Source organism: Scyliorhinus canicula, chromosome 3 (assembly GCF_902713615.1).
Source record: "Scyliorhinus canicula chromosome 3, sScyCan1.1, whole genome shotgun sequence".
In the NCBI taxonomy this organism is placed as follows: Eukaryota; Metazoa; Chordata; class Chondrichthyes; order Carcharhiniformes; family Scyliorhinidae; genus Scyliorhinus; species Scyliorhinus canicula.
Window position 1 is genome coordinate 100,921,870 of NC_052148.1, and position 72,089 is coordinate 100,993,958.

General features: G+C 48.0%; 1 protein-coding gene across 3 annotated transcripts; it reads right to left on the reverse strand.

The window, feature by feature from the left end:
• Nucleotides 1–32,113: 32,113 nt before the first annotated feature.
• Nucleotides 32,114–48,272, reverse strand: smim15 (small integral membrane protein 15). 3 transcript variants are annotated; one of them, XM_038790989.1, is made up of 2 exons: nt 48,184–48,272; nt 32,114–33,317 (listed from the first exon to the last, which is right to left on the reverse strand). In XM_038790989.1, exon 2 carries the CDS (start codon nt 33,297–33,299, stop codon nt 33,075–33,077), a length of 225 nt encoding a protein of 74 aa, XP_038646917.1. In that variant the 5' UTR covers nt 33,300–33,317; nt 48,184–48,272; the 3' UTR covers nt 32,114–33,074. The 3 variants fall into 3 exon arrangements, with proteins under 3 accessions (XP_038646917.1, XP_038646919.1, XP_038646918.1); XM_038790991.1 differs by lacking the exon at nt 48,184–48,272 and adding an exon at nt 47,992–48,165; XM_038790990.1 differs by lacking the exon at nt 48,184–48,272 and adding an exon at nt 37,979–38,082.
• Between the last annotated feature and the right edge of the window lie 23,817 nt (nt 48,273–72,089).

Consider the following 72,089-nt stretch of genomic DNA (forward strand, 5'->3'; position numbering starts at 1 on the left):
TCCACCATCCGACCAAGCGTTTGGGTTGGGCATAGTCTTTAACATATTAAATAGGCACTGTACAAGTATTTGCTGAGTTTACTTTGCAATTTTACAAATATTGTCACAGACATTGTCAGGTATTTACATTAACCCAGCTGACTACCGCAGTTCAAAACTTTTAACCGAAAAGTCCTTCAGATGCGTGGCCACTTCTAGTCTGAATTGCAATGATCTGATTGCATTTAGAGTTGGAAAAACAACTAAAATGAGATTTCCACATACAATGAAAGCAGTTTGTGAATTTAACTCTGGGTTCCTTTGGGTTCTCTTTCATTCTGATGGTTACTTACTGAAAGTGAATAAATCAGTTGTGAGAAGAGGAAATGTTCTACAACTTTTGCAGTGTTAAGATAAATAACTACTATCTTAAATATAGTACTCACTGAAAAAAAATGAAGCTCTTTACTTTATCTTAGTAATGTGCTTTACTGCAATCCTTCACGGTGTTGTGTTAAGAGTTTGTGAATGCCAAAAGCTGGATTGAAACTGGCCAAAAAAATTTCACTTCGGGCTCATACAGCCAGAAGAAACTTTCATCCAGTCCATGTAGATTTGTGCAATCCCAGCTCCCAGAATTTAAAAGGCTGCATTCTAATTTTTTGACTGCATTTATTCTCAATTACAAGGCAGCTATATTTATTTATTAAAATGTACATTTTGTGAGACCTTTTGCATTTTCAAAAAATGTGGCTGTTTTTTTCCTGTACATGCCCAGCATGTGCAAGGTCCTGTTGGCAGTCTGACCTCCAAAACATGTATCTCATAATGTATTATAGAGTAATAAAGTACAATGTCTTGTTCAGTGTACATAAAGCAGAGGTAATACTTCATAAAGTGTGACCTTTATTTAGACAATCACAGACGGCCCAGGACACTGTTCTGAGAACTGGTATCACCTTTTACTCTTCTGGTTGCCTATTATAGTGACGTTAATGCCGTAACTTTGTAGCTTTGTGAAATTCCAGAGATAGGTTTGTTATTGCTTGTCTCTCTCTCTCTCAAGCCTATGTGAAGCTGTTGATTTTCTGGCTAGCTGTTGACTATAGCCAAAATATTGGGAACCCAATTTAGGACACTTTGGACATAGCAGCTGCATTGGAAAACTTGATACTGTCATGTTCCCAGATTCAGCTTAAACACAATATTGGATTCCACATCCTCTGTAAATGTTGCTCAGTGGGAACTGATCCACTTTAGGTAAATAGCAATCACTTAAAGGGCTGGCACACTAAAATCTGACTTGGTAGCAGAAGCTGAAGATTTGTCCACAAAAAGCAGCTTGGAAGTTTTCCAGGAGTGCACAGAATCTTCAGATTTTCAAGGGAAAGTGTTCCTGGACCAAATGAGGGAGAGGAGGGAGGCCCAGTTTGAGATATAGCAGCTGAGTCTCAAAGCAATATGGCCAGGACTAGGGCAGGTCGTAAACAACTAAGTATGGAAAAATGTTTAGAAGCATTGGATGCATGCATGGTATTAAAAGTCTCGCATGCTATGTGATTGGTTGATTCACAGAAATTTCATGAACCCTAAATATACTATACCTGCTGACACTTGGGCTTGACTTCCTCCCCTGACAACCAAGGGAATCTTGTTTTGCATTCTTTTTGAAGAAGACAACCACCGATGACAACTGGTGATGAATGCTTTAGCCGAGGGCCTTTCATTCCATACAGAGAGGAAGATTTAGAGCCCATGTGGAGATTGGTGACAGACAGAATCAGAATGGGAGCTAGCAGGGAATCTGCCATCTGCACGTTTATTATGAGCTTCTATTTCCCTCATCCCATTTACTTCACATCATCTCATCAGCAAATGATTCTGTCATTCCTTTATTGAACATCAAATATGACCACTGTCCCTCAGTATACTCATCACTTTTTCTCCTCCAGAAGTGGAGGAGGAAGAAGAACAGCCAGGCCCATCTGCTGCTAGTAGTTAAGTGACCATGCAATCAGTCACTTCCTTCCTCATACAAGCTCCCACTCAGAGGAGCATTAGACAGGGATTCAGCAAATATTTCACAAGGTGACGCAGGAGAAGGCAGCTGCAGGTGGACTGTAAGGAGGAAGTCAATGCTGGCTGGTCTTAGATAGCCTTAGGTTACAGGAGGATATAGAAGTGCTGGTCAGATGGGCTGATCAGTGGCTAATGAATTCAATCTGGATAAGTGTGAGGTGATGCACTTGGGCAGGTCAAACAAGACAAAGGAATTAATGATGAATGGCAGGACCCTGGGAAGCGCCGAGGATCAAAGGGGCCTTGGTCTGCATGTATACTGGTCTCGTAAGGTAGCAGAGCAGATTGATAAAGACGTTAAGAAGGTATATGGTATACTTGCTTTTATTAGCCAAGGCATCGAGTTTAAGAGCAGAGAGGTTATACTGGATCACAGAATAATACAATGAAGAAGAAGATCTTCGGCCCATCGAGTCTGCACCAATGCATGAAAGTCATCTCACCTGCCCACCTAATCCCATTTGCCAGCACTTGGCTCATATCCTTGAATATTATGGCATGCCAAGTGCTCATCCAGGTACATTTTAAAGGATGTGAAGCAACCTGCCTCTACCTGCCACCCGGGCAGTGCATTCCAGACCGTCATCATCCTCTGGGTACAAACGTTTTGCTCAAATCCCTTGTAAACCTCCTGCTCCTCACCTTGAATTGTGTCCCCTCATAACTGACCATTTCACTAAGTGGAACAGCTGGTCCCTATCCACTCTGCCCATGCCCCTCAATCAAGTTGGCCTTCAGTCTTCTCTGCTCCAGTGAAAACAACCCAAGTCTATCCAACCTCTCTTCATAATTTAAATGTTCCAACCCGGGCAACATCCTGGTGAATGACCTCTGCATCCCCTCCAGTGCAATCACATCCTTCCTATAATGTGGTGACCAGAATTGCACACAGTACTCCAGCTGTGGCTTCACCAAAGTTCCATACAACTCCAACATGACCTCTCTGCTTTGTAATCTATGCCTTGATTGATAAAGGCAAGTGTCCCACATGCCTTTTTTAACCACCCTATTAACTTGCCCTTCTGCCCTCAGAGATCTATGGACAAACACACCAAGGTCCCTTTGTTCCTCGAAACTTCCCAGTGTCCGGCCATTCATTGAATACTTCCTTGTCACATTACTCCTTCCATAGTGTATCACTTCACACTTTTCAGGGTTAAATTCCATTTGCCATTTTTCTGCCCTATTTGACCATCCCGTCTATATCTTCCTGTAACCCAAGACATTCAATCGCACTGTTAACCACACGGCCAATCTTCGTGTCATCCACAAACTTACTGACCTTGCCCCTTACATAGTCAATTACGTTGTTTATATAAATGACAAACAATAGGATACCCAGCATAGATCCCTGTAGTACACCATTGGACACTGGCTTCCAGTCACTAAATCAGCCGTCTGTCATCACTCCCTGACGCCTACAGCTAAGCCAATTTTGAATCCACCTTATCAAGTTATGCTGCATCCCATGTGCATTTGCCTTTTTTATGAGTCTCCTTGTGGGACCTTGTCAAAGGTTTTGCTGAAATCCATGTAAACTACATTTTTTGGGGGGCATGGTGCCACAGTGGTTATTACTGCTGCCTCACAGCGCCAGGGACTCAGGTTCAATTCCAGCTTTGGGTGTCTTGTCTGTGGGGAGTTTGCACTTTCTCCCTCTGTCTGCATGGGTTTTCTACCACAGTCCAAAGATGGACAGGTTAGGTGGCTTGGACATGCTAAAATGCCCCTTAGGTGAGGTTACAGGGTCTAGATAGGGTGGTCTTTCAAAGGGTCGGTGCAGGCCCGATGGGCCGAATGGCCTCTTTCTGTACTGTAGGGATTCTATGGTTCTACATCAACCACACTACCCTCATCTACACACCTGGTCACATACTCAAAAATTCAATCAAATTTGTTAGGCATGACCTCCCTCTGACAAAGCCATGCTGACTATTCCTGACTATCTGCCTCTCCAAGTGGAGAGAGATTCTCGCCTTCATAATTTTCTCCAATAGTTTCCCTACCACTGATATAAGACTCACTGTCTGTAGTTCATTGGCTTATCTCTACAACCTTTGTTAAATATTGGGACCACATTAGCTGTTCTCCAGTCCTCTGGCACCTCCCCCATGGCCAGAGAGGAATTAAAATTTTGGATCAGCCCCGTACAATTTCTTCCCACGTCTCACACAGCAACCTGTGACACAATTCATCTGGATCTGATGTTTTATCCACTTTGAAGCCTGCCGACACACCAACACCTTGCCACTCCCTATGGCAATTTGCTCAAGAAGCTCAGTCTCTCTGGAAATTTAGAAAACATTGGTTAGGCCACAGCTAGAGTACTGTGTGTAGTTCTGAAATCCACATTCTAGGAGTGACGCGATGGCATTTGAAAGGGTGCAGAGGAAATTTACCAGGATGTTGCCTGGGACGGAGAATTTTAGCTATGAAAAGAGACTAATTAGACTGGGTTTGTATTCCTTGGAGCAGAGGACACTGAGGGGGGACATGATTGAGATGTATAAAATTATGAGGGGCTTAGATAGAGTCAACAGGAAGATACTTTTCCCCTTGGTGGAGGGAGCAGTGACCAGGGGGCATGCTTTTCCCCTTGTTGGAGGGAACAGTGACCAGGGGACATAGATTTAAGGTAAGGAGCAGGAGGTTTAGAGAAGATGAGGGGAAACCTTTTCACCCAGAGGTTTGTGGGAGTCTGGAACTCACTGCCTGAAATGGTGGTGGAGGCAGAGACCTTCACAACATTTACAAAGTATTTAGATGTGCACTTGTAATGCCAAGGCATACAAGGCTATGGGCCAAGTGCTGGAAAATGGGAATAGAATACTTATGAGTATTCCATTACACTCCTGACTTGTGCTTTCTGAATGGTGGGCAGGCTTTGGGGAGTCAGGAGGTGAGTTCCGCGCTGCAGGATTCCTAGTCTTTGGACTGCCCTGGTCATCACAATATTTATATGGCTAGTTTGGTTCAGTTTCTGGTCAATGGTAACCCCTAGGCTGTTGATAGTGGGGAATACAGTGATGGGTATACCATTGAACGTCAAGGGGCAATGGCTAGATCCTCTCTTGTAGGAGATGGCCATTGCCTGGCACTTGCGTGGGGCAGATATTACTTGCCACTTGTCATCCCAGACCTGGATATTGTCCAGGTCCTGCTGCATTTGGATTTGGACAGCTTCATTATCTGAGGAGTCACAAATGGTATTCATTGTTGTCCAGTCATCCACAAACATCTCCACTTCTGACCTTATGTTGGAAAGCAGACCATTGTTGAAGCAGCTGAAGATGGTTGGGTCTAGGACACTATCCTGAGGAACTTGTCAATGCATAATAAGAACAGTTTGATTTGATGTATCGTGACATTCGGCATACTGTTACTCAGACTCTACAGCATTCCTCTTGCTGTTTCCGCTCTTTATTATCCTTAATTTCTCTCACTTCTCAGCCAATTTACAGATAATTTAGCACTTTTAAAAATATAAGGTGGGATTTTCCCATCCTGATTGTGGCAGGTTTCATGGCAGATGGGACTGAAACATCTATTGGGGGCCAAAAAAATCAGAATCCCACCAGCGTGTAAAGAGTTTACAATTCTCCCATTGGCAGGTTAATGGCAGGTGGGCCATTCTGCTGATTAGGGTTGTGAATACCGTTTGCATTCATTAACACCTCATAACCACTCATTAAATTAGCTGCCCGCCAGAATTCCATGCCACCTTCCAATCTTGCATCATAGCAGCAAGAAATCACACTGGTCTGAACCTCATTTGAAATAGAGTGCTGTTGTGCAGCAGTCGGATCTTACTAGGGTCGTGACTTTTTTTTAAAATGTTTTTTATTGAGTTTTTGAACAAAGTATATTTACAGTTATGTACACAGAAGAAAATATATATACATAGAGGAGAAAAAAAATAAGAAAAAACAATACAACAAACAAGAAACAAACTGGTATCATTGTGCACAAGCTCAACAGCAGCATCTTTGTACAGTTAGCAATATTATTTTTAACACATAAGTCGGCACCTGTTTGTGGGGGAGAGGGGGGTACTGGGGAGGCATACTTGCTTCTCCCGGACGATTTTTACTGCCGTTGTCGCCGCGCGTTCATCTCCGGTTCAGCCGTTCGCCCCATCTTTCGCCCGCATTTTCCTTGCTCTCTGTTACTGTATTTCCTTGGCTCGTGACTTTGAGGCGAGCGCAACATTCATAGCCTACCCGTCACAGCGCTGAGCTGGTCTTCTTACAACGCCAGTGGAATTCCACAATGCTGGGGCTGTGGGGTTGGTCTGCTCCAGTTGGATGCCTCTGAAGTCCAGAAGGATGCAGCTGGACTGAATCTTCAGAGATCAGAATTTCGACTGGGGTAGGATGAGAGTCCTGGGGGCAGGGAGGGGGACAACAAAACACACAGGGGTCAAAGGGGCTAGAAGACATTGCAGGGGAGGGCTGATAAACAGGGGGTGAATGAGATCCCACGTGTATGAATGGGATGGGATGCATGCAGACTCCAGAATCGTAGATGCGGAGCTGATGTGTGTTAGTGTGGCAGAAGAGAGATGGGTTGCAACAAGAGCCAAAGGGGTGGAGGGAGGTGACGTGGAAAGGGAGACAGTGGGCGTGACTTAACAGAAATGTTTCTAACTGGGAGAGCGAGCGGGACTGCCATGAGCTTCCCGGCGCCCAACCCGGTGAGGCCGTCACCAGTATCAAATGTGAATTGGTCCACTTGACGGGGCCCCAGGGGTTCACACTGCAAATGTTGGTCCTGCCAGCTGATTCGCCAGGACCGTGCCTGTCAGCTCCCCGCTAACAAGGGGGAGCAGCACTAAAACTGATCGTGCAGAGTAAACAGCAGCAGCCATGCCAACGAGGAGACCAGCTCCACAATTCAGGGATGCCGAAATGGCCAGAATGTTGGACGCGGTTGAGTCCAGACGGGATGCCCTGTTCCTCGGAGGGTCAGCCACAGGGCAGCCTGTGCCACCTTGGAGCATCACCAGGAGGTCTGGCACTCAGTGTCGTAAGAAGCCCTGGCAGCCCACCCATGTCCAGCTGTGCTGCCCGTGACTGCCCCCCCCCCCCCCCCCACCTCACGATGCCCTCTGTTTGTCACTGCAGGAAATGTTGGCCTATAACAAGCAGCAGAGGGCCCAGGCGGGCAGTGGGGTGTCGGGCATCAGAGTCCTCACCCCCTATGAGGAACAGGCTATGCAGGTCGTGGGGTTGCCGAAGACAGATCAGTCACGGTGTAGAGGTGAGGATCCACCGGCACCTACTCAGATCACCTATCACACGTGAGTTGTTAATGCCAGGCAGAATGATCCGTCCCCCTCAGTGACCACATGACCATTCTCCCACAGGATCTCCATCCGGTGGTGCTGGCCTATCCGGTGGTCCTTTTTGAGGCACCACGGAGCTTGTCCAGGTCTGAGCTGGGCACTGCCAAGGCACTCCAGAGCATGTCCCAGTCACTGGGGGACGTGTCCCGGTCACAGGTGGGCATTGCCAGGGTGCTCCAGGGCATGTCCCAGTCACTGAGGAGCATCACCGAGGGGAACAGCGCTATGCTGCAGACATTGGGGAACGGCCAGGGCTGGCAGAGCCAGATGACGCAGCTGATGCTAAATCCTGCTACCCCTCCATCCCTAGGTGACCCCTAGGGCCCTATGGGCACTGACCAGGAGGAGGGTGTGCTGGGTGCCAACTCTATGGAGTGGCTGCGGCAGCGGTCACCAGCTCCCCCGAGATCCCCTCCACAGCAGCGCGTCTCAGAGTCAGCCTCTGGAACAGGGTGGCAGGGCGAGGCATGTGCCACTGGCAAGTGGGCCAGGGGCCCCAGGTGCCCCCAGAGGACGCCCGCCGAGTTTTGCACCCAAGAAATATGACACCTCACACATTATTCCGCAATGCGGACCGACCTCCAAACCCCTGCCCCAGCCTGCGGGCGTGGTGGTCCTGGGTTCCCCCGCCCCAGGCACACCCTGTGCAGGTGATGGGTGTGAGCGAGCACTCAGCAGATAAGCAGGAGTCAGGCTATGGCATAGATTGAGGAGCACCAGTGCTCAGCTCTCTGTGGGTTATCATTAGCCTCCTGCCTTTGACAGTGGTCCGATGAGTGTGCCGATACAGTTCTATCACCCTGGAGTGATGGGACATAGACCCTGGGAGGATGAAACAGTGTGGGGAGGGGGCTGGAAATGGGTGGGGCTGAGGATTGGGTTGGGTGGGGAAGGGGGAGAGATAATGGACAAAGCCATGCCCTATGAGGAGCAGTAAAGGATAGGGGGCCTCCTTGGCATTCAGGGCATGACGGACCCTTGCCGCCACCAGGGACCTTGTCCTCCACCCTCCAGTTGGCCCTACGGGTCCTCCCCGGGCTTGTCCTCCAGCCCCTCCTGGTCTGGCGCCTCCTCATTCCCCTCCTTGGAGGTGGCCACATGTTCCTCCCCATCCACCTCCAGCATGTCACCCGCTGCAGTGCCAGGTTGTGGAGGGCACTGCAGACCACACAAAGCAGGCAAAGCTCTGGGTGGTGTACTGGAGTGCACCACCAGAGCAGTTCAAGCATCGGAACCACATTTTGAGCAGTCTTATGCACCTCTCAATGACAGCCCAGGTGGTCGCATGGGCCTCGTTGTATCGGGTCTCCACATAAGTCACCGGCCTTCGTGCTGTTGTTATTAGCCAGGTCCTCAGTGGGTACCCCTTATCCCCCAAGAGCCAGCCGCCCATCCTGGGGTGATCCTCAAACAGGCCGGGGATGTCCGACTGCCCCAGGATGTAGCTGTCTCCCTGAGACAACGTGCACTTTCATGATCTTCATGGTGGTAGTCGCACACGAGCTGGGTGTTCAGGGATCCCCTTCCTGTTGATGTGGGGCATTCCCTGACATCCCGGAGCATGCAAGGCGACATGATACTGCCTTCTCTGGTCACCTGGGCTGTCAACACATTGCGATGGCGGCTTCCGTGGGGTCCGAGATATCATTAATTCCTTTCAGGTATTACATGAGATGAAAGAGAATGAGAGACTGACAACTAGTGTGTCTTCCACCCTGAGACCCTCCAGTCCCTCATGGCTCCTCCCCACTCTCACATTCGCTGCCATCACTCAGCGTGCCATCTAACCCGCTCTGCCCATGCACCCCCGGTCACAGCAGGGCTCGTGGTCACCGGACCCTAGACCTCGTACCCTAGACACCCACTTGTAATGCTACCTGGACTGGTCGTTGACCCCTCTCCTGTGCACACACCCACCCTCTGGTCGCAGTAATGTCCCAGTATTGGGCCCCAGCCCTTGGGTGTCAGATGTTGGCTGCTGCGTGTGCGGTGTTGCCTCCTGCAGTGTTCAGGTATACTGTCCAGGCATCTCGGTCTGATTGGGATGCTAGGCAATGACTCCCACATGCTATATGGCCTGGCGACCCACGGGAATCCACCTGGGAGGTGTGAAGTGTTCACTTTACTACGATTACCAATTCCCTATTAGCAATAGCCTTTAGCCATGCGGCCACAGGCTGCCACGGTCAATGTGAGCCAGTGGCAGACAGTAGGTTGGATCACGGGAGGCCATTAGATAGGGGACCGTTTTCGATAATTGATTGGGTTTAATTGGCCGGATTCAGTTCTCGCCAACGGGTCTGGCCGGATAGATAGCAAACCGAACGGCGCCCGGTGATTCCTGATTTTGTCCTCTCCCGTGATCTAATGGCTGCATCGCACTCTTGCTCAAGGGCGAAGCGGCCCTTAAATCAAGCCCAGTATCGTATTCAGTCCTGAGGGCAATGGGGAATTCATTGAAAGCAAAAGCCTTTCATCTTGGGCTAGCATGTCAGGGTTAGAGAGTGCAGGCACCTCTTGGGTCCCAGTCAGGAGTCAGAGTACAGACTGTCCTGTGACTCTGCAGGTCTCACAGTCAAGAGTGATAGAATTGAGGCACACATGGGGAGCAGCGGGCCATACTTCAGGGCTACGCCTCGCACACACGTTTTACCCTCGCTTCAGGGAGGGGTCAAAGGCTGTGCCCTCCTGTGGACCAATACAGAGCTTGGTGTACAGTCACTGCCCATGTCTGGGCTGTAGACGGGATGGTAATTGATATGGGAGGCACCTGTATTCGGGGAGAACATAATAAAGTGAGGGTTTTGTGTATGAGGGAGGGTCTCCTCTGTAGGTGACCGTGCACATTGCCTTAGTTGGAGAGAATAGGGGTCCACATCAGTAGTGAGCATATCAACAGTGATGGGCTCCAGGGGAAGATAGGATGTTGACAACAAAACAATGGGCTCCAGTACTGGAGGAGGCTGGGGAATAGCAGGAGTTAACTCCACCTTCACAACTTCTGGAACGTGGACCGTGTGAGAGAGAGAGAGCGTCGAAGCTGGTCTCGAATATCAGGGAACCACCATCTTGCGCTCTCAAACTAATGGCAAAGTTTTAAATTGAAAGTAGAAGCGAATCTGCATGGGAGGCGTCTCAGCATTCTGGGATGGTGCACTGCTGGATTAAGGGTCCCTTTCTGGTGGTGTCCTCTAACTTGGTGGTGCAAAGGAGCAGCACGGTGGTGCTGTGGTTAGCACTGCTGCCTCAGGGCCCTGAGGTCCCAGGTTCGATCCCGGCTCTGGGTCTCTGTCCGTGTGGAGTTTGCACGTTCTTCGCGTGTCTGCGTGGGTCTCACCCCCACAACCCAAAAGGTGTGCAGGGTAGGTGAATTAGCCACGCTAAATTGCCCCTTAATTGGAAAAAATAATTAGATACACTAAATTTATTTTTAAAAACTTGGTGGTGCAACAATATTAAAATGGAGTCAGAGCTGAGAGAAAGGAGGAAGGCCTCATTGAGAAGCTAGGCATTGTAACCCATGCCTTTGTGTCACTATAACAGGGAGTCGCTGCCTTCACATCACAGTCGCTGCATTTCCAAATTAACACACAGCGAGGGGACATTCGAGAATGCAGGCAACTGTTAAGGAAGCACAGATGTTGCATATTTGGCATCCCATCTATGGAAGACTTTCATATGCTTTCCCGAATTGGCATTCACAATGGGTCAAAGGGCAGTAATCATGAGCAAATTGTTATTGAGATTGCAGGATCTGAGATTGGTACACTGAGCTAGGTCATTCAAACCTTCTACAACCAGTGTGGAATTAGGTGTTAGGTCTCAGGGATGTCATCTTGGTTACCTAATGTGTTTTGTTAGTGCCTCAGATACAAAGCTGCATCAGCGATAAGGCTAGAAGGGCAGAAGCCAATATAGACCATAACATTAACAATTGGTTCAAGATTGTGAGCTTCACTGTGTTCAGCCGCTATTTGTTAATCTATTCAATCTGTCATTTCAGACAGAAGGAGAAAACAACGATGGACCCAGGATTCAATGCTGCCTTTTTCCAATTAAGGGGCAATTTAGCATGGCCAATCCACCTAACCTGCACATCTCTGGATTGTGGGGGTAAGACTCACGCAGACACGGGGAGAATGTGCAAACTCCACATGGACAGTGACCCGGGGCCGGGATTTAACCTGGGATCTCAGTACCGTGAGGCAGCAGTGCTAACCACTGCACCACCATGGCACCCATTTTTGAGGGTTCTAATACAATGGAGGGGAAGAAGGGACAGGTGATGCCACGCACCTACAGGAGGTCCAGGATGCAAGGGAGTAACAGCAAGTACACGAGGATCAGGAGGATTATCACCAGACAATGACCCAGAAGCTTGTCTGCTTCGATCGCCCAGCAATGTGTGTGTCTCTGTGCTGGTGGAAGATGCACTCCGCCAACATCTCCTCAGAACTCTGGTCATCGGCTGGCACTGGATCCCTGCTGGTGGATGGGACAGGCTGCTCGGGTAATGTTCCTGCAAGGAAAGGGACATGGCAAGAGGGAAGGGACATGGCAAGAGCAAACATTTGGGAGATACAGAATTGAAATGAATTTGCGCAGATGGATGAAAGTGCAGCGGCTCCTCACTTTTCACTCCCTGGTCCACCATACTCTCCGCACAGGCACATTCTTGTTCCTTCTCTGCGAGCTCCAGTGCTCTCTCCTTGAATTTATTTATTTATTTATTCATGGGATGCAGGCTGTGCCAGCAGTTACTGCCCATCCCTAATTGCCCTTCAGGGGGCAGTTAAGAGTCAACCACATTGCTGTGGGCCTGGAGTCACATATAGGCTAAACCAGGTAAGGACGGCAGATTTCCTTCCCTAAAAGACCAGATGGTTTTCTACAACAAAAAACATGGTTGCATGGTCTTCATTAGACTTTTAATTCCAGATTGTTATCAAATTCAAATTTCACCACCTGCAGTGGCAGGATTCGAACCCGGGTCCCCAGAGGATTATTCTGGGTTTCTGGTGTACTACAATACCACCACGCCATTGCCTCCCCTTGAACTCATGGAGTCATGATGCTCAGCCCTGTCATTCCACCACCTGTCTTCGCTTGTTCACAGCAGTTATGAGCAAGCTGATCCTGCAAGGAAACAGATGTGAGCAGGAAAATCGAGTATTTTTGAGTATTTTTAAAAATAAATATTTTATTGAGGTATTTACGGTTTTATAACAATAACAGAAGAAACAGTGCACGTACAAATATAAACATAGTGCAAAAGCCGTCTTCCTCCCTCACAGGTCCCACCTTTTCTAACACCCTACTCTAAACTAAACCCCAACCCCCCCCCCCGCCCCCACTGCTGACGGTCAATTTTCCCCAAAAAGTCAGTGAACGGTTGCCACCTCCGGGTGAACCCTAACATTGACCCTCTCAAGGCGAACTTGATTTTCTCCAGACAGAGAAAGCTAGCCATGTCCGATAGCCAGGACTCCAACTTCGGGGGCTTTGAGTCCCTCCAAGCTAATAGTATCCATCTCCGGGCTACCAGGGAAGCAAAGGCCAGAAGGTCTGCCTCTTTCTCCTCCTGGATTCCCGGGTCTTCCGACATCCCGAAAATCCCCCTCTGGACTCAGTGCCACCCTTGTTTTTAACACCGTGGACATGACATCTGCAAACCCTTTGCCAGAATCCCCTAAGCTTTGGACATGACCAAAACATAGGGACATGGTTCGCTGGTCCTCCCGCACACCTTGCACACCTGTCTTCCACCCCAGGGAACCTGCTCATCCGGGCCACTGTCATGTGAGCCCGGTGAACGACCTTGAACTGTATCAGGCTGAGCCTGGCACATGGCGTGGATGCGTTGACTCTACTGAACGCATCCGCCCAGAGCCCGTCCTCTATCTCACTTCCTAACTCCTCTTCCCATTTGTGTTTCAGCTCCTCGGTCTGCATCTCCTCTGAACCCATGAGTTCCTTTTAAATGTCCTACACTCTCCCCGCTCCCACCCACATTCTGGAAACTACCCTGTCCTCTATCCCCCTTGGTGGTAGGAGCGGGAAGGTTGAGACCTGCCTGCATAGGAAGTCCCGCGCCTGCAGGTACCTAAACTCGTTCCCTCCCGTCAATTCAAATTTCTCCTCCAACTCCTTCAGGCTGGAAAAGCTCCTCTTTATAAACACATCTCCCATCCTCTCAATCCCTGCTCTCTGCCATCTCCAGAACCCTCCATCCAGCCTCCCTGGGGCAAACCGGTGATTATTGCACATTGGGGACCAGACCGATGCTCCTTCTGCTCCCACATACTTCCTCCATTGCCCCCAGAGTCTCAGGGCCGCCACCACCACGGGGCTGGTGGAGTACCGTGCCGGCAGGAACGGCAGAGGCGCCGTTACCATCGCCCCCAAACTAGTGCCCTTACATGATGCCGCCTCTACTCGCTCCCACATCGACACCCCCCCCCCCCCCCCACCATCCTCTTCCTAATCTTTTTTTTATATTGAACAAATTACAAATTGTTAGGAGAAAAAAAAAACAAACAAAAACAAACACGCAAAAATTAAGCATCTTCGTAGTAGTAACTGCCCCCCCCCCCCCCCCCCCCCCCCCCCCCTCAACATGTTTATTTAGCTTGGTTTTGGGCCTTAGCTAGCCATCGAACCCCCGTAACGAACCTGTAGCCCCCCCCCCCCCCCTCCCGCTACCTTCCCCCGACTATTCTTCCTCTTGTACATTGGCCACAAATAGGTCCCGGAACAGTTGCATGAATGGCTCCCACGTTCTGTGGAAGCCGTCGTCCGACCCTCGGATGGCAAATTTGATTTTCTCCATTTGGAGAGATTCCGAGAGGTCGGACAGCCAGTCCGCAGCTCTGGGCGGTGCTGCTGACCGCCAGCCAAACAGGATTCTACGGCGGGCGATCAGGGAGGCAAAGGCAAGGGCATCCGCCCTCCTCCCCAGGAATAGATCTGGCTGTTCTGAAACCCCGAAATCCTCTTCCTAATCATGGTGATAGTAATAATTTCTAAAATTTGGGAGTGCCAGCCCGCCCTCCCCCCAGCTGTGCTCCAGCATCCCCTTTTTAACTCGCGGGGTCTTACCCGCCCACACAAAGCCAGAGATCACCTTGTTGACCCGTTTAAAAAAGGACCGTGGAATAAAAATGGGGAAACACTGAAACATAAACAGGAATCTAGGGAAGACCTCTTCCAACCCGATCGGAGACCCGAGCCCTTCTACCAACTCTTCGTCATCTTCCCTGTCTGTACCCTCCCAGCCAGTGACAGCGGGAGCACATCCCACCTTCGGAAATCCTCCTTCATTTGGTCTACTAGTCGGGCCAAATTTAACTTGTGTAGATGTTCCCATTCCCGTGCCACCTGGATGCCTAGTTACTGGCAGCTTCCCCCCACCACTCCAAACGGCATGTCCCCGAGTCGCCATTCCTGCCCCCTTGCCTGGATCGCAAACATCTCACTTTTCCCCATGTTCAATTTATAACCTGAAAACCAGCCAAAATCCCCAGAATCCTCATAATTTCTTCCACCCCTTCCAGTGGGTCCAACACAAATAAGAGCAGGTCGTCTACGTTTAGTGTCCCAGCCCCTTCCAGCCCCTTGAGGCTCTCAACGCAATTGCCAGCGGCTCTATGGCCAGTGTGAAAAGTAGTGGGGAGAGGGGTGTAGCCACCTGGGGTGGCCCCGTCCCGATTCCAAAATGGACACTCACAAAGAGTGCAGGGAAAAATGGTCCGCACTAGAAAAACAAGCAGGTACAAGGTTTCCTGTGGATTGGAACTTGCAGAACCCAGACAGAACTGAAACTACAAGCCATTAGCATAGTAATGAGCTATCTCCGGGGACAAAAAGAAATATTTAAACAATCGGTACCAGGGCAGACTCCCCGGCGCCAGTGGAGACTAAAACAAAGGCAGGCCAACGGTTACCTAGGGCCCGCCCAGTGATCGGGGAACGACCCCGTTATTGGAGAGAATCGATACAAACGATTGGGACATGGTCCAATTAATTGGGACCAAGTCCAGGGTCCGCCCAGAAGGGCGCGAAACCCTTTGGACTATAAAGAAGAGTGCCCAAGGTCAGTTCGCTCTCTTACTCTTTTTCTTCACCTTCACCTTGGCCTTTGGCTCTCACCCACGAAAGGCCCGCCAAGCACCAGCCAAGTAAGTCTAAGGTCAACGCACGCTACGAGTTAGATGCTCCTAGCTACTATTCTATACCAGTTCAAAGCCAGCAGTATCAGAACCGGACAACGGCCATTGTTCCTCTGACTGAGTGGGCCCCCCCGAAGCTAAGTATCGGCTTTTAGTAGTAGTTGTAGTTTAGTGAGTAGAGTTTGTGCATGAGTAATAATTGACTGTGTGTGTAAATAAATGTGCATTGATTTCAAACTTACTAACTGGTGTATTGAGTCATTGATCAGTATTCGGCTTTGAACCTTGTGGTGGTATCAGAAAGATACCTGGTGACTCTTGAGAAAAGGTAATTAAAACAGAGCAAATTAAGGGAAAGCATAACGAGCAACATTTACTGGCGACTCCGCCGGGACTCGACTTAGAAGTGGCCCCACCCACTCCGAGAGAACCCAAAATTTGAATTCGAAATCCAATTGGAAACAGGAAAACCACAAGTGTTTAAGCAGTACTGATCAAGCCTCCAGAATTCGGAAGTGTGTTAATGCATGCGTACTAACAGGGATATAAGGTAAAGCTGAGAGATTTTGTTGCGTAAAACTGTCAGGAGTTTTGTAGGCTGGAAATTAGCGTAAGCCGTACCCGTGTTTACATCACCGCTTTATCACCCCCTGTTCCAAATTTAGTAATGAACCCAGATATAGGAAAACTGGCAATGAAGGCAATGGAACGCCTTATGTACCCACAGGAATTCGAGGTCGCAGCAACCAGCAGAATAGGACAGTGTCCCGTTTGGGAAGAGAAAATTAGGAAGTACCTCAAAGGGAAAGGATGGCCCTTTTGGAACAAATTTTGTGCGAATTAAGAAACAGGTCCCGGGAGTATAGGACATACTTGGTGGGAGAACCTGACAGAGATCCACAAGAAGAGTTTGGGAAAAGCTCGCCAGCTGATGGCAATCGTGTCCTGTCTGGCACAATTGCGAGGCACAGAGGAGGTCGTTAGGACGCTCCGTAGAGAGATAGAGGAGAGAGATAGAACGAGTAAGGTAGATGTGAGCGAGATAGAGAGAGAGAACAACGAGTTAAGAGGGAAGTTAGCAGCAAAAGACAGAGAGGTGGATGATGCCAAGAGAGCACATCAGTCTTGTCTGGCGCACTTAAGCAGCTTCCAAACCCAGTATGACAAGGCTACCAGGACACACAACGTGCGGTCTTGGTAAGACAAGAAACAGAACAGCAGGTAGAAGCATTGCAGAAAAAGTGCAATGACTTAAAGGCAGCCCTACGAGCACACCATGCTTCCACAACGGAACAAAGGCAGAGCTCGGTAGACCATGCAAAGTGCCGGACGCAAATTGCAGAATTGCAATCCCTGCTTTCAGTTCAAAATGGCTTTCAGAGCACATTCAGACCCCAACTAGATCAGGAAAACGGCCCGATTGGCAGGAATTAAACGAAACAGACCATAGATACGTACATGGAGCATGTGCGCAGGAGAAACCCCAGAAAAGGAGAGCACCCCAACGCCCCACTGAACAGGCAGAACACACCCCCATGAATCCAATAACCACACACCGGAGGGCCGCAGCAGAAGGAGACATAGATTTCCTGTACACAACCCCCTTAACCGTGACCCAATTACGGGACGCTTGTGAGAAAATCACACCGTTCCTCCCCACTTCAGACCCCCACCAATTCTTCGCTAGGGTAAAACAGCAGGCCACCATGTACGGCCTGGACGAGAGAGCAGATAAAGCTCACAGTTTTGAGCCTCAACCCTTCAGTCGTGGCAGCCCTTCCCGACCCACAGAATGTAGGAGGAGGCACTCTAACAGAGATGCACACAGTGATCCTTGATGTGATTGGCTATAACAGAGGAGACCCGGTAGAAGGCCTACAGCATTTGCTGGACGCTTGTGGATTCATTTCACTGCAGTTTTTGGAGAATTATCCCGCGCCCATTTGTCCCCAGATAACATGGCAAAATGGACTTGAACCTTAGTCTCTCATGCAACAGAGGCAGAACAGAGAGCTTGCGCAAATTATGACCCCTCAGATGAGGCCCACAATGAGAAATGGGTTTTGAAAAGGTTGTCCCGTGCTTGGGAGCAATCCGTTCAGAACAAGACCAATTTTAAGAAAGCAGAGGAAGAACAGGCAGATGCAGATATGCATATAGTTAAAGCGCACCAGAACCCCGCATGGATAAATGAGAGTAGGAACTGCCCACCCCAGCCCAAATCACAGGAATGTTACAACTGTGGTCAGTTAGGACACTTTGCACGAGAGTGCAACGCGCCACAGAAACAGAGAACCCAACAGATAGGCACGCTAAATAGGAATAGGGCAAAGTCGATACATAGTGTTAGCGCCGTTCAGACCAGGGAGACATGAACGGCACAGACTGACGGTGTTTGGGCTCCCCAACTTGGGTCTGCGACACCCTTTGGGATAAGTCCGGTCGACCGGTCATAGCAGCCAAAGTCTGGGGTCAGCCCGTTGAATTTCTTTGGGACACAGGAGGGTCCCGCACCACACTCAATTCCTCCACAATGTTTCAGAAGGACACGTGGCCCACAACAGACACCATCACCCTCAACGGCTTTACAGACCACTTACAGCAGGGACACATCACAGTCCCTGTATCCATACAAATCGGCAACATGACCACAAAGCACCCCATAGTGTTAGTTGATCTGCCCCACACAGCAGAACACATTTTAGGAATCGGCTTTATGACCTCCTACAACCTTTCATTTGATTCAGTCAATAAGTGTGTCTGGAAAATGGCAAAAGCAGCACGAGCCCCCGCCACACTCACAGTAGGAGAATATGCAAATAGGATCAGCTCAGTAGGAGATTACTGGTTTGACCCGCGAACCATTAGTGCAGATAAACAGGTTAGGGCAGTCCTGCAAGAACACAAAGCAGCATTTGCACAGCACAAGCACAACTGTGGCAGAATGGCTGGCTCTGTGCAGATTACAGGTCCTGACCCCAGACCCCAGAAACAGTACGGATTTCCCCAGGAAGCAGAGGGAGAAATCTCAAAAGTGATAGACAGCTTATTAGACCAGGGCGTACTGAGGTCAGTAGCCTCCACTAATAACACCCCGATTTGGCCCGTCGGGAAACCCGATGGATCATGGCGACTGACCATTGATTACCAGGAACTGAACAAAGTAACCCCAGCAGCAGCCCCCACCATAGCCACGAGTCCCGAGACCATGCTCAAGCAGGGACTCCAGTCACGATTCTTTACGGTTTTGGACATTAGTAACGGCTTTTGGTCCATTCCATTGGCTAAAGCGTGCCAGTACAAATTTGCCTTCACTTTTAAAGGACAGCAGTATACGTGGATGTGCCTTCCACAAGGCTTCCACAACTCCCTCCATTTTCCACTGACAGCTGGCAAATGGATTAGCAAAATTTTCACGCCCCGAATGTCTAGTCCAGTATTTAGACGACCTGCTACTACAGACAGACACAAAAGCAGAGCACATTTCGCTTCTCGCAGAACTCCAAGGACTCCTAAAAGAGATTGGCTGTAAGGTTAACCCCAAAAAGGCCCAGATTTTGGAAGAAAAAGTGATATACTTGGGAACAGTTATCACACACGGTAAACACGAGATCAAGCAGAAAAGGATTGATTCGATCGTCAAATTGCCCCTTCCCCACAATGTCTCAGCCCTCCGGTCATTTTTATGACTGGGTGGCTACTGCCGAAACCATATTTACAGTTTTGCCACTAAAGTAGCGCCCCTATCCGACCTTCTCAAGAAAAAGGCACCTTGGGAATGGCTTCCGCAGCATACAGATGCCGTGGATGCTTTAAAAAGAGCACTCAGCATAGCCCCCACACTACAGGTCCCAGACCCACTCTCCCCCTACGCTATTGAAGTAGCAAGCACCGACCGAACCCTTTCGGCCGTGCTCCTCCAGGAACGGCATGACCAGTTAAGACCCGTGGCATACGCCTCACGAGTGTTAGACCCTGTCGAGCAAGGATTTTCTTATTGTGAAAGGCACCTGCTCGCAGTTTTTTGGGCAGTACAGTACTTCTCATACATCACAGGATTCAACCCCATCACCATCCTCACAGAACACAGCCCAATACAGCTTTTATTCGATGGCCGACTTAAAGATGGCACAGTCAGCCAAATCCGAGCAGCCCGTTGGACCCTTCTTTTACAGGGATGGGACATCACAGTTAAAAGAACAAAAACCCACACATTCCTTGCAGACAATTTACAGTACCCAGGCACCCCTCATGAATGTGAGATTATCTCCACACAACACAACACAGGCCCATTCATTCCGAAAACACCTCCCAGGAAGATGGGTAGTTCACCCCAGAGACCCCAGCCCACAGACACGTGCGCACCCCTGAAGATTTATGTGGATGGCTCATCCACAGTTTTAGACAGCAAACGCATAACAGGATGCAGTATTTATGTAGAGGACGCGCCCTAGAAGGGATTTCCCTAAAGTTTCCAGGACACTTAGGCTCGCAGGCAGCAGAGCTGGCAGCAATAGCGTACATAGTAGACCACCCCGACTCGTTCCCCACTCCAGCAGACATATATTCAGACAGCCTGTATGTCTGTAATAGTTTAACAGAATTCCGACCCCTGTAGGAAGCAAGAGGATTTGTTTCCGCAGACGGAAAACTCCTACCACCAGCCCCATTACTCCGCCATATTTTAAAGCAGGCAAAGGACAGGAAATACGGCATTGTAAAAATTCTCAGTCACCACCGTTCTTCCCCACTTGGTAATGTTAAAGCAGACGACTGAGCAAAGGCAGGTCCTAGACATGGTTATTTTTGGAACCCCCTCGAAAGCGCTCCAGTACACGCAGTTCAGGTCTCACAGACGAACATACAGGATTTAGCCCAGTCACAGAAACAGGACGAGAAACTCAGGGAAGTTTTGAAGGGAACTTTCCCAGCCCCGTATGACAAATTTAAGAATTCCATGACCACGCATGACGGTGTGATTCTTAAAGACAGCCTTTATGTAGTTCCAGAGCAGGATAGGAACCAACTCATTTGTTTGTTCCATGACAATCATAGACATCAGGGAATTGAACCCACTTTAGCCCACCTCAGCCCGCTCTGTTGGTGGCCAAATTTAAAAGCCGATGTGACACACTACGTTGAGAATTGCTTGATCTGTGCCCAGAACAATCCAGACAGATATGCGAAGAAGGCTCAACTTAGCCATACCCGCCCCGTTAATGGCCCCTGGACTAACCTCCAGATAGACTTCATAGGACCCCTACCCCCTTGCAGAAACGGATATAAGTATGTGTTGGTGGTCATCGACACCTTCACAAAATGGGTGGAAGCATTTCCATCGCGCACTAATACAGCAAAGACCACAGCCAAAATACTAACCCACCACATCTTTACAAAATGGGGACTCCCCCGTAGCATAGAGTCCGACCAAGGCTCCCATTTTACAGGACGGGTTATGAAAAACGTCCTCACAATTTTCGGAATTACTCAAACGTTTCATATCGCGTATCATCCCCAGCCAAGTGGTATTGTCGAACGCATGAATAGGACACTAAAAGCCACCCTTAGGAAAATCGTACAGCAGAATAGCACCTGGGATTCACTTCCCCATTTGCGTTAATGTTTTTACGAAACACGGTATCCACGTCCACAGGATTCACCCCCCACACTCTCATGACCGGACGCCCCATGAAAGGAACGGAGTATTTATTAGGCTTAGATTTGACCAGCCCCGCAGTGACATCCCTCACACACGAAACCACTGTGCAACAGCTAATAGAAAATATTAAAATGGCCCAGCTCGCAGCAGCTGTGAGAATGGGAACAAGGAAGTAACAGAGCAAGGCTTGTTTCGATAAGACAGTGCATGCCACTGAGTTTGAAGTAGGGCAGCAAGTAATGCTTTCCCTATACAACCCCAGCACATTCCTTTCACCAAAATACTCAGGTCCGTACTCCATTTCGGACAAAGTAAGCCCCTCTGTCTACAGAATCAAGTACCCTAATGGAAAGTCTGCGTGGTTCCACATAAACCAGCTCAAGGCTTATGGCTCGCAGAATAGCCACACACACCACATCCTGCTCACAGCAGTAGACGACCACGCCTCATCCACAGAAAACGCATTCCTACCCTCCCCCAGCCAGTCCAGCCCGTCCTCAGACTCAACTTCGACTCCGCCCCCGACACACGACTCCGCCTCACCCTGCCCCCAGACGGCAGTAACAGCGACAGTGACTGCAAAAGCATTGATGTAAGCCACAGCACACCACGATACTATCCCCCTGCACCAGGCCCCACTCCCAGCGTTGCCGAGTACAATTCAAGTGATCCCTTTGAGATCACATACATTAAAGCCCCTGACCCAGACCCACCGCCCGACGATTACGGACTGAACACCAGTAGCTCCAACCTAGACACACGTATCTGGCACCGAGACAATTCATTCAGGCTCATCAGGAACGATGAGATGGACCCCAAGTCACCCCACGCAGCTTTGGCAAGACTTCTAGAGTCAAGAGTATGGAAGCCGGGAGAAGATGATGACATTGAGTCTGACTCCCACCACGCGAATCCCTTTGCGACCCTGTTCGCAACTGAAAACTGAGGTGTTCAGATGATGTTTAAAAGGAACCGCTAGAGAGATACGGTGTCCTTTCTGATGGAACCTGCACCATGTTTGTTGCATGTTTGTTCGTACGTTTTGTTAAGTGTTCAGTGTTTAGAATTTAACCAGCTTTTCACAGCCCCACGCCACCACTCCTTTAACGCCCCCTGGCAGTTAATGGAACAAGTTTGTCCACGGACAGCCGCCTAGTTTGTCCGCAGAAACCTCTGAGAATTTGCCCAGACACCGCTTCGTAACTGCTCTTCTAATTTGAAGGTAGAAGAGGCATTACTGCAACCCACCACGACGACTTTACTCAGGCAGTGGAGAAACGGCACTTATCCCCGCCCTGCCTGAGGACCCCCCCCCCCCCCCCCCCCCTCCTCTGGTCAGCTAAGCTTGGGTAGAGCACATCCCGCCCTACCCGGGGATTCCATCCAATTCTTACCCGCCGCGGCCCATAGGCACCTCATTTTGGCTCTTTTGTTTCAAAAAGTTTTGTTTTGTTTTATAGTGACCCTTTGGTTGCTTTCCTCATGCTATTTACATCCTCAAACATTGGGATGGTAAATCGCACAGGCTGCGAGACGGCTCACACTGTGTCAGTATTTTTCCAGAATGTCTTGTCCAGAAATTCGTTTTTCTTTTAAACGAGGGAGTCACGGATGGTGACCTATTATAAAGGGTAATTGGCAACAAAGGACAGACAGACAAACACATGAGATCTTAAGCAAGATAATGACAGATACTATGCTTGTGTTCACAGGATTCCAGAAGAAGACAAGAAGAGAAGACAAGAAGAGTAGGAAAGATGAAGACGACCTCCATCTTTGTTATATGGACACTAGCAGGATCCCTTTGGTTGCGCGTGAACGCTAACCCCCTCACCCCCAACCCACAGGCCATCAATGATTCACTCCCCCACAGTACACAGAACCCAGCAACAGCCAACAGTACCCCAAACTGGTGTGATACGTTTATCACTTGGTATTCCCTCTCGTATGTCGTAGAAGCACTTTTAGCCCTAGTGATACTTTGCAGTGTCGTGCAGACCATTCGAATGAAGAAATGGCGAAGGAAAGCCTACCGCTCTCGCACCCCGGTATACAGAATTAGATCCCCTATTTTCGGTTTCCACCAGACCCATGAACCCTTTGACATGGATTAAAGTGCATTTGTTTTTGTTTTGTGTGTGTTCATTTGTCAAATAAAGAAATGTGAACTCTGTGTTTGACTGCCAAACCAGAGAAATTTGAATGCTGCTATTTTTGTACAGTTAAGATGTTAGGATATTTTTTGAATTGTTTGAGTGAGGATAGTTTATTGAGAATAGTTTGTACCGCCTGTTCCTGGTGGCGGAGGGCTTACAGTCAGAAGTGAGGTTCGCAAAGAGCAAGGGGGGGGGGGGGGTGACCTTAAGGATCGCGAGGCTACATACTGCGAGCGGGGTAAGGGTCCACCGAACTGTAGGGGCAGGCTTCGGTGACTACATTGCAAGTCTAATCCAAGCAGTAGGGGGATGAAGAGGTGAGGGAGGACGTACAGCTTAAAACGGGCATACCCGGCGCCCTGCATCGCGAGGTTCGCGATACAGTACCCCCGGATCTGAACCAAATGGGATCCGGAGGCAAGGGAGATTGTTTGGGATGCGGGGTAGATGTGAAGGGAGCAGCGCCTTACCTGGCAAAGTGTCCCTTTTTGCCACAGTCACTGCACGTAGCTGTGCGGGCTGGGCAACGCTGCCGGGGGTGTTGACCCTGGCTGCAGAAGTAGCACTGCGGTTCCCCGGTCTGGACGGATGTCGCACAGCACAGGCCTATGACGTAGTCGGGTCCGGTGGGGGCCGCGACAGTGGTGCCCACGAGGGGTTCGCTGGATCTGCGGGGAACGCACTGAGGCTCTGGTAGGCCACCTCTAACGATGTGGCTAGCTTTACCGTGTCCCGCAGGTCAGTGGTCCCGTTTTCCAGCAAGCGCTGCCTGATGTAGTTAGACCGGACCCCAGCCATGTAGGTGTCCCGGATCTGCAGCCTCATGGGCTCCTTGGCCATCACATCCCGATAGTGACAGTTCCTTGCGAGTAGGGTCAGGTCTCTAGGTACTCGTCCAGCGATGTGGAACATTCCTTGTTCCAGGCCTATCCGGACCCCCTGCCACAACTCCTTTACCGATACATTGATGACTATTTTGGTGCCGTGTCATGCTCTCGCCCGGACCTGGAAAAATTCATCAACTTTGCTTCCAGTTTCCACCCCTCCATAACTTTCACCTGGTCCATCTCAGACACATCCCTTCCCTTCCTTGATCTGTCTGTCTCCATTTCAGGCAATAGACTATCCACTAATATCCACTACAAGCCCACTGACTCCCACAGCTATCTGGACTACAGCTCTTCGCACCCTACACCCTGTAAGGACTCCATCCCTTTCTCTCAACTCCTTCGCCTCCGTCGCATTTGTTCCAACGTTGCCACTTTCCAAAATGGTGCTTCGAAAATGTGTTCCTTCTTCCTCGACCGTGATTTCCCACCTACAGTTGTGGACAGGGCCCTCAGCAGTGTGCGGTCCATCTCCTGCGCCACTACCCTCGCCCCCTTCACTCCCTCCCAGAACAAGGATAGAGTCCCCCTCATTCTCACATTTCATCCCACCAGCCTCCGTATGATCCTCCGCCATATTCGCCAACTCCAGCGTGATGCCACCACCAAACACATCTTCCCTTCACTCCCTCTGTCAGCATTCCGCAGAGACCGTTCCCTCCGAGACAATCTAGTCCACTCCTCCACCATACCCAGTACCTCTCCCATCACCCATGGCACCTTCCCATGCAATCGCAGAAGGTGTAACACCTACCCCTTTACCTCTTCCATGCTTAACATTCCAGGCCCAAAACACTCATTCCAGGTTAAGCAGCGTTTCACTTGCATCTCTTCCAATTTGATCTACTGCATTCGCTGCTCCCAATGTAGTCTCCTCTATATCGGAGAGACCAAACACAGACTGGGTGATCGCTTTGCAGAGCATCTTCGGTCTGTGCGCATTCAGGATCCTGACCTTCCCGTTGCTTGCCATTTTAACAAAAGACCCAGCTCTCATGCCCACATGTCTGTCCTTGGCCTGCTGCAATGTTCCAGTGAAGCTCAACGCAAACTGGAGGAACAACATCTCATCTTCCGGTTAGGCACGCTACAGCCTTCCGGCCTGAACATCGAATTCAACAACTTCAGATGATCAGCCCCACCTCAACCCATTTGTTTTTATTTCATTTTAACTGTCTTTTACCATTTCTTTCTTTCTTAATATACATTTCATTCCCTCCCCCCCCCCACCCCCCGCAATCTTATCCACCTTACCTGCACCTTTCTCCTCTTTGCTTCCCCCTTTCCCTCCCTCCACACCTACAGTTCATTCTCTGATGTTAGTTTCCCTGCTGTTGGACCTTTCACATCTTTTGTCCTCTCTGGGGACTGCCATTCACACTCTTTCCCCTTGGTATCTGTGGCCATTAGCACCCGGTTTCTCTGGGTTTCTGTGGCTATGACTCATCTTTCATTCTCACTCCACAGTATAAATATTTCCCACTTTCTCTGTCTGTTAACGTTGACAAAGAGTCATCAGACTCGAAACGTTAGCTCTTTTCTCTCCCTACAGATGCTGCCAGACTTGCTGAGATTTTCCAGCATTTCCCCTAACATTTCAATGGCTCACCCGTGCTTGGAGGAGTCACAGCTTGAGGGTTTCGGAGGGAGGCGTTGCGGAGGAGTCGAGGTAGGCCAGTGGGAGAAGATCTCCTTAGCCTCTGTTGCTTGTGCATCGAGTTCGAGCTTATCTGGCTTTAGAGCGGCTTCCATGGTGATGTCGCTGGATAATAAATTGATATCCCATCAATTCACTGCGAGACCATGAGAACGAGTGAACATAAGGCTTTATTTTCCAGGAACTCGCCTGCCAGTGTCTGCTGTACAAATGAGTGCTGCTCACAGGTGGCCGGTCTATATATCGCCCCGGGAGGCCAGAGCCAGAGGCGGAGCACACCGGGGTTCCAGTACAGTACCTGGAAGTAGACCGTATTATCATTTCCGGGTCATAGATCACAGCACTATACAGACAGTTCAAACTTAGGTGAATACATTCACCACAACTCCCAACCTCCGAATGTCACCCATAATTTCGCTGGGTAGAGCACCCCAAACCTGATCTGCTGCCGGTACAGCACCGCCTTGGCCTTGTTGAAGCTTGCCCATCGCTTCGCCAACTCGGCTCCAATGTCCTGATAAATTTGGATCCTATTCCCCTTCCAGTCTCAGGTACGCCTCTCAGCTAACAGGGGAACCAGGAAGGGAGTTTGGGTGTTGAGTAGTTAATGGAAATAGTGTGAAGGAAATAGGTGTCATAGAATCATAGAATTGACAGCGCAGGAGGCCTTTCAGCCCATCATGTCTGCACCGGCCCTTAAAACCAGCATCCTACTTAAGCCCACACCTCCACTCTATCCTCATAACACAGTAGCCCCACCTAATCTTTTGGACACTAAGGGGCAATTTAGCATGGCCAATCCACCTAACCTGGATATCTATGGATTGGATTGGATTTGTTTATTGTCACGTGTACCAAGGTACACTGAAAAGTATTTTTCTGCAAGCAGGACTGTGGAAGGAAACTGGAACACCCGGAGGAAACCCACGTAGCCTCTGGGAGAAAGTACAAACTCCACACAATCACCCGAGGCTGGAATTGAACCCGGGCCCCTGGAGTGCTAACCACTGTGCTATCAAGGCGGACAGCACAGTAGAACAGTGGTTAGTACAGTTGCTTCACAGCTTCAGGGTCCCAGGTTCGATTCCCGGCTTGGGTTACTGTCTGTGCGGAATCTGCACGTTCTCCACGTGTCTGCGTGGGTTTCCTTCGGGTGCTCCGGTTTCCTGCCACAGTGCAGGTTAGGTGGATTGGCAATGCTAAATTGCCCTTAGTGTTCAAAAAGGTTGGGTAGGGTGCTCTTTCCAAGGGCCGGTGCAGACTCGATGGGCCGAATGGCGTCCTTCAGCACTGTAAATTCTATGATGGCCAAGCTGAGGCTTGGATATGCAATGCACGTGGTGGATTAGTCCATCCCTTTTCAAGTAGAGAGCGATGCGTCAGACATCGCACTGGCCGCCACACTCAACCAGGCGGGCAGGCCAGTAGCATTTTTCTCTAGAACCCCCCTCCGAAATTCTACACCCCTCAGTCGAGAAGGAAGCACAAGCCATAGTGGAAGCCGTGCGGCACTGGAGGCACTACCTAGCCTTTAGGAGGTTCACCCTCGTCACCGACCAACGATCGGTAGCCTTCATGTTCGACAACGCACAACGGGGCAAAATAAAAAATGATAAAGTCTTGAGTTGGAGGATCGAACTCTCCACCTACAACTACGATATCAAGTATCGTCCTGGGAAGCTCAACGAGCCCCCAGATGCCCTGTCCCGCGGCACATGGGCCAGCGCGCATGATCACCGACTTCGGGCTATCCACAATGACCTCTGCCACCCGGGGGGTTACCCGGCTTACCCACTTCATTAAGGCCCACAATCTGCCCTTCTCCTCTGAGGTCGAGGCCATGACCAGGGACTGCCAAGTCTGCACAGAGTGCAAACCGCACTTCTACCTGCCAGACAAGGCCCACCTGGTAAAGGCCTCCCGGCCCTTTAAGCGCCTAAGCATTGACTTCAAAGGGCCCCTCCCCTCCACCAACCGGAATATATACCTTCTCACCATCATCGATAAGTACTCCCGCTTCCCCTTCGCCGTCCCTTGCCCCGAAATGACCTCAGCCACCGTAATAGGCACTGCACAGCATCTTCACGCTGTTCAGTTTCCCTGCCTATGTCCACAGTGACCAGGGCACGTTGTTCATGAGCGATGAGTTGCGTCAGTACCTGCTCAACAAAGGCATCGTCTCGAGCAGGACTACAAGCTATAACCCGCAGGGAAACGGGCAGGTTGAGAGGGAGAACGCAACGGTATGGGAGGCCGCTCTTATGGCCCTTAGGTCTAGAAGTCTCCCAATCCCCCGCTGGCAGGAGACCCGCCCTGCCGCCCTCCACTCCATCAGATCACTCTTCTGCAGGGCCACGAACGAGACCCCTCACGATCGTTTGTTTATCTTCCTCAGGAAGTCCATTTCCAGGGTCTCGCTTCCATCTTGGCTGAAAACTCCGGGACCAGTCCTTCTCTGGAGGCACATGAGGAGCCAGAAGACCGAACCCCTGGTCGAGAGGGTCCAGCTGCTCCATGCTAAACCCCAGTACGCTTACATCGCGCACCAGGACGGACGGCAAGACACGGTCTCCCTACGGGACCTGGCACCAGCTGGTTCCCCCGCCAACACACCCCTCCACCTACAACCCCCCTCCCCACCACCACTCACAGCGCCCCATCCGCCCCCCGGGTCTCCTGTATTGTTCCACGCCGACACCCATCAACCCCCACACCCCAACCGTCTCCGACACTCTGGACTGAGGCTCAAGCTCCAGACACAATGCCCCTGGAGTCACCACTTGCAACAACTGTGCCCGCCGCACCGCCAGAGCTGCTGAGGTCGAAGAGACCGATCCTGCCTCCAGATAGACTGAATATGTAATGACCCGTCATCCCCGCTGGACCTGATTTTTTAAACAAGGGGTGAACGTATTCATGATACCATAACCTGTGACCTGGAAGTGGTGATATGAAATGCTTCCAGGTACTGTACTGTAACCCCGGTATGGCTCAGCCCACACCGGGGCCATATGTAAACTGGCCTCTTGGGGGCGGCATTCATCTGTACTACTGACTCTGGCTAGGCAAGTTCATGACTAATAAAGCCTACTGTTCACTCGCTCTCTCTGTCTCACGGTGAATTGAAGGTATATCGCCCTATTCAGTTCTTCACAGTCCAGTTGCTTGCTTGCAGGCAGCTACAAAATGGTGGAATGTCTCCTCTGTGATTTTCCATCCTAAGCACAGATGACATCAGTGTACATGTTGGGCACGTGACATTCTCTCTGCTGCCACTTCTGGCAGAAAGACACTCGTGTTGTATTTGAAGGCCAGTTGCAGCTGGCATTCATTTTTTTTTTACTTTATTTAGGATAACTAATTTTTCTTAAGTTTATGACATTTTACTACTGAAAATTAAAGCAATTTCAGTTGAACATGCACATTCTTACATTGACACACAAATTTTGTTTTAAATATATTCCAATTCCTTGAGAAATTTAAACAAGTGTAGAAAAAAGTACAATCATGTTCTTACTTTGCAAACTATCAGCAGGGTTCTCCATCCAGCTAGGCCGGAATCGCGAAGCGTGATTGAGCGGAGCATTGCACGCAAGGTGAAAATTGCGGCTGGCGTGGGCGCCCAACAGAATGCTCTGCCCTGGCGCCTCAACAGCAGTGTTAATGTGCTCTATTCCACACATACAGTAAAAGCCGTTGGCATATCATTAACAGACCTGACCTGGCATTCTCCGGAGAACCCGCGATGTTCCACATCTGCCAGAAGGAATTATTGATGGCAAGCTTCACTTGTGGTTTTGAAAATCGGGAAACGGGCGTCATGGCTGCTGAGGGAAAGGAGATAGGACATGCTCCCAAAGGGGTGACTGTGGGCAGTGATGGAGGGTGACCAGGGGATTGACCCTGGGGTTGGGCTGCTGCCCCCCTTCCCCCCCCCCCCCGGTCAGGGAGTCCAGGCACGGACAGCCATTGCCTGCACGGCCATCATCTTGCGGTGCATCCCACTGATCAGCGGCCATGGCCCATATTTGCACAGTGACAGCAGCTGTATGGGCACACCCACACCACCCCCCCCCACAACTGGACGCCACACACTGGCAGGGTAGCCTGCAGCCACATAAGGGGGATGCCCACATTAGCTTCTATAGGACACCTGACAGGAGTCACAGAGTGTTCCACCGGCATGGGTAACACCAGCCACAGATACGCGCCAGCAGGGATCGGCACCACGGCGAGAGGCCCCCACAGTGCCGGAACCAGGGTGCGGTGCAGAGTCCCAGGAGGAACAGGGCTAAGGGACATGATCATGCGGGGCAGGGGCTACAGTGCAAGCTGTTGCCACATGTAGCCCAGTGGACCTGGTTGGAGACAGAGGTATGCTCCAAGCCAACATGTCTGCCTTCCACCCTATAGACAATGGACTAGAACCCAACCAGGAATGTTGGCCTTCAGTCTGGACGCCACCGCAGCCTTGGGGGATGCACTGAGGCTGTATGAGCAGGAGCTACTCAAGGACCCTGCAGACCAGGAGCCTGTCCCTATGAACATGAACCAGCCTGTGGGAATGGAGAGCCGACCACCCAGCAGGCTGAGGTTGTGTGAAAGAGGCACCACAAGGCCTCGTGTGTACAGGCAACACCTGTCATTCGAGGACCTGCCAAAGACACTGGCTGAGCAGGGGGACTGTACGGCATATCTGCCAGTTCAAGGCACACCTGAAAATGCTGGGGTATGTGGGAGGACACCTGCTCCCAGGTGCCATCCACCCGCACCCAGTGGCCATCAAGGTGATGGGTGCCCTGAACATTTACACCACAGAGCCCTTCCAGGTGGTGAGTGGGGATGTCTGGGATCTCACAGACCTCTGTGCACAGGAGCATCCGTGCCATCACAGAGCCCCTATATGCCGACTCAGCACAATATATCAAGTGCAATGTGGAGAAGCCCACCAGAATACCCGGGCAGCAGGGTGCAGGGGGTGATTGACACAATGCACGTTGACCTACAAGTGGACAGGTCTTCACAGATTGAAGGGTGTTCCACTCAATGAACGTGGAGCTGGTGTGTAACCATAAACTGCACATTATGCACATCTGCACCCGATACCCAAGCATTGTCAGGATGAAGGCATTGTGCACACACTCAACGGTTCCTGACACAGAGGCACATCCCCGGGTAAAGGGTTGGCTCTTGGGCGATAGTTGTGGTTGATGACACCAGGCCACAGACCGGCTACAATGATGCCTATACAGCGACAAGGGGTGTGATTGAGAGGTACTTAGGCATCCTGAAGATGTGGTTCAGGTGCATGCACCGCTCTGGAGGGGCCCTCCAGTATTGCACTAGGAGAGTATCCCACATCATGGTTACCCCAGATAGAACCCTGGAGAAGAGGTTCAAATCTCACCACAGCAGATCGTGAAATGGAATTAAATTGTCATAAAAACTCATCTTCTTCACCGAGATGTTTTAAGGAATGAAATCTACCTGGTCTGGCTTACATGCAATTTCAGACTATACAGTAATATAGTTGAATCTTAAACACCCTCTGAAGTGGCCTAGCATCCAAGGGCAATTAGAGATCATGAAATGTTGGTGAGTCAACAATGTCCACATGTAAGAATTTTTAAAAACCTTTCTCCCACACCCCCCCCTCCCCCCATTTATAAGGTCAAGTCACATTTGCTGTAAAGAACTCTTGAGCACTAATGAAGGCTCACCTGATTACAAATTCGCACCATGTTTTGATCAGCCACATCTACAGGAATCAGAAATTATAAGGTAGGTCACAAACCAAACCTGTACCGCCACAGTTATCAACTAGCATTTTGTGCAATAAAAATAAAAAATACAGAGAATATTCAGCAGATCTGACAGCATCTGTGCATTGAATTGCTCACATTTCAATAGCCTTTCCTGAAATGTTTCTTTCTTGACAAGACGCTGCCAGACTGCCTTAGTATTTCCTGCATATTTTTAAAATTCACATTAGCACATTTTGTATGATGAAGCAGATTTAGTGCAACCATCAGTAAATAGCTACTAAACATTTTCAAACTTAAAAGGAAGAAAAAAGTACAGAAATACAAATGAGATTGATATGCAACAAGGAGCCACTGATGGACATACTTCCAGTAGTAACTTAGTCACACTCATTAGCAACAGCAGGTACCACCATCAACAATTCCATAACAAAGATTAAGATTTTTATAAAATCTTCAGTGTGCAGATAGCTCCGTTAGCAATGTACAATGCCCAATAACGTACATCAATGTATGAGTGAACAGTTGACAGAGCAGCATTCAGCTCATGCCATTCAATAGAGCAAAGGATCATTTTCACAGTACAAAATGTACATTTAACATAATTATCATTAGGAGCATGGAGAAACTAAAGAGCACCCTCTGCTATAAAAGTATTTGGCAAAAATTTTGTTTAGAAACAACGGACCATCTTGCAAAATGTTTCTGACATTACATGCAAGTGGTGTAATGGCGCACTGTATCACAATTTAATTCTGGTTGGCTACCAACTAAAAGAAATATCTTGCCAAAGACTTTCACTCAGAAAAGCACCCTTGTCCTTCAATGGCTGTACTATGGATCGTGTTACAAAATTAAACTGTTCCAGGTTTTTCCGTTCCCTCATATTATTTTGCAACTGTGAATTAAATTCAATCAATAACAGTTCAGGGTTTTAAGCAAAATAGAATTAGATATAAATTAGAGATTGTTTTTAAAATTAGAAACAGTAACTTTACATTGGCTTCCAAACATTATTTTTTATGAATGTATCAATATATCAATTTCAGTGCAATGGTTCAGTACACTTTCATAATCACAACATTACAGATGTTATGAAATAGGTACACAAGGAATGAGAATGTATACTTATTTCAAACAGGAAACAGCACAGTAGAAAATTAGCTGTAAAGCATTAGTGGGAGTATTCATCCCAATATTAAAGGATATTACACAAACCCAAACTTGAAATATTAGAAGATAAAAGCACATATCTAATAAAGCAGTCACTGAATTATGGTGCCATCCTGGGACGTTATTGCCAAATATAACTACAATTGTTAAATATGAAAAACAAGCTGCTGCATTTTTGTTCAAGATAGGGAATGCTTCCAGGTTACATGTTCAATCCTTCTTTGGTCTTTTTGCTTTATTAATATTTTCTTGACGCTTTTGTTTCTTCTTCTGCTCTCGATCTCTGGCCTCAATCATTTTTGCCAGTTTCCACGACAACACTGCACTTGCTAAGAAGAGTGGGGTTAGTGCCAAGATAACAGTTGAAAGGAAACCATAGGGGTCTTTTGCAGCCCATTCAACAACGTACTCTGCCCAACCTCTGATGTCCAACATTCTTGCTTACACCACAACCTGTAAACATAAAACAACAGATTAGCATCAATACAATTACTCACTTCCTCATAGCACTCTATTCACCACCGTTCCAATTTTCTTTGTGAAATAGATCATTCATTCACACTATCCTCCGGCAAGATGCTGTAACAATCCATTCCATGGATATTTTTACTAATGCTACTCCTGCAAAGTTGTATTACAAAGCGGTGTACTGCCCACTATTCGCTGCCTTCACCCACTTTTGATGCTGGGCAAAAGTCAAGTGCGGATATCAACCCAAAATAGGGATCATTGTTGAGTCCACAGGAGCTCCTAATACCATTCAAGGCTGCACCAGGACATACATACAAGGTTCACCACACAGTCATACGCTTAGCAGCTGTGTGAGGTAAAAGGCATGCGCAAGATGCAATGCGAGTGTGCATGTGCTCCTGCTGCCTAGCATCAGGAGTCGCGAAAATAAAATGCAGATGCTATGGAGGGCTTCAGGGGGAAGCATTAAGGCCAATAGTTGGTCCAAGTAAGTTGGAGTTGACCATTGATCAGAGGTCGATTTTTCTTAGGGAATGTGCATGTGAAAGAGCAGGGAGAGCAGAACACTGTAAATACATAATCAAGATACTGCAGCTTTGATTTGCTTTTTGGTTTTACAAGTATATACACCAATTTCAAAACTTCCAACTTATTCTAGACCTGAATATTCTATGAAAAGTCAACTCTTATATAGTTTTGTTTCCTCACTTTTGCTATCCCCTCACTGAATGTGTTGATTCTTGTGCCATGGGTGCTGGCAGTGCAAGATTTGAACCTGGGGCCTTACTGGTGTAGTAATACAATGAAAAGTGCCTCCAACTACTAAAATGATTATACATCTATTTAAAATTGTGTATCTGTAAGCCCTGCCAACATCTTATAGTGATATCTATAATGGTACCAGGGATGTGGAACTTCAATTAAGTGGGGAGATGAGAAAAACTTGGAGAAAGTCCAGAGTGATTCTCCGTTTTGAAAGGGGCTAGCAGGGCCCTGGAGTGCTCCTCGCAGCTCCGGCTGCCGATACGGGGCACTGCACATCCGGCTGTGGGTCCGCGCAACATGGCGGACCCACACAGCAGGCCGGCCCTGTAAATATAGGCCCCCCAAGATTGTGCGCGTCCACCGATCAGTGGCTCCCGATCACAGGTCTGACACCTCATTGCAAATGCATAGTAGAAATCGGAAATAAAAACAGCAAACAATGGATGTACTCAGCAGATCAGGTAGCTCTGTATAGAAAGTGTGACACCAGACTTTTTCTTCTTTCAAGGGTGTGGGTCTCACTGGCATTTTTTACCCATCCTAATTGCCCTCAGGAACGTGATGGTGAGCCAACTTCTTGAACCGCTATAGTCCGTGAGATGTGCTGGGTTTGCCATTGTCGTTTCCAGTGCCCTGGTCGCTGCCAGGTGATCCATCTGGTTTCATTTCCTTTTTTGATTTTGCAGCAGTTTACTAGGCCATTTCAAAGAACATTTAAGAATCAACCACATTGCTGTGGGTCTGGAGTGACATGTAGGCCAGACTATGCAAGGGTATCAGATTTCCTTCCCCAAAGGCATCAGTGAACCAGATGGACTTTTAATAGTTTCATGGTCACTATTACCAAGACTAGCCTTTTCATTAGTACAGAGGGATGACCAACTGTATTGCTCACATTAAGTTTAGTGTGTGATGAATGTAGGAATTGTTACATATATTTCATATTTGGGGCAGTAATGCTATTAAAACCCTGGTTTGAAATACGTACGAGCAGTGTGTCTACTAAAGTTATAATTAAAGTTGTAAAAGGTGAGGTAATCATTCATTTCTACTTGGTTGCAGATAAAGGGCTAATAGAATTGTGCTTTGATTGCTGGAGGAGTCGTCGTCGTCAGGTCTGTCTGTAGTTTTGCAGTCTGTTATTGGATTTTAAATTGAACAGCAGCTTTGCCAAATGCTGTTAGGTTGAGCAGAAGTGTACTGGGTGTGCTCTTGAAAGAAACTCTCGCCAAAGGTCTCAGCACAACTAACAAGTAACCGGTTTTGTTGACTTTATTTATGAGTGGCATTTGAACGGCATTGGGTTGCTTAATTGGAATTAGTGACAGGGACAGATGGCACGCTCAAGTTTTTTTCCTTTTGTTCATGAACTGTTTAACTGATAATTGTAAAGCTATTTCTTTGATGTTAATGTGGTTAATTATGTGTTTAAATTAGTCTGCATTAACAGCATTCACCTTCCTGGGGGTGAAATATCCTTTCCGCAGTTTTATAAATTTAAAAAAATTGGTTGAAGTTCTTGTTCAGTATCCTAACGAAAGTTGGGGTCTGGTCTGGTATCCTTCCAGGGGTGAAAAAGAGGGCATGTATGGTTTCAAAACTGAATTACAATTATAAAGGTTTTATGTTTATTTGCAGCAAAATGTTATCTTCATTATAACTGTTCATTTCTTGAGCGTTTATAGCTAGTCCCTCACACCCCGTAAACTGTTCCCCAAATTTTCCATGCCCAGATGTGGCCCTCTGGCCTAAGGGTTTGTCTGCCCCTGTGGTAAATGGGCAGCACGGTGGCACAGTGGTTAGCAAAGTTGTTTCACAGCTCCAGGGTCCCAGGTTCGATTCCCAGCTTTGGTTATCGTCTCTGTGGGGTCTGTACGTTCTCCTAGTATTTGCGTGGGTTTCCTCCGGGTGCTCCGGTTTCATACCACAGTCCAAAGATGTGCAAGTTAAGTGGATTGGCCATGCTAAATTGACCTTAGTGTTCAGGAATGTTAGGTGGGGTTACTGGGTTACGGGTGTGGGCTTAAGTGGAGTGCTAATTCCAAGGGCCGGTGCAGACTCGATATGCCGAATGGCCTCCTTCTGCACTGTCGTAATACAGTAATCAGATATTCAAAGTAATCAGATATTCAAAGTAAATAGAAAAGTGTCACCTCTACTTCAATATAACTATGTCCTAAATCATTCAAAATGAATAAATATCTCAGTTTTCCTTAAAAAGAAGCATTTGCTCTCCCAAACAAGCAATGTAACTGCCATCCTTCCAGCCAAACCTTCTCCTCAGAAACACCAAGAATTAAACTTTCTCCCTTAAATTGTAAAAATCCTGGGGCATCTTTTCACCTTCTGGTATCCAGTTAGTGCCACGGCCAATATGTAGCCCTCAATCAACATTACTAAACCACTATATGTGATCATTTTCGCATTGCTGTCCAAGACACTTTGGTGGGCACAAATTGGGTGCTGTGTTTTCTTATATTACATCAGTGATCACACTACAAAAGTATTTCAATGGTGCAAAGTGCTTTGAGATATCCCAAGGTTACAAGAGGATCTACAAATGCAATTATTTAATGACACGGTCGGAATATGTAGGCCATTGTGAAAAATGTGTGGAAAAAGAAAAATATACTTCCACAATGAACAAACACAAATGAAATAGGCTTCCTTTCTTTCATTCTAGTCTGCAATGAACAAGTTGAAAAATGAGTCAGTTCATCCATAATTCCATTCAGTTCTCTCCCTGCACCCAACCCAGTCCTTGTAAGGGCCTCATATTGACAAATCAAAAGAATAATTTCTTTAGCACTTTAATGATATTATTTATGGAGCATTAGGATAATGGCTTTTCCTTATGCTGTGTAGATGTTACCAGAGGAAACTAAAAATTCATTAATATTTATTGGATTCAAAAGAATTTATTGCCATGGGCTGTACCCTAATCCTTCCAAATACAATTCCACTCCTAGAATTTCACGGAAAGGGTATCAGTTTAGCATTCTGCCTGTCAGATTTTTTTAAAGAAACTTCAGATGTTAAATGTTAGTCAAACACACTTAAAAGTCGTTAAATCTAGACCACAAGTATTTCAATAATCACAGAACCACCAATCTTGTATCTTTCAGCGTAATGGTCAGTAACGTTAACCATAATCTGAAATTTAATTGACAAATCATCTGGTAATACCCTGACAACATACAATGTTTGATGGGCATGTCTATTAATACTGTCCGTACTGTTACCAACACTTGCACTCAGTCAAATATGATGGAGCAATCCTACAACGTAGTAATCAGATATTCAAAGTAAATAGAAAAGTGTCACCTCTACTTCAATATAACTGAAAATATTTGCAAACCTCTCTTCCACACAATCTATTCCAATGCATTCCTGGCTGGTCTCCCATATTCTACCCTTTGTAAACTCCAACATTCTGCTGTCCATACCTTAACTAGCAGCAGTTCCTATTCCCTTACAACCTCTGGTGCTCACTGACCCAGAATGTCTTCTGGTCAAGCAAATTCTCACTCTTATTTTCCTAGCCCTCCATGACCATGCCCCTCCCCAGAATCCTCTGCAAAGTATGTGCTCCGCGAATTCTGGTCTCTTGTGCATTCACGATCATAACTGCTCCATCACTTCCTCTAAAACAGCGTCAAACTAATTATTGGACCAAACTTTTGATAAGCAGACCTAATATCTCCATATGTGGCTCAGGCTCTGGGCACACAGGCTGAAATTTGACAACATCAGCTGGTGGAATTTTTAAAATTCAATTGATAAATCTGAAATTAAAAGACAATATAATGGTTGACCATGAAATCACTTGATTATTGGAAAAACCCTCTGGCTCATGAATGCTCGAGGAAAGGCATTACCTGGTTTGGTCTACATGTGACTCCAGAACCACAACAATATGGTTGACTCGCTGCCTCTGAAATGGCCCATCAAGCCCCTCAGTGGTATCAAACTGATTCAAAGTCTAAAAAATAAAGGATGAATCAGATTGACCGCCTGATGTCAACATCAGCAACCATAATGGCAAACCCAGCCCTGTCAACCAAGCAGTTCTCTTTATTAACATCTGGAACCTTGTGCCAAAATTGGGATTAGTCAAGCAACAGCCTGGCAGTCATACTCACCAAATCATACTTTACAAACAATATCCCAGACACCACTGTCCCATGAAATGAAAATCGCTTATTGTCACGAGTAGGCTTCAATGAAGTTACTGTGAAAAGCCCCTAGTCGCCACATTCCGGCGCCTGTCCGGGGAGGCTGGTATGGGAATTGAACCGTGCTGCCGGCCTGCTTGGTCTGCTTTAAAAGCCAGCGATTTAGCCAAGTGAGCTAAACCAGCCCATGCCTGGGTAATGTCCTATTCAGAGGTGGCGGTACAGTTGAGGGGGGGCGGGGGGGGGGGGGGGGCTGTTCCCTGGGAGTCTTCAATACTGACTCTGGATACCATGAAGTCTCATGGCATCCAGTCATACACAAACAAGGTACCATCCTGCTGATTTACCCCCCCCCCCTTCCCTGATGAATGAGTGTTGAACACCAATTGGAAGAAACACTGATGATGCCAAGAACACTGGACGTACTATGGGTGGGGAACTTCAGTGATCTTCACCAATGCTGGCTTAGTAGCACCATTACGTCCAAAAGAACAAAACTTCCTGACTGGGTCTGCAGCAGGCGGAGAGGGAACCAAAAAGGGGGGGAAACCTACTTGACCTCAGCTTCACCAATCTACCTGAAGATGCATTTGTCCATGACAGTATTGGTGAGACTGACCACCACAAAGTTGTGGAGACAAAGTCCTGTCTTCATGAAGAGGATACGCTGCATTGTATTGTGCAGCACTACCACTGTGCTAAATGGAATAGATTGAGCAGAACTAGCATCTCAAAACTGGGCATCCATGTGGCACTTTGGGCCATTAGCAGCAGAATTATATTCAACCACAATCTGCAAGCTCATGGAATGGTGCATCTCGTATTCTACCATTACCGTCAAGCTGGGGGAAATCAATCCTGATTTAATGAAGAGTGCATGCCAGACGCAGCACCAGTCATATCGAACAATGAAGTGTCAATCTGCTGAAGCTACAAACAGCGGATGTAGCATGCTGCAGACAGAGCTAAGTACTCCCACAACCAACAGATCAAATAGATTTGAGATTACTTTCAGCCGTTATGTTATTAAATGGTGGAGCAGCTTAGAGGGGATGAATGGCCAACTCCTGTTCAGAATCACAGCATTTACTGTGCAGAAGGCGACCATTCAGCCCAAGAAGTCTGCACCAGCTCTTGGAAAAAGCACCCTACTTAAGCCCACACCTCCACCCTATCCCAGTAACCCAACCTAACTTTTTGGACACTAAGGGGCAATTTAGCATGGTGAATCCACCCAAACTGCACAGCTTTGGACTGTGGGAGGAAACCCACACAGGCACAGGGAGAACGTGCAGACTCTGCACAGACAGTGACCCAAGCCAGGAATCAAACCTGGGACCCTGGAGCTGTGAAGCAACTGTGCTAACCACTGTGTGGTACTACCGATTTAAGTGAAAACCTTCTCAGACCCACTCTGAAACTTAAACTGAAATTAAAACTCATGTTATGGTCACTATTATCTAATCACAGAACCCCTTAAGTGCAGGAGGCTATTCATCCCATCAAGTCTGCACTGACCCTTTGAAAGAGCACCCTACCTTGGCCCATTTCCCCGACCCAACTAGGGGTGCCTTACCTCGGAGGTCACCAAGAATCCCCATCTCATTCCACAATACCAGGTCCAGTATAACGTGCTCTCTGGTTGGCTCAGAACATGCTGTTCGAGAAACTACCCCCAAAACAATGAACTGCTCATCTAGGCTCCCTTTGCCCACCTGATTTTTCCAGTCTCTGTCAATTTAAATCTCCCATGATTATCACTGTGCCTTTCTGACAAGCTCCAATTATTTCCTTTCTGCTCCACCCTACCATGTGGTTACTGTTAGGAGGCCTGTACAAAACTCCAAGTGATTTCTTGCCTTTATCATTTTGCATCCATACCCAAAACATCTCCACAGCCTGGTTATCTGAACTCCCTTCTGTGTTATGCTAATACCATCATTAACTAACAAAGCCATCCTCCACCTTTTCCTCATTTCCTGTCCTTCCTAAACATCTTGTACCCTTCAATGTTCAGCTGCCAATCCACGTCCTCGTGCAACCATGTCTCTGCAACGGCGATCATATCATACTTATTGATTTCTATGTGCCCTCTCAGTTCATCTGTTTTTTCTGAACATACATAGCATTTGGACAGAGCTTTTAGTCTTATCCTTTTATTCTTTTGATAACCTCTAGTCTTATCCATTGATTTTCTGTTAGATTTGCACTCTATCCCTTCCTGTCACGGTCGGTTTTTTCATTTCTCTGTAATAGCCTTGTCTTTTGCCTCGTCTCTACTCTTTGATTTACCCAATCTTCCCAAATTTGATCCCTTGTCCCCACTACTTAGTTTGAAACCGTATTTACTTCCCTAGTTATGCAGCTCACAAGGAAACCAGCCCCACCATGTTTTGGGTTTGGCCGTCCTAACGTTACAGATCCCAGTTTCTCCAGTATTGGTGCCAGTGCCCCACGAACCTGAACCCACTTGACCCACGCCAATCACTGAGCCATGCATTCATCTCTTTAATCTGATTTGTTGTATACTAATTTGCACATAACTCGTGTAACAATCCAGAGATTATGACCTTTTGAGATGTTGCTCCTTAATTTTGTGCCCAAGTCTCATACGGACAACTGACTCCTCCATTGTCCTGCCTATGTCATTGGTACCTACATGGACCACGACTACTGGATCCTCCCCCTCCCCAGTGCAAATGGAAAGGCCATTTGTAATCATCTTCAGCCAGAAGGCCCAAGTGGATAATCCATTTCAGCCTCCATCACGAGGTGTCGATCTTTAGCGAACTCGGTTCACTATATATTATCAAGAAACGGGTGAAGGCACTGCATACTGCAAAGGCTATGGGCCTCTGGCAATAGTATTGAAGACATGTGCTCAAGAACTAGCTCTGCCCCAATCCCCAACAGTCTACTCTCAATCATCAGAGAAGTGATGGAAGGGGCCACAATCAAGCGGCACTTGGTTAGCAATAATCTGCTCACTAACACTCACTGTGGGTTTTGCCAAGGCCATCCAGCTCCTGACCTTATTACAGCCATGGTCCAAACAGGGTCAAAAAAGCTGAACACCAGAGGTGAGGCGAGTGTGACTGTCTTTGATATCAAGGCAGCGACTGAGTATGGCATCCAAGACCCCTCGCAAAATTAGAGTCAATGGGAATCAGGGGGGGAAACTCTGCAATGGTTTCAGCCATACCTCCCACAATGAAAGATTGTAGCAGTTGTTGGAGGTAAATCATCTCAGTCCCAGGGCATCACAGTGTTCTCAGGCCAGTCATCTTCAGCTGCTTCATCAATTCCCTTCCTTTCCTATTCGTCAATATTTGCAAATGCCAGCATAATATTCAGTACCATTCACCGACTTCTCAGAGACTGAAACAGTTTGTGTCCATATGCAGCAAGATCTGGACAACATTCAGGCTTGGGTTGACAAGTGGCAAATAACATTTGCATCACACAACTGCCAGGCAATGACTATCTCCAACAAGAGAGAGTCTAACTCGCTCTCCTTGACATTCAATGGCACTACAATCAGAGTCCTCTACTAATAACATCCTGGAGGTTACCTCTGACCAAAAACTGAACTGGACCAGCCATGTAAATACTGTGGCTACAACAACAGGTCAAAGGCTGGAAATCCTATGGCATGTTATTGATCCCCAAAGTCTGTTCACCATCTACAGGCCACAAGTCAGGAGTGTGAAAGAATTACCTGGATTACAACATTCAACTGGATTCCTACAATATTCAGGATGTTTGACACCATCCGGACAAAGCAGCATACTTGACTGGCACTCCATGCACCACCTTAGACATTCGTTCCCGCCATCACCGATGCACAGTGGCAGCAGTGTAACCTACGCAAGAAACACTGCAACTCACCAAGGTTCCTTCCACAGCATCGACCAAACGCACAGACTCTGCCACCGAGAAGGACAAAGCTAGCAGGTGCATATGAACAGCACCACCTGCAAGCTCGCCTTCAAGCCACACAACACCCTGGATTTGGCACAATAATCGCTGTTCCTTCATGGTCATAGGATCAATCTGGAACTCCCTTCCAACAGCACCATGGGTGTACCTACACAACATAGCATTTAAAGGCAGCTGCTCACTATCACCTTCTCAAGGATAATTAGGGATGGGCAATAAATACTGGCCAAGCCAGCAATGACCACATTCTATGAATAAATAAAAAGTTGTTTTTATTAGACTAATACCGGAGTCAATATTTCATAGATCAATAATCTAGACATAAAACCTAATTAATAAAATTAACATTAAGTAAATTAAGTATTTCTTCAACTTTCGAAAATCATAGAATCTTGGCCCAGTGTCTGCTGTTTCTCCTTAGCCCCACTTCCCAACGTGATTTCCCCTAGTCTTAAAAAGTTTGAGCTTTTCTTTGAAATAGAGAGGATATCTACTTCAACTGCCGTTCCTTTTGCAAAAAAAGCACTGGTTTCTACATGTTCACATACCTCTCTGTAGAATTAAATTCATGAGACTTCATTAACAAAAGAAATGAAGTGCAAATTTAGTTTAAAAGTGGCGTTGCAGGCAAGCTAGTTGTGAGGCGGTTTCCTTTCCTGGCCCAACTTTCCTTTCAATCACAGAATCCCATTATCCCTACAGTGCAGGAGGCCATTTGGTCCATTGAGTCTGCACTGACCTTCCGATCGAACACCCGACCTAGGCCCAATCCCCCTACTTTGCACGAGGCCAACAAAACCATTTGCTGTTTTGGTGAAGCAACCTATATCGGTTTCTCCTCCTACCACCCCCAACCCCTCTGGAGATAAGCTGCTTTGAGGTGTGTTTAGTAGAGGCCAGATCATGCATCAGTTTCTCCTCCCATGAGGTGAGATGTTTCGCTACCATGAGGCATCCCAGAAGTGTACCTCAAGTGAAGGTCATGACAGCCCACGTCAGTTTTCCCCTCCCTTGAGGCAAGATGTTCAACAATCAAGAGGTAACCCAGCTGGCATCCATTTGCGAACTGACAAAACATATCACACGTGGTTAGATTCAAATCGCAGGCAGCAGAGGGATTCAGCCCCACATGACTTCAAAAGCAACGCCGCATCTACTATATAGCTAATTAATTTTTTCATTTTGAATCCAATGCAGCGTGGTAGCTGGGAAACAAATAATAGCAAAGAGGCCATTTAATAATGAGGTCAATTTACAGATTATTGTGGTTTTTAAAAAAATCCAATATTCATGTCATTGAAGATTTTCAGGAGCCTGGCCACAGATTTAGTTTGCTGATCACATAGCAATAATATTTTAAGAAAATAAAACATCGGGACAAGAATAAGCCACATGGCTCCCTTGAGAATTGAACAGGATCATAGCTGGTGTTTGACCACAACTCTCCCAGCCTGATCCCTATATCAATCACCTCAAATTTGCTGAGCATCCAGAGCACTCTTGGTTACAGAATTCCAAAGATTCCCAACCCTCAAATGAAGACATTTTCCCTCATCTCAGATCAAACTGACCACCCCACCCCAAGTTCTCCCTGTATCCAATTTTGGTCAATCTTTACTGGTATCTTATATTCTCCAGTTACTACAATTGTTGGCAATCGTGCAAGATTGTCCAACACTGGCATCTCCACATCATGCATAACACATTTGTTACTTATCTCCACCAATACGGATTCAACTTCCAAGTCATTATCGGGGCCACCCGCCACCAGTTACATTTTGTTTGTCTTTTCAAAACGTAAATTGAAATATTTAGTTCTCAACCTTGGTCACTATGCAACATCTCAGTAACAGCTATTAGATCGAACCAATATATCTGTACCACATTACCAGCCTTCCGGACTTAACATTGAGTTGAACAATTTCCGACTGAACTCCCTCCTCCACCAATTTTATATCTTTATTTATAAATTTAGAGTACCCAATTTTTTCCCCTCCCAATTAAGGGGCAATTTAGCGTGGCCAATCCACCTATCCTACATATCTTTTGGGTTACTTGGCCGGGGGTGGTGGGGGGGGGGGGGGGGGGGGGGGGGGGGTGAGACCCACACAAGGCACAGGGAGAATGCACCAATTTTATTTTGTATCAAATTCATTTCTTCCATCGATTCATTTTCCCCTCACCATCGTATGCACCCCCTACCTGGGCCACCTGTTCCCTGTTGTCCTTTGACACACTGCTCACCTTTGTTCTGCCATTAATACATTCTTGTCTCTTAATTGTGCCACTATCAGTGCCCTTCTTAATCATTATCTCCACCATTTACATTCCCTTTGTTTTTCTGTCCACAACATCTTTGTTAATCTCCACCTATCACTGGCCCTTTATCCAGCCCCATCCATCCACCCACAAGAGTATTAATCTGATCCTATTTCCAGTTCTCTGTAGCTTGGACAAAGAGTCATCCAGACTCGAACGCTGGCTCCGTTCTCTCTCCACAGATGCTGTCAGACCTGCTGAGTTGTCCAGTATTTGCTGTTTTTGTTTCAGATTCCAGCAGTAATTTGCTTTTATTTGGGCCATTACTTCATCTATCTTGTTATAGATATATAGAACAGTACAGCACAGAACAGGCCCTTCGGCCCTCGATGTTGTGCCGAGCAATGATCACCCTACTCAAACCCACGTATCCACCCTATACCCGTAACCCCACAATCCCCCCCCCTTAACCTTACTATGAAAGCTTCCTGCAATTAAAATACCTTTATTAACTCATTACATTTTTTCCTGATTTGCCCTTATTTACCGATTCACTATTACCATTAAACCTTTTGTAACTTACTGTTCCACTCAGCTCATCTTTTGCAAAATGCTACACTATCATACAATCTTCACTGTTTTATTTAAAATTATAAATATTCACTCACTTGAACCATCCCTTGCAATCTTTTAATTTAGAGCCCTATTTGTAAACCCAGTTATATATCTCTCCTATCCCTAAAAAAACTCCAATTTCAAAGTGTCTGGGTAACCCCCCCGACCCCTTCCTGATGCATGGTCTACACCTTGGACTCCACTCAACAACAGCTGAAGTTCCTAAAGATAAACTTGCTTACTGCAACGTTCTCCAAAATCCCCCTTATACTGCAGTTACGACATTTATTCTTTTTGGTTATTTAATTAGTGTATGTATTTAATCAACTCAACTTCTGTTTTTAGGCTTTCAAAACTCAATCAAGTACTTGATTTAAAGTTGCAGGTAGATGGAATTAAATAAGAACATTAAAAACACAAGAAATTAGAACAGTTGTAGACCATATGACCCCTCAAGCTTGGTTCACCATTCAATACAATCATGGCGGATCTGAATACTAACCGATAAGAACCTTTACAAGTTTTGGTGGCAAAAAGCTGCACCTCCTTCCCCTTTTGCACCAAATTCTCAACTTTTACACAGCCTGCAATGCACTCTATTCTGTGCCAATCACTTTTCTTGCAACATAATGAAATTGTGCCGAAGCTATAAAAATGCAGTCAATGGTACTTTTAATGCACAGCAAGAAAATGTTGCATTCCCTTTCCCCATTAATATAAGTCGATCAATGGATAGTGACATTGAGAATATATTTATGTTGGAATGTTTCCCCTACACTTTCTTTCCCTTTTAATGGTTTCAGTGGTGCATAAACATCTAAGAACTTTTGCTTACTTCAGAACTGACTGCAGTAACTTCTGATATAAACCATAAAGTAGGTTTAGTTAAAAATAGAACTTTTATAATTAAATCTAAGTGCATATTCTGACAAAAACTCCAGTATCAGAAACACTAATAAACAGATTACCTCAAATAACTATAATAGTCAAAACTTCCCATTGCAAATTAGTACCACATCCAGAATTATTTTTTTTTCTTTAAACACAGGAAATTTTTTATATTTTTTCCAGTTAAAACAGGAAATTTCAAGTCATGCATAGCAAGACAAAAGGAGTTAATACATTTCATGATACCTACGTCAGTTCTCTCAGAGTTACCCACTTCATCCCATTCCTCTGGTCTGAAATAACTTTTCTGAAGTAATTTACGTGTTGCTCTTTTTTGCTCCCGCATCGGTATCTGCCGAGGGAGTTCAAACCTTAAATTATAATTCATCTAACCTCTCTTTCCATACCCATTTATCAACTAGTGGAAATACTTTTTCTCCATTTTTCTTCTCAAATGCTTCATAATTCTGAGCACCTTTTTCTAATCTCATTTTAACCTTCTAATACAAAGAGCTGCTGTTACTTTCTCTTCTCTGAATGAAAGTTTCTAATCTCTGTTAACATCTTAAATCCTTTGTACCCTTTGACATCCATTCTACAGTACAAAACAATACTGGATAGTATGGTCCAGGTTTTGCATTCAGTGTTGAAGTAACAGGGTAACTCTTACATCTTCCTGAAGAGTCTATGGGCTTTTGAGCAACAACGTATGGTTACGTAATAATCTTTTTCAGTGCAGTGTCCTCCAGACCTGGGACATACCTGAGCAGGGAGATCAATACCCAGTCTCTTCAGCCAATCACTTGAAGAAACATTACCAAGACAGAGTCTAAACCAGGAAGTATACATTTTTATACTTAATTCAATGCAAAATGATGCACAGAGGGAAATGAAAATGAGATAGATTAAGTGAAAGGAAGAAAAAGTAAAATAATTACATCTCCAACAATCATTCAATTCTGAAGGAATAAGATCTCACTTGCAAAATTACACTTTCACAGGCAGGGGGCTATTTGGCAGCAATTAAAATTTACCAAGGTTAGGTGGATTGGCCATGATAAATTGCCCTTAGTGACTAAAAAGGTTAGGAGGGGTTATTGGATTACGGGGATAGGGAGGAAATAAGGCCTTAAGTGGGTCAGTGCAGACTCAATGGGTCGAATGGCCTCCTTCTGCACTGTATGTTCTATGTTCTAATAACTTCACCACTACTGCAAAGAGAAAGTGAATCGGGGGGGGGGGGGGGGCTGTATACTTTTGAATATTCAAACATTGAAAAATGTGATCTGTCCAGATTCTTGAGCATCTCAAGGCCCTCAAATGTTGCAATTTAATACAACAGTATAGCCTACAGTGTTCCAGCCATTGACTCTCTCATAACTGCAATTATCTGCTGAAGAATCTGCTTGTAATAGACCACAAGACATTGCCTAATCCAGCCTATCAATGAACCCCACAAACTGATTTCACCATGCAAAAACGTCAGGGTCGGTCTGAACTTAACTCCATTTACCTGCCTTTGTTCCACATGTCTCAACACCCTTAAGATGACAAAATTTCGAGCATTTAACATCTTGAAAATTTCAACTGACTTCAGCATCCAGCCTACACAGGAGGGTTTTAGATTTCAACTACCCTTCCAAGACGTGCTTCTTGATTCCACTCCAAATTGGCCTAGCTCTAATTTTAGTATAGTTAAATTACCAGGTATGATACTTAAAAAACAGCATGGGGGAGGGGGGGGGGGGGGGGGGGGGGGTGGTTGCTGTCCAAACATTGATCTTTTAGGATTTGTCTCCATTGTGAAGTTCCAATTCAGTTTGCTTTGTTAATCATAAGTGTGTCATGTGCCACTTTCTGCAGCACTTGTTGAAGCTGGCCTGACATATTTTGTGATTGAACCGGCTGCCCCAGCAGGTTAAGACTGAAGGAATTCTACACACTCCACAACAAGAAAACCCCTTCTGCAGAAAGCGCCCTGAAAAGAAACTCTGCTGCTCTTTCTCTGCTCAGACCTGCTGAGTATCTCCAGCACTTTCTGGTTCAAACAGAAGAGGTGGGGGGACCCAGCCTGAGCTCCAAGCAGTCAAGAGGCTTCGCTCCGCGCACTCTGGCTGCAAGCTGGGCTTCAGTACCCCAGGGCCGCACCGGCTATCCGCCGGGAGGGGTGGCAGGATCATTCCTGAAGCGCCCCCTCTTCCACTCACCTGCACCAACCGGAACAGAAGCTGAGCCTGCCCGCCGCGCAAGCGTACACTGCGGCTCGCACCGGAAGCAGACGCGGCGCATGTGACGCGGTCAGAGGTCATTTACCCAGCTGGCTGACAAGAGAGAGAGGCTCATTATAGTCCGCGTCAGAAAGAGCAGTGGAAAATACAATGCAGAGTGATAATAGTGTGGCCAGTGACGGTGCGCTGCAGTCAGTACAGTATAGCACCAGCATCAGTGCATTATAGAACAATACAGTACATTGCAAAATAGTATGCAGAATAAAAATAAATGAAGAAAGTACAGCATAATTCCAAAATAAAACAGCAGGGTTGTACAATACAACCCAAACTAGAGTACAGATTCTCAAAATGCAAAACTCAGTACATAATAATGATAGTAAAATGCTAAAAATGGGAATGAAGAGCACAGTACAATGCAGATTAAATAGAAGTAATTCAGTGTATCATCTTATGCAACATGTACTTAGTGCGGTTTCAGTAAAGTACCATGGTGGGTACATGGAATTTTAAAACAGCTAACATGCATTTCAAGATCCAGCAGTATAATCATAGCCACTACCCTTCCACATTAGGGCTGTGATTTCGGAAAAGCACTTTGAGCTTTACGTCGCTAAGGCAAAAAAGTGCTGACACTTTATTTCTGTATTTTTCAAACTTTTTAATGTTTGGGGTTTCTTCAAATATTAGCACACAAACAGGGACCCCATTGTCCGAAATTGACAAAGACTATGTCACCCACACAAAATAAAGCAATACCATCACTTATTATCACTTATTAATAAACATATAGTTTGTATTTGTGTTACAGTCAATCTTGTATAAAATCACCTTTTGGCCTATAAAAGCATAATTTTTCATATACCTCATGTCAAGTCGACCCTGGTTTTATAAGGATCAAACCGCATTGCGATTATTAATCACTTACTGATAATTACTATGGTTCATTAATGTAAAGGCACATGCAGGAACATTTCAATTTCCCCTTCACCAATTCTTGCGGCAATCTCCCAGCCAAGCAACTAAACTAAAGGGCGGCACAGTGGCTAGCACTGCTGCCTCACGGTGCCAAGGAACCAAGTTTGGTTCCGACCCCCTGTCCACGTGGAGTTTGCACATTCTCTCTGTGTCTGCAAGGGTCTGATGCCCACAACCCAAAGATGTGCGGGATAGGTGGATTAGGCATGCTAAATTGCCACTTAATTGGAAAAAAAAGAATTGGGTACCAATCAACAAGACTAACATGCCTGCAAGAAAGAATGTCAAGTATGCAGTACAATTTAACCTGGATAATAAGTGGCAGAAAGGCCATGTAATCTGATGCACTATCAATTACGACGAGACGAGAGTAGAGTGTAAGCGAGGCTTTATTACGCAGAGATGTGTAGCCTCCCGCAGCTGCTGCCGAAATGGCTGCAGCTCGGACAGCCCACACATTTATACTCCGCCTACTGGGCGGAGCCAGCAGGTAGGGATTCACCTCATCCCTGCAGTACAGGAGCCTTACCGTAATACACCTCATATGCGATATATACAATACAACAGTGGTGACTACCACATTCACCCCCTGTTAAAAAAAGAGTCCAACTGGGGTGGTGGAAGGCTATTTACATGCAGGTGTTTCACATTTTAGGAAAAGTTTACAAATTCAGACGGTCGGGCGCCTTGATCCGTCGTTGCGAGCGCCGCAGTTGTGGTGTTGATTCAGGCGTTGGTTCGGTTGTCGGTGACTCCGGGAGCGTGTCGACCTCATCTTCATCCCCGGGTGGGACCAAGGGGAGGATGGATCGTCCTGGAGCGAGGGCTGTGGTGGGGTGCGCCGGGGGGAGGGAGGGTGGCGCCAGGGCAGAGGGGGATGGGGGACCCAGCTGGCGCCTGGTCCCTGAGGGAGACTGTGTCTTGGCGGCCGTTGGGGTATGCCACGTAGGTGTACTGCGGGTTCGCGTGAAGTAGCTGTACCATCTCAACCAACGGGTCCGCCTTGTGGAGCCGCACGTGCTTGCGGAGGAGAATGGGTCCTAGAGCTGCCAGCCATGTTGGGAGCGAAATCCCGGTGGTGGACTTCCTGGGGAAGGCAAAGAGACGTTCATGGGAAGTTTTGTTAGTTGCAGTGCAAAGGAGCGACCAAATGGAGTGAAGGGCGTCGGGGAGGACATCCTGCCAGTGGGAGGCCGGGAGATTTCTGGACCGTAGGGCCAGCTGGAGGGCCTTCAAGACCGTCCCATTCTCCCGCTCCACCTGACCGTTTCCCAGGGGGTTGTAGCTGGTCGTCCTGCTCGAGGCAATGCCCCTGCTGAGCAGGTACTGGCGCAGCTCATCGCTCATAAATGAGGATCCCCAGTCGCTGTGGACGTAGGTGGGGAAACCGTGCAGACGAAGATGGTGTTGAGGGCTTTGATGACGGTGGCGGACGTCATATCGGGGCATGGGATGGCAAAGGGGAATCTCGAATACTCGTCGACCACATTATGAAAGTACGTGTTTCGGTTGGTGGAGGGGAGGGTCCCTTTGAAATCCACACTGAGGTGTTCAAAGGGGCAGGAGGCCTTCAGCAGGTGCACTCGGTCTGGCCGGTAGAAGTGCGGTTTACACTCCGCCCAGACCCGGCAGATTCTGGTGATAGCCCTGACTTCCTCGATGGAGTAGGGCAGGTTGCAGGCCTTTATGAAGTGAAAAAACGGGTGACCCCTGGGTGACAGAGATTGTCGTGCAGGGTCCGGAGTCGGTCCACTTGTGCGCTGGAACATGTGCCTCGGGATAGGGCATCGGGGGGCTCGTTGAGCTTACCGGGGCGATACAAAATCTCGTAATTGTAGGTGGACAGCTCGATCCTCCACCTCAAGATCTTATCATTTTTGATCTCGCCCCGCTGTGTGTTGTTGAACATGAAGGCAACCGACTGTTGGTCAGTGAGGACAATGAATCTCCTCCCGGCCAGGTAATGCCTCCAATGCCACACAGCTTCTACTATGGCTTGGGCCTCCTTCTCGATGGAGGAGTGCTGAATTTCAGAGGCGTGGAGGGTGCGTCAAAAGAATGCAACGGGCCTGCCTGCCTGGTTGAGGGTGGCTGCCAGAGCAACGTCTGGTGCATCGCTCTCGACTTGGAAGGGGAGCATATCGTCGACCGCGTGCATCGTGGCCTTGGCAATGTTGGCCCTGATATGGTTGAAGGCCTGGTGAGCCTCGGCCGTTAGTGGGAAAACGGTGGAGTGAATGAGTGGGCGGGCCTTGTCCGCATAGTTAGGGACCCACTGGGCGTAGTACGAGAAGAACCCCAGGCATCGTTTGAGGGCCTTGGGGCAATGGGGATGGGGGTGTTCAATGAGGGGACGCATGCGATCGGGGTCGGGCCCTAGGACCCCATGTTGAACCACATAGCCGAGGATGTCTAATCGATTTGTGCTGAACACGCACTTCTCCTTGTTGTAGGTTAGGTTGAAGAGTTTGGTGGTGTGGAGGAATTTGGAAAGGTTAGCGTCGTGGTCCTGCTGGTCGTGGCCGCAGATGGTGACATTATCCAGGTACGGGAAGGTGGCCCGCAGTCCGTGCCGGTCAACCATTCGGTCCATCTCCCGTTGGAAGACCTAGACCCCGTTAGTGACGTCGAAGGGAACCCTAAGGAAGTGGTAAAGGCGGCCGTCGGCTTCCATGTACGGGCGGTCCACCTTGCGAATGGGGAGCTGGTGGTAGGCAGATTTCAGGTCAACCGTTGAGAAGACCCGGTACTGTGCAATCTGATTGACCATATCAGATAGGCGTGGGGTTGGGGGGGGGGGGGGGTACGCGCAAGCTGCGTGTACCGAATGATGGTCTGACTCTAGTCAACGACCATCCTGTTTTTCTCCCCAGTTTTCACAACTACCACTTGAGCTCTCCAGGGGCTGTTGCTGGCCTCAATAATACCTTCCCGTAGCAGCCGCTGTACCTCAGACCTGATGAAGGTCCTGTCCTGGGCGCTGTACCGTCTGCTCCTGGTGGCGACGGGTTTGCAATCCAGACTGAGGTTCACAAACAGAGAAGGCGGGTCGACCTTAAGGGTCGTGAGAGCGCAGACAGTAAGGGGTGGTAGGGGTCTGCCAAATTTCAGGGTTAGACTTTGGAGATTGCACTGGAAGTCCAGGCCGAGTAGCAGGGCAGCGCAGAGGTTGGGGAGGACATAGAGGTGGAAGCCGCTGAACTCTACACCCTGGATGGTGAGGGTGGCGGTGCAGTACCCCCGGATCGCCACGGAGTGGGATCTGGAGGCCAGGGAGATTTTCTGGTTAATAGGGTGTACCGTATCGGGGTGGATGAAGCTCTGAGTGCTCCTGGAATCCAGAAGGCAGGATGTCTCGTGCCCATCGACCTTCACTGTCGCCGATGCGGCCGCGTGGTTGTGCGGTCGGGACTGGTCGATCGTGATGAAGGCGAGACGCGGCAAGTCGGCGGCGATTGCAGGCCATGAGCGGCCCGATGAGGTGCCCGACGAGCAGGGGTCCTGAGGCAGGGAAGATGGCGGCGCCCACAGGGTGCATGTGGCGGGCGGTGTTAAAGATGGCGGCGCCCACGGGCAGCACGTGGTCTGAGGCGAGGAAGATGGCGGTGGCCACGGGCCGCACGTGTTGTGAGGCGAGCAAGATGGCGGCGCCCACGGGCCGCACGTGGTCTGAGGCGAGGAAGATGGCGGTGCCCACGGGCCGCACGTGTTGTGAGGCGAGCAAGATGGTGGTGCCCACGGGCCGCACGTGGTCTGAGGCGAGGAAGATGGCGGTGCCCACGGGTCGCATGTGGGGGGTGCAGGGACAACAGCGGCGATCGAGCAGATCTGGCACACAGAAGCGAAATGTCCTTTCTTCCCCCAGGCCTTGCAGAGCGCTCTCAACGCCGGGCAGCGCTGCCGGGGGTGCTTTGTCTGTCAGCAGAAGTAGCACGTGGGTCCCCCGGGGTTGGTTGGCTGCCGCGCGGCGCAGGCCTGGTGTTGGCTGGGGCGGCCACTGGTGGGGTCCACGATCCCCAGGAGGGGTGGGCCGTGCGGTCGGGGGCATACGCCTGTACATTGCGGGAGGCGACGGTGAGCGAGATCGCTAGTTTCTTGGTCGCTGCGAGGTCGAGGGTAGCCCCTTCTAAGAGGCGCTGGCGGATGTAAGCCGACCCTATGCCCGTAACGAATGCGCCTCTAATTAGAAGTTCAGAATGTTTAACGGCCGAAACGGCCTGGCAATCGCAGTCCCTCACCAGAAATCTTCCACAGACTCACTGGGGAGTTGATGCCGCTTGGCAGGAGGTGCCTGCCGTACATTTTGTTTGTCTGCTGAGTGTAGTTCTCCTTCAGTAGCGCCATGGCCTCAGCGTAGGTAGGTGCATCCCGGATGAGGGGAAAGATGTCGGAGCTCAGCCGCGTGTAAAGGATCTGGAGCTTCTGTGCCTTTGAGGGTGGTTCTGTCGCAGATCCAATGTAGGCTTCGAAGCAAGCTAGCCAATGGGCGAAGGCCGACTTGGCGTTGTCTGCTTGAGGGTGTAGCTGCAGGTGATCAGGCTTGATGCAGAGATCCATTGTTGTAAAATCTCTGTGTAATAAATTGATGCACTATCAATTACGACGAGACGAGAGTAGAGAGTAATCGAGGCTTTATTACGCAGAGATGTGGAGCATCCCACAGCTGCTGCCGAAATGGCTGCAGCTCGGAGAGCCCACACATTTATACTCCACCTACTGGGTGGAGCCAGCAGGCAGGGATCTACCCCCGTACCTGTAGTACAGGAGCCTGACCGTAATACACCTCATATGCGATATATACAATACAACAGTGGTGACTACCACATAATCACTCACAGAGCCTTCGAACTCTGCCCTCAGTACCGAAGATGGTATTTGAGAATTCAAGGTCGGGGCCAGAGGTTGCACAAGGTTAATGAAAAGGCATGATTTAGTACACCGTCAGAAAATACAAATTTCACTGCATTTACCATCTGAACCTACTGATAAATCACCAAATTCCACAGGTTTGTCATCATCAGCATCAAAAGAAGAATTATTTTGATTCGCCAGCATTGGAAATATGGATGAAACACTGATGAACTTCAACATGCCAGAAATAGGGGCAGCACGGTGGCACAGTGGGTTAGCCCTGCAGCCTCATGGCGCTGAGGTCCCAGGTTCGATCCTGGCTCTGGGTTACAATCTGTGTGGAGTTTACACATTTTCCCTGTGTTTGCGTGGGCTTTGCTCCCACAACCCAAAAGATGTGCAGGTTAGGTGGATTGGCCACGCTAAATTGCCCCTTAATTGGAAAAAATGAATTGGGTACTCTCAACTTATTTAAAAAAACATGCCAGCAACAGATACTTACCCAGATTGGTGAAACAAACGTCCTCTTAAGGACCACTAGCTCCAGAATTTGCAGTTCACAGTGCTTCTATCCTGTATGGGTGGCAAAAAATTAAAACCGATGGTGAGATTCAAGGGCAAAGAGAATTTTGGAAAGGTGTTGCCCTCCATGCCCATGAGAAGGGCTCGCAGGAGAAACACAGATGCAAGAAATGGATGAAACAAGTGTGGAATTTGAGACCAGGACGACTACACAAAGAAGTTTGCTCACCTGGGACATGTTCAAATCCCACCTTGTCGATGATAAAGTCAGTGATGTAACATCAACCAACACCAATGTGGCAGCTTTTTCCAGTGGTGTATGAGTGCTGTTCAGCGCTTGAAAATGTATATATTTAAACTTCTCAAAGATAATGAGTGCAATTCTCCCAAAACATTTTTAAGTGTGATCTCTGGCAGGAAACACAGTGCCTAAACACTCCAGCAGGTCCGGCTCATCAGAGATTGAGGCATAATTTTTATTCTCAGATACCAAATCTTCTCACTGGCAAAGACCCACGTGAATCCCCGGTACCAGCGGCCACCCCCAGGTGAGCAACACCCCACTATGGGGTCACCAAATATCCTGCCACCTTTAGGCCCTGCCCCTTCTGGTCCTGCCCCTTCATGCCCTCCCTTGAGGTTGACACTGCCAGGTTGGCATTGCCAAGCCCTGCCATGTCCCCGGGGGCTACATTGGCCTCCGAGCAACCTGGCACGATCATCACACCTGGTCTCTGTTTGTGAAAACCTGTAGTGACTCCCACCAGCTTCGCGTTCCGTTGGCAGATGGGAGAATTGCAGGATCCAGGAGAATGCTATAAAATAAAACAGAACCTGTATATTTAAATGAAGATTTAAATATGTTAATCTGGTTCATGCCCGGCGAGTGCGTGAACCAGATTACATCTGCTGGGAGGGCCCGGGAGCATCTTAACTGTTTGGCACCCAGCACAAATCCCGTTTAGGATCTCTCCGACATAGTGGAATTTTCACTGGGCGCAAAGCAGCCAGAGAATCACCCCCAATATCAGACAGATGTGGAACAATTGGCGGTTGTAAGATGATAAGAAAACATTCACTGAAGGTGTAAATATGCAAGCACCCTCCTTAGCAACATTGGACCAATGGGTCATTGGCAAATGGAATGAGCTTGATCCTAAAACTGTCAAAAAATCTTTTTCTAAAGCGAATACCTTTGGGCAGCATGGTAGCATTGTGGATAGCACAATCGCTTCACAGCTCCAGGGTCCCAGGTTCGATTCCGGCTTGGGTTACTGTCTGTGCGGAGTCTGCACATCCTCCCCGTGTGTGCGTGGGTTTCCTCCGGGTGCTCCGGTTTCCTCCCACAGTCCAAAGATGTGCAGGTTAGGTGGATTGGCCATGAAAAATTGCCCTTAGTGTCCAAAACTGCCCTTAGTGTTGGGTGGGGTTACTGGGTTATGGGAATAGGGCGGAGGTGTTAACCTTGGGTAGGGTGCTCTTTCCAGGAGCCGGTGCAGACTCGATGGGCCGAATGGCCTCCTTCTGCACTGTAAATTCTATCTATGAGAGAATATCGAATGCACTTGTGGAATGATGTTGCCCATTCACTGGTCCTACTGACGATGATGAGAAAGATCCATGTAGTAATGTTACACAACCAGGATGGGACCAATTGTTTGGTTGCTGAGATCATGATCAGAGTGATTTCAAAGGCTTTCAATGTGAAGCATTGTAATTAATTTGTTAATATATATATTTATATTGTGTTAATTGAAATGTATATAGTTCCAAATGCTATTCCCGCCCCCGCCAAATCTCCGGCGCCGGAGAATTCGGCAGCCGGCGGGGGTGGGATTCACGCCACCCCCCGGTGATTCTCCGACCCGGCGAGGGGTTGGAGAATCCCGCCCCTTGTATCAGTAATAGTGACCATGAAACTATCAGGTTAAAAACCCACTTCGTTCACTAATATCCTTCTGCGAAGGTAATTTGCTTTCTCTGACCTCCAGGTGAAACCACACCCACAACAATATGGCTCATTCTTACAAAATGACCGTGGTGGCAAACCTCTCAATTATATCAAACCTCTATAAAATTAAAACTAACAAACAACCCAGGATCAATACAAGCACTGGGGACGACGGCAGCAAACCCGGCCCAACGACCCATCTAACTCACATCTGGGGCTTTTGCCAAAATTGGGAGAGCTATACCACAGACTAAGCAAGCAACAGCCTGACATCATCATATTCACTAAATCATATCTTGCAGTCGGCACAGCGGCACAGTGGTTAGCACTGCTGCCTCACAGCGCAAGGGACCCTGGTTTAATTTCAACCTTGGGAGACTGTGTGGAGTTTGTACGTTCTCCCTGTGCATGGGTTTCCTCCGAGTCCTCCAGTTTCCTCCCTCAGTCTAAAGATGTTCAGGTTAGGTGGACTGACCATTCTAAATTGTCCCTTAGTGTCCAAAGGTTAGGTGGGGTTATGATTTTACAGGGATAGGGGTTAGGGGGAGTGGGCTTAGATTGGGTGCTCTTTCAGAGGGCTGATGTGGACTCGATGGGCTAAGCGGCCTTCTTCAGCACTGTAGGTGTAGGTATTCTACTTCTTCACCATCCCTGGGTATGCCCTCTCCCAGTAGCTGATCAAACCCACGAGAGATGGTGTGGCGGCACAGTGTATATTGTCGGGAGGGAGTGGCCTTAGGGGTCCTCAAGATTGACTCTGGACCCCATGAAATCTCACGGAATCTGGTCAGACATGGGTAAGGATACCTGTTGGTTACCATCTACAATACCACTCTACCCTCCTTCCTCTACAGATGAATCAAAATGAACACCACTTGAAGGACGCACTGAGGGTGGCAGGGTCACAGAATGTACTCTGGGTGGGGGAACTTCAGTGTTCATTAACAAGCGTGGCTCGGTAGCACCACTACTGACCAAGCTGGCTAAGTTCTGAGGGGCATATCTGCCATGCCTCCAGCAGCTGGTGAGAATACTAACAAGAGGCAAAAACATACTTGGCCCACCTGTTGTAGATGTATCTATCCATGACAGTATAGGTAGGAGTGACCACTGCGCAGTCCTTGTGGAAATATAATCTTGTCTTCACACTGAGTGTTATGTTGCTGTGCCACCATGCTAAATGGCATAGAATCAGAATAAATCTAGCATCTTAAAACTGGGGATCCACAAGGCAGTTCATCAGCAGTAGCAGAATTATATAGCACCATGATCTATATGGCCCGGCATATCCCCCAATTTACCATTACCATCAAGCCAGGGGTTCAACCCTGATTCAATAACGTGTATAAGAGAGCAATGCCAGGAGCATCTTCAGGCATGCTTAAAAATGAGGTCCAACCTGGTGAAGCTGCAACACAGGACCACATGGTTGGCGCAACATCGAGGGCCGAAGGACCTGTACTGCGCTGTAATGTTCTATGTTCTACATGCACGCCAATGAGTGAAGGCAATAGACAGTCTGAACTATCCCACAAAAGATCATGTCAAGGCTCTGCAGTCCTGATACGTACAGTTTTGAATGATGATGGGCAATTAACTATTTGTAGAAGGAGTCTCCATAACACCTCCACCTTCAGTGATGGGAGAGCCTAGTATGGCAGTGCAAAAGACTAAGCTGAAACATTTGCAGTAAAAACTGAAAATGCTGGCAACACTCAGCATGTCTAGCAGCATCTGTGGAGAGAGAAACAGGGTTAACGTTTTGGGTCTGTATGACCTCTTCAGAGCAAGCATCTTCAGCCAGTAGTGCCAAGTGGATGATCCATCTTGGCCTCTTCCTGAAGTCCTGAAACACAGATACCAGTCTTCAGCCAACTCAATTCACTCCACAAGAAAGGGCTGAGCCCACTGGATACAGAAAAGGCTATGGGCCCTGATAACATCCTTACCGGGTGCTGAAAGCTTGTGCTCCAGAACCGGCTAACTATCAAGCGCCCCAACTGAAACTTCACGCCTCATCTTCACACAGGCCTCCTTCTTCCTCTTGACAAGAGATTCCACTTCTTTGGTAAACCATGGTTCCCCCGCTCGACCCCTTTCCTTCCTGCCTGACTGGTAAGGACTTATCAAGAACACAAAATAGCTGTTCCTTGAACAAGCTCCACATATCCAGTGTGCCCAATCCTTGCAGCCTACTTCTCCAACCTACACATCCTAAGTCATGTCTAATGGCATCATAATTGCCCTTCCCCCAGCTATAACTCTTGCCCTGCGGGGTATACTTATCCCTTTCCATCACTAACGTAAAGGTCACCGAATTGTGGTCACTGTCTCCAAAGTGCTCACCTACCTCCAGATCTAACACCTGGCCTGGTTCATTACCCAAAACCAAATCCAATGTGGCCTCGCCTCTTGTTGGCCTGTCAACATATTGTGTCAGGAAACCCTCCTGAACACAATGTACAAAGAACGACCCATCTAATGTACTCGAACTATATCTTTTCTAGTCAATATTTGGAAAGTTAAAGTCTCCCATAACAACTACCCTGTTACTTTCGCTCTTTTCCAGAATCATCTTCGCCATCCTTTCCTCTACATCCCTAGAACTATTAGATGGCCTATAGAAAACTCCCAACAGGGTGACCTCTCCTTTCCTGTTTCTAACCTCAGCCCATACTACCTCGGAAGAAGAGTCCCCATCTAGCATCCTTTCCGCCACCGTAATACTGTCCTTGACTAGCAGCGCCACACCTCCCCATCTTTTGCCCCCTTCTCTGAGCTTACTAAAACACCTAAACCCCGGAACCTGCAACAACCATTCCTGTCCCTGCTCTATCCATGTCTCTGAAATGGCCACAACATCGAAGTCCCAGGTACCAACCCATGCTGCCAATTCCCCTACCTTATTTCGTATACTCCTGGCATTGAAGTAGACACACTTCACACCACCTACCTGAACACTGGCACTCTCCTGCGAAGTCAAATCTGTGCTCCTGACCTCTATTCTCTCAATCTCCCGTACCCCAAAACTACAATCCAGGTTCCCATGCCCCTGCTGAATTAGTTTAAACCCCCCCAAAGAGCACTAACAAATCTCCCCCCCAGGATATTGGTGCCCCTCAGGTTCAGATGTAGACCATCCTGTCTATAGAGGTCCCACCTTCCCCAGAAAGAGCCCCAGTTATCCAGAAATCTGAATCCCTCCCGCCTGCACCATCCCTGTAGCCACGGGATGGTGCAGGCAACAACCCAGAGATAACAACTCTGTTTGTCCTCGCTCTGAGCTTCCATCCTAGCTCCCTAAAGGCCTGCCTGACATCCTTGTCCCCTTTCCTATCTATGTCGTTAGTTCCAATGTGGACTACGACTTGGGGCTGCTCCCCCTCCCCCTTAAGGACCCGGAAAACACGATCCGAGACATCACGTACCCTTGCACCTGGGAGGCAACATACCAAACGTGAGTCTCTCTCGCTCCCACAAAATCTCCTATCTGTGCCCCTGACTATTGAGTCCCCAATTACTAATACTCTGCTCCTCTCCCCCCTTCCCTTCTGAGCAACAGGGACAGACTCCGTGCCAGAGGCCCGTACCCCATGGCTTACCCCTGGTAAGTCGTCCCCCCCACAAGTATCCAAAACGTTATACTTGTTACTCAGGGGAACGACCTCAGGGGATCCCTGCACTGACTGCTTCTTCCCAGTCCCTCTTACAGTTACCCATCTATCTCCAGTCTTTGGTGTAACTACTTCCCTGAAGCTCCTATCTATGACCCCCTCTGCCTCCCGAATGATCCGAAGTTCATCCAACTCCAGCTCCAGTTCCCTAACTCTCAGTGTAATAAAACCTCGATTACATTCTACTCTCGTCTTCGCGTAATTGATAGTGCATCAACCATGACAGCAACTTGCCAAGCCTCCTTCAATGGCACTTTTCAAATCTGGAACTTCAGTGATATGCAACGTCAAGGGCAGCAAGTGCATGGGAACACCACCACCTGCATGTTCCTCTCGAAGCCACCTACCATCCTGATTTAGAATGATTATATATCACTGTTCCTTCACTGTCACTTGGTCAGAGCCATGGAACTGCCTTCATATACCAGCACTATGGGTGTATCAGCACCATATGGAAAGTTGCACTTCAGGAAGGCAGCTCACAGTCAAGGATGAGCAATGAATGCTGGTCTAACCAACAACTCACATCTCCGAGAATGAGTGGATTGCCTTATGCGGAAAGTTAGATTCCACTGGAGTATAGAACAGTGAGGGTTGACTAGATTGATGTATAGAAGTTCCTGAATAGTCTTGACAAGGTGGACATGGAAAGAATGTTTCCTCTCGCGGGCGAGTCTAGAATTAGGGGCACTCTTTTAAAATTAGGGCTCACCCTGAGAGGAGAGAGATGAGGAGAAGTTATTTCTCTCAGAGGCTTTGGAACCCTCTGCCACAAAATGCAATGGAAACCGATCACTAAATACAGTATTTGTAAGGGAGAGGTAGATTGATTCCCAACAAGAATCACAATGTTATTGGGTAGTTGGGAATGTTCAACTCAAAACAGAAGCAGGTCAGCCAGGACCTTATTGAATGGCCTACTTCTGCTCCTATTTCATATGTTCTTATAGATTTAAAAATAATAATATTGCAGACCCAAGGAGGGTGCAACAGCAGCCATGGCACAATCCAGATGGCACATTACTAAAATACTGCAGATCCTGGAAATCTCAAATCAAACAGAAAATGTTGGGAATACTCAGCAGGTTGCGCAGCGTCTGTAGAAATATCAGGTATATGACCTATTATTAGTCCAGATGACTCCTGGCCTCCAGGTAAGTTCGGGGAAGAGGGTTCTGTGTGCACCTCATGGGATGGATGAGGAACAATCCTGAGCAGGAAATAATCATTTGCAGGATTCTCTGGCCCGTGAGCCGCGTTTTCATAGAATTGAATTTACACTGCAGACAGAGGCCATTCGGCCCATCGGGTCTGCACTGTCCTGGGAAAGAGTACCTGACTTAAGCCCATGTCTCCACCCTATCCCTGTAACCCAGTAACCCCACCTAACCTTTTGGAAACCTCGGAGAAATGTAGCATGGCTAATCCACCTAACCTGCACATCTTTAAACCCACGCAGACACAGGGAGAAAGTGCAAACTTCCACACAGACAGTCACCCGAGGCCGGAATTGAACCCGGAACCTGGAGCTATGAGGCAGCAGTGCTAACCACTGTGCCGCTGTGCCGCCCCCATCGGGGCGCGTCCCCACCAATAGCGTGATTCTCCGTTCCCGCAGCCGATTAATGGGGTTTCCCATTGTGGCCACCCCATGCCATCGGGAAACCTGCAGGCGTGGATGCTTTGCCGGCGGGATCGGAGGATCCCGCCAACAGAGAATTCCGCTGCGTGACTTTACTTGTGGGGATTGCAGTAGTATGTCGGCTTCACCTGGCCTAGTAAAAGGAACATTTTTTTGTTTAGCTGGAGGGGCCTCTCGTCCTTTCTACCAATTCCCATCCTGGTAAAAAGCATCTGCCACTTCTACACTCAGACCCCGGGTAAAATGCTGCTGGAATATTTTAATTCATCTACATAATGTATCAGGCCAGATATTTCATGAGGCCACTCAGCTTTGCTGAAAACCCCGCAGTTAAACTGGCAGCAAATGCTACTGCTTCAGGAAGTACTGCTTCAGGAAGTACTGCTTCAGGAAGGCGGAGGGAACTATCTGCCAGCTACATTCCCGCCTGATGGGTACTGTTAGAAATTAGGCCCAAAGCCTAAGCCGCTTTCAAATGCTGCTCATCAAAAAGCTTTGCTATACCTTGTATTTATTAGCTTTCCTTCTCATTTGAATCAGATGTTGAGATTGAGATTTTGAAATAAATTACTCTAAACATCGCAACTTGTCCGAGAGTGGTGTTTTATTTCTGTTGTGCATTATATTGGCCCACTGGCACTTACACAATATTATTCTTTTACTAATACCAGAAATGCTGGTTCTAAGTTATCCAAGATCTCAGGAACATCAATAAAATTACATAATATACACGTGTGAAAAATGTAGTCACTTTTAATTGTTTGTCAGTTCTGTAAATAAGAAAAGACATCCTGAACGACAGTTTGAAATGACACTGCTTTTGTTAGTCAGAAGCACCAACAGTTGACCAGCATACTGTAATCACATGGGGTAAAAATGTTGTAATTGAATATAAACAGCTGAGACACAAAATTCCTGAGCAGGGTGCATCCCAAGTGGACCATGTCAAGGGAGCAGGAATTTGGGGAAAAAATTGGGTTCGCTGGTTTTTCATCACGTATAAATACCGTCGGAAATTATACACTGGGGTCACAGCCAAGATTCCTCAACTCTCCTCTCCTCCCAGAAAGGTACCCCAACTCCCCCTCTCTCCCCACTTTTGACCTCCAGCAAAAAACAGGCTGGGAGGCTCTCAAGGGCATTTAAAACTAACCAGGTGTAATAACCTGCACAGAGCACACGGTTGATTTGACTGTTTACCCCGTGTGTCTCGAGGAGTATGACCATCCCCGCTAGCTACAGAGCTATTACCATGTGCATCTAAGGTTGGCCAGATAGGAACTGACCGACAAAGAGAGGGGACCCGGTGAAGTCTAACCGTGTCCCTCTGTAAATAGTACATATTATAAATAAACACCTTCTTTATGTTACTCATGTGACTCTGTTTGTGGTGATATGAATCACTGTAAATACACAAGGGGTTACTGTTAATACATGTAGACTAGATAAACACTAGAGGGAGCACCAGAGACATGACACACAGACATTGAACCAATAGGTCAGTAAGATAGGACACGACCAATGGGCATTCAAGACACACACAGAGGTGACACTATCACAGGAGGGCATTACACCAACCCATATAAAAGGACACAGCACACATGATCTTCCTCTTTCCAGTGGAGACACTTAGTGAGTAGACAGGGTTGATTTGAAACACATCACACCCACCACGTGGATTGTAGCAGATTGGTTCGTCAGTCTGAGTAGGATTAACAGGAGAGTCGAATCCAAGTAGGAGAATTGTTACCAGTTTAATAAATGTGTTAAAGCTATCTCCAAGTCTGAACCTTCCTTTGTCAGAGTGCACATCAAGGAAGCAGCTTATGCTACGTCAAGAGCATAACAAAACATGGTACCCAGGAGTGACCTGTTTAAATCCATATAGTTACAACTCAGCAGACAGTGACAACCAGCAACAACAGCCAGGCAAGATGATGTTCAAGATTCTAGTTCCACAGAAGCTCAGATACCAAGGTAATCTCAGTGAAAACTGGCGTGCGTTTAGGCAGAGATTCGAGATCTACCTGATAGCGTCCAACCTAGATGGCGTGGCGGATGCAGAGAAAATAAAGCTTCTACTTACCATCGCTGGTCCAAGAGCAGCTGAAATCTTCCAGACCTTCAAATACTCAAAGGGGCAAAACAAGAGCGACTTCCAGGCAGTCCTGGACAAATTCCAAGAATTTTGCGAGGAACATACAAGAAAAAACAGTAAAAGAGGCGCCAGCACTCACCACGAGGTGAAGGTAGGATTTCCATTGAAGAAAACGGCAGTTTTGATTTGCAGCCATCTTGAAAAAGGAGCTGCACATGCACAGTTGTGCGAAGAGAGCACAGAATGCGAAGGTCCGTTTGTGTATGCGCGAGAAGCCGCGCATGCGCAATTGCGAAAAAGGCCCCAAGTAAAGGCACAGCGATATGCGCATGCGCAATCACTTCCTACGACCTACTTCACATGCGTCATGACGGCAGAGGCCCCGGAACACGTCCACTTAAAGGGGAAATGTCCCAAAACAGGGAAAAAAGTTTTAAAGCCGTAAAACTCGATTCTTTCACCTGGAACGACAGCACAATGCTTGAAATTCGACCAGTAGCTGAAAGTAACCTCCGCAGAACCCTGCAACAAGCAGTTAGCACCGCCCAAAGAGATGAAACAGTCCTTGAAGCCTACGACTCAGACCTTGAATTCTTCTTTGGACATCGCGAGCCAAATGCCAGCTCCGACACAAAACATGATGATATGATCTTGGAAGACAACAACTCAGACAAAGATTTCACCTTGGGAGGTAGCTACCCCAGTACCAAATCTGAACCGCAACTAGACGTGTTGGACATTGAAGACCCCGACAATGAGTTCTTCTGATTGGGGAATCTTCAGCCCAGCATATATGACATCCCGACTCGTGAGTGCAGGATTATGCTGTAGCCTGACACCAAGAGACAGAGAGCAGTACAAGCCCACAGAGAGTGGCCTGCTGCCACACAGAGAGTGGTCCATGCACCGCGAAGGGTCCCCGACTCCACACAGAGAGTGGTCCACGCATCACGAAGAGTCCCCGACTCCACACAGAGAGCGATGAAAGTCTTCACAGCGAGCTTGTGGACAGACTCCACGATAGAAGCAACACAAGACTCCAGAGCGTAGTCCTTGCATGAACAAGAAGTGACTCGAGTGACACAAGCCTCCACAGCGAGCTCGTGGACAGCCTCCATGATAGAAGCAACGCAAGACTCCAAAGCGCAGTCCTTGCATGAACAAGACCATGAGGGTCTGGCAACCTCCTCTGAGCAACCAGCAGCAGACGATGCAAGTCTGCCACGCTCAAGTGAACAACAGAAAGACTATGACAGTCTGCCATGCTCAAGTGCACAGCAAGAAGACTATGACAGTCTACCACGCTCCAGTGAACAACAAAGCGACTATGACAGTCCACCCAGATTGTTTGAGCCACCAGAAGAAGACTCTGACAGTCTACCCAGCTCAAGTGAACGACAAGAAGACACTGAGGCTCTACCCACTGTATATGCGACAAGTGACGACGGCACCCCACTTCCCATACCAGATGTGCAACATGACAGACCTCAGCTAGAATGTACAGAGGCACTCGACAATCACAGTGAGACTACTGGTAACTCCAGTGACACCACGTTACTTCAAATCTCATTCGCTCGAGCCTCTCCACAAGCAAATGCATTCCTGAATGTTTTGACTCTGGACGTGGAGCATCAAGAAACCTCAGAAGATGCAAGTGAACCTGCAATGACTCCGGACAGGGAGCGGCAAGAAACCTCAGAAGATGCAAGTGAACCTGCAATGACTCCGGACGGGGAGCGGCAAGAAACCTCAGAAGATGCAAGTGAACCTGCAATGACTCCGGACGGGGAGCGGCAAGAAACCTCAGAAGATGCAAGTGAACCTGCAATGACTCCGGACGGGGAGCGGCAAGAAACCTCAGAAGATGCAAGTGAACCTGCAATGACTCCGGACGGGGAGCGGCAAGAAACCTCAGAAGATGCAAGTGAACCTGCAATGACTCCGGACGGGGAGCGGCAAGAAACCTCAGAAGATGCAAGTGAACCTGCAATGACTCCGGACGGGGAGCGGCAAGAAACCTCAGAAGATGCAAGTGAACCTGCAATGACTCCGGACGGGGAGCGGCAAGAAACCTCAGAAGATGCAAGTGAACCTGCAATGACTCCGGACGGGGAGCGGCAAGAAACCTCAGAAGATGCAAGTGAACCTGCAATGACTCCGGACGGGGAGCGGCAAGAAACCTCAGAAGATGCAAGTGAACCTGCAATGACTCCGGACGGGGAGCGGCAAGAAACCTCAGAAGATGCAAGTGAACCTGCAATGACTCCGGACGGGGAGCGGCAAGAAACCTCAGAAGATGCAAGTGAACCTGCAATGACTCCGGACGGGGAGCGGCAAGAAACCTCAGAAGATGCAAGTGAACCTGCAATGACTCCGGACGGGGAGCGGCAAGAAACCAAAGCTGATTCAGGTGAACCAAAAAGGGCTCCAGATGGGGAGCACCGACAAGCCAAAACTGACTCAGGTGAAACAGACCAGACTCCAGACAGGGAGAATTGACAAGCTAAAGCTAATTCAAGTAAGCCGGACATGACTCCAGACGGGGAGCGCCGCAAACTCAGTGATGGCACGCTCAAGGAAACAGAAGATGCCACAAAGGACGCTGACACGAGTAACTGTGTGAAGGACTCGTATTATCCACAGAGTGTGGTCCTTGAGCGCAACAAACACGACAACAAAACCAACCAACACAACAACAACATCAAAGACAATAACAAGAAGCGTACCAGCAGCTACAACATCGACAACAAGCATGACAAAAACAACAACAATGGGACTATGACTGGTACGACATGGTGCAACTCTGCAAATGAGGGACACTGTTACTGCTCAGCTCAGTACAATGACAGACCATGGCAGGACGATGCATCTTACCAATTCACGTTTGCTCCACTACCAACAGGCAACATGGCTTTCAGGACAGATTGCATAAATTGCTAACACAAGCATCGGAAGAAAAAAAAGACTCCAAATCAGACAATGAAGTGATTTGACCACTTCTTGGTTCCTTACGCACAGGGACATGGATGGCGTTCACAAGGACATGCCACCATCAACATCACCAACTCACTAACCAAATAAGAAAGACACTCGACCATAATAATTAATGAATTTTGGACTCATGCTTATGATTTGGGCTAATTGTTTAATGATCACTGTTATCATAACTTGTACATAGCATCACTTATCTATCTGTTTTTGTTCAATTTTCTTTAACACTGTACAGAAAATATGTAACACGAAAAAGGGGGGATGTGGTGATATGCATCACTGTAAATACACAAGGGGTTAATGTAAGTACACATAGACTAGCTAGACACTAGAGGGAGCACCAGAGACATGACACACAGACATTGAACCAATAGGTCAGTAAGATAGGACACGACCAATGGGCATTCAAGACACACACAGCGGTGACACTACCACAGGAGGGCATTACACCAACCCATATATAAAGGACACAGCACACATGATCTTCCTCTTTCCAGTGGAGACACTTAGTGAGTAGACAGGGTTGATTTGAAACACATCACACCCACCACATGGATTGTAGCAGACTGGTTCGTCAAGTAGCTTATGCTATGTCAAGAGCATAACAAAACACCGTTTGGCCTTTATTAAATCAAAATTCTATCCATCATGTCAACTACTCTTCCCGATACAAGTTGTTGCTTCGGATAGAAGGTTTATATTTCATTCCTGAGGCACCAAAAAAGTTTTCTGGTGAAGATAATCATTCTCAAAGGAAACTGCCAATTACAAATAGTCACTTGATAGTGCAGAACTTGAGCATTACTGAAAAAAGAGACATGCTGTTGAAGCATTTTTCTTGCACTCATCAGGACAGATTTGAAAGAATACCAAATCTCAACGGGAACAACAATTCATACTGCGGGAGAAGATGATGCTTATTAGTTGGCAAATGGATGCTGATTTGAAGAGATGTTGCTATGGATTATGCATCATGAACAGTTAATTGCCAAACTTTGTTCAATATGTTAAGAGGGTACTGATACCAGGAAAGTCCTTTTACCATGATTTAAGCTCAAGGCATAAGTGAGAATCAAAGTAAGTAATTGAAAATTAGGTTTTGTACCTTTATTTAGTCATTATTAGTTATAGTTTCAAACATGAGTGACACCATTGAAAGTTTTTGTGTATTGACTTGGTTATCTTAATGGGTTACTCATAGTAATTTCCTTCAGTTGGACTTCCTTTATGATATTTTGAGGTGTTTAAGGTCATACTCTGCTCATTTAAATCAGCTGGCTGAGTTAAAAATAATGGGCGAAATTCTCCGCCCCCCACGACGGGTGGGAGAATAGCGGGAGGGCCTTCCCGACATTTTTGCCGCCCTCCCGCTATTCTCCCCCCCCCCGCCGAAGTCCCGACACGAATCGCTGCCGCCGTTTTTTTACGGCCGGCAGCGATTCTCAGCTGTTAGATGGGCCGAAGTCCCAGCCTTTTCCGCCGTTTTTACAAACGGCAAACACACCTGGTCTTGCCGTTCGTAAAAACGGCGTCACAAACTCGCTATTAATAACCATGGCACCGATTGGCACGGCAGTACCACGGCCGTGCCAAGGGTGCCATGGGCCCGCGATCGGTGGGCACCGATCGCGGGCAGCGGGCCCGATGCCCGCGCACTACTTGTCCTTCCGCCGCCCCGCAGTATCCATTCGCGGGGCGGCTGAGGGGCAACCCGGCCCGCACATGCGCGGGTTTCGCGCAAAAACGCGATGACGTCACCCGCGCATGCGCGGGTTGGAGTCTTCCAAACTGCGCATGCGCGGCTGACGTCATATGACGCGTCAGCCGGCGCTAACTCCGGCAAGCGGGTTTAACGATTTTCGTTAAGCCCGTCTTGCCGGAGCCTACGGCGTCGGGCTGCTAGCCCCGACCGGGGACCAGAATCGGTCCCCGGTCGGGAAGGGGCGCGCTGCCGTAAAACCCGCCCGGGTTTTACGCCAGCTTTACGATTTCTCCCGTTTTGGGAGAATCTCGCCCAATGTTCTGATGGTTTTTAGAAGAGTTGGAAAGTTGTTGAGAACTCAAATTTCAAAGCTCATCTTTATAAATCAGATATAGAAAGCTGGAGCATATAGGGTCAGTTAAGTATTTAGCCCAAACAGTAACATTTCCTCCAGTTAAGCATTAAGAGCACCTCAGATATTATGGGCCCAGATCAGGGCGCAACGGGTGAATTACGTGAGAGCTCCAAATCAGGCTCCGCGCCGGGCTGATCGCAAGTCATCTGACACTGGGCGAGATCCAAATCTGCATATTTAAATAGGCCATCAGGTGATGGCGATGAAGTTCGAGTGGCAGTTTGCCAAGCATTTTGAGCGGCGTGGGAAGGGATAATGGGACTGCTCAAACAGTCGGTAAAAAATCTTCTGGCCCCGATTAAAGAGACTCTTGGAATGACATCAGAGATGGTGGGGAAGTACGGCGAGGTGTTGAAGGGGGTGGAGGAAGCTTGTTGCGGTACAGCAATCAGCTCGCCTCACTGGAAGAGGAGTTGTGGAAGGTGGAAGAGCGTAATAAAGGGTGGAGAGCCAAGACGGAGGACCTGTTTTCACAGCTATCAGATGAAGGAGAAGGTTTTGAGATGGGCCAAGCAGAATGGAGAGGTGAGGTGGGAAGACAGTGGTATTCTTATATACAAAGACCTCTTGGTGGAACTGGCAAGACAGCGAGTGACCTTTAATGGGGCGAAGGCAGCTCTTTACAAGAGTGGTGTGCGCGGTTCTGGGTGGTCTACCTGGCAAAGCTGAGGGTTATGTATAACTCCAAGGACCATTTCTTTGAGATGGCGGAGGAGGCGGAGGCGTTCATGAGGACTGAAGAACTGGAGCTGAACTGAGTTTGGAATTTGATTCCTCATGTTATGGTTAGGAGGGTATGGTTTAGGAACAGTGGAGTAATGTGTTGGGGTTCTTTTTCCCTTTGTTTTGTGTTTACATGTTGATTATTTAGAAGGGTTGGGTGGGGGGGAAGATTTTCCTGTTGGCTTTTGTGTTAGGTATGTGGGGGCAGGGGGCTCTGGCGGGGGCCACCTTGCTATCAAAATTAATTTGGTTAGTGAACGGGAGTGAGGTAGGCGGAGGGGCTGCGGCCCGCCGAACCTCTGTGAACTGATTTCAACTGGCTTAGGAGGTGTGAATGGTGGGGGAATGGGGACCAGGCAGAGAGGAGCGATTTCAAGAGGAAATGATTTGGGGGTTTCTGGGAGGGGGCGGGGGGACGATGGTTGGTTGACTGTGTCTAGGGGCAGGACTTGGTCCCATTTGTGGGGCAGGGCCAAGGGCCATTTTGGGTGGATGGTGGGCTTACGAAGGTGGCGGGAGGGGCAGGTATGACCCGTGGGGTGGTCATGGCTGATAGAAGGGGGAGGGGGTGAAGGAAGTGAGAGACCTCCCCCCAGTCCGAATGGTAATGTGGAATGTGAGGGTGTTGGGTGGACTGGTGCAGAGGCCTGGAGTCTTTCAAGCATTTAAAGAGCTTGAGAGCCGATGTGGTGCTACTGCAGGAGACCCATCTGAGGGTGAAGGACCAAGTTAGGCTTTAGAGTGCAGGGTGAGCCAGGTCTTTCACTCGGGCTTTGATATCATGGCCCGGGTGGTGAGGGAGGAGGGGTAGAGATACTGGTGCGTAAGAGAGTTAGGCTTCAGATGGAAAGGGTGGTGGGGGATCAGGGGGGCAGATAGGTTACAGTAACGGGAGTTTGGAGCGGTGTTTGGCGTGTTGGTTAGTGGCTATGCCCCAAAGTAGAGTTTATGAAGAGGAGTTTGGCGGCCATCCCGAGTCTGCACAATTTAGATAATTTTGGGGTATTTAAACGCTGTGTTGCATCCTAAGATGGATCAATCTTAGCTGCACTTATTGACCCCTTCGTGCGGGAGGCAAAGGTGTTAGCAGCGTTTATGAAGGAGATGGGGGGAGTGGACCCGAGCAGTTCATAGATCCAGGGGGTAGAGAGTATTCTTTTCTGCCGCCAGTGCATAATGTATATTCGAAGATTGATTTCTTTATTATGGGAAGGCCGTTGTTGTCGGGGGTGAGGAAAGCGGAATATTTAGCGATTGTTATTTCAGTTCACGCTCTGCACTGGTGGATGGAAAATGAAATGAAAATCGCTTATTGTCACAAGTAGGCTTCAAATGAAGTTACTGTGAAAAGCCCCTAGTCGCCACATTTCGGCATCTGTTCCGGGAGGCTGTACGGGAATTAAACCATGCTGCTGGCCTGCCTTGGTCTGCTTTAAAAGCCAGTTATTTAGCCCTGTGCTGAACCAGCCGCATTCCCCCAATGTGGCCTTGGAGAAGGGGCCTGCACAGAGGCCGGTTGGAGGATGGTTGTGGGACTGCTCACCACTCCTGCTCATGTCGGGGATCATTGGAATACTACGTTCTTTTTGATCGTATCTTGGAGGTGAGACGTTTTAGGTGCCAGGTTGGGAATAAATTTGCCAACAAAGTTGATCATTCCGAACATACGTAGGATGCCTTTTTTTATCTGTGGGACGCGGCATCGTCAAAATAGCCTTTATCTTCTCGTGATCCAGCTGTATACCTTGTGCAGAGAGCCTATCCCCCAAAAAGATGATGCTGCCAACCCCAAATTGATATGTTACTTTAGGTCATTCTTCTTCATACTTCTTAAAACCCTGAGAAGCCTTCTGTCATAATCATCGCATATGGACCCCCAAATTATTATGTCGTCGCCATAGACTCAGATGCCTGGTAACCCTTCAACTATGTGTTCGATGGCACGATGGAAAATTTCTGAAGCAGAAAATATGCCAAATGGCATCCAAAGGAAACAATAGTTTCCTATGGCTGCCCAAAGGGTGTGTTAAACAGACACAGCTTTGGACTCGCTTTGTCCAGTTTGAGCTGCCAAAAGCCTTATGACGCGTGCGACTTGCTGAAACATGTCGCTCCGGCATTCTCGCATGTTATCTCCTCTCTCTTCAGAATCGGGTAGTGCTCTCTCTTAATGTTAAGGTTCAGGTCTTTGAGTCTATGCATATTCATCGGTCATTATTCCTCTTCTTCACATACACCATAGAGTTAACCCAGTCTATAGGTTCCTCTATGCGTTTGATGACTCTTAGAGCCGTTGTTCTGTCCAACGTGGCCTTGACTTTGTCCTTCAGTGGAGCTG

Excerpts from the sequence above, each read along its gene's own strand:
- smim15 (XM_038790989.1), bottom strand. The coding sequence starts at position 33,299 with ATGTTGGACATCAGAGGTTGGGCAGAGTACGTTGTTGAATGGGCTGCA.